This window comes from Miscanthus floridulus, chromosome 5 (assembly GCF_019320115.1).
Source record: "Miscanthus floridulus cultivar M001 chromosome 5, ASM1932011v1, whole genome shotgun sequence".
NCBI lineage: Eukaryota > Viridiplantae > Streptophyta > Magnoliopsida > Poales > Poaceae > Miscanthus > Miscanthus floridulus.
Window position 1 is genome coordinate 117901658 of NC_089584.1, and position 56951 is coordinate 117958608.

General features: G+C 45.9%; 4 protein-coding genes and 2 pseudogenes across 4 annotated transcripts; 4 read left to right on the plus strand and 2 right to left on the minus strand.

Moving 5' to 3' along the window:
• The first annotated feature begins 3051 nt into the window (after nt 1-3051).
• On the plus strand, nt 3052-10305 carry LOC136453238 (tobamovirus multiplication protein 1-like; annotated as a pseudogene).
• Nucleotides 10306-12814: 2509 nt separating this feature from the next.
• On the plus strand, nt 12815-13466 carry LOC136453239 (uncharacterized). Its single transcript, XM_066453827.1, has one exon. It carries the CDS (start codon nt 12860-12862, stop codon nt 13235-13237), a length of 378 nt encoding a protein of 125 aa, XP_066309924.1. The 5' UTR covers nt 12815-12859; the 3' UTR covers nt 13238-13466.
• Nucleotides 13467-27502: 14036 nt separating this feature from the next.
• On the minus strand, nt 27503-30714 carry LOC136453241 (GDSL esterase/lipase At4g10955-like). The gene is made up of 2 exons (XM_066453828.1): nt 30236-30714; nt 27503-29013 (listed from the first exon to the last, which is right to left on the minus strand). Exons 1-2 carry the CDS (start codon nt 30712-30714, stop codon nt 28008-28010), a joined length of 1485 nt encoding a protein of 494 aa, XP_066309925.1. The 3' UTR covers nt 27503-28007.
• Nucleotides 30715-33477: 2763 nt separating this feature from the next.
• LOC136455210 (FBD-associated F-box protein At4g10400-like) lies at nt 33478-36271 on the plus strand (annotated as a pseudogene).
• Nucleotides 36272-36423: 152 nt separating this feature from the next.
• On the minus strand, nt 36424-40666 carry LOC136453242 (3-hydroxyisobutyryl-CoA hydrolase-like protein 5). The gene is made up of 15 exons (XM_066453829.1): nt 40393-40666; nt 40184-40267; nt 40032-40100; nt 39476-39536; nt 39254-39327; nt 39092-39175; nt 38730-38814; nt 38439-38524; nt 38151-38272; nt 37981-38041; nt 37465-37563; nt 37114-37215; nt 36984-37025; nt 36776-36882; nt 36424-36685 (listed from the first exon to the last, which is right to left on the minus strand). Exons 1-15 carry the CDS (start codon nt 40651-40653, stop codon nt 36637-36639), a joined length of 1386 nt encoding a protein of 461 aa, XP_066309926.1. The 5' UTR covers nt 40654-40666; the 3' UTR covers nt 36424-36636.
• A 6056-nt stretch (nt 40667-46722) lies between these two features.
• LOC136455211 (uncharacterized) lies at nt 46723-47076 on the plus strand. The gene has a single exon (XM_066455338.1). It carries the CDS (start codon nt 46723-46725, stop codon nt 47074-47076), a length of 354 nt encoding a protein of 117 aa, XP_066311435.1.
• The last annotated feature ends 9875 nt before the right edge of the window (nt 47077-56951 follow it).

A 56951-nucleotide genomic window follows, 5' to 3' on the forward strand; every position in this document is an offset into this window, starting at 1 on the left:
TGGGTGTGTCCGGTTGAGTAGGACCGGACGCGTCCGATCGTGAAATTTCATGTTTGGAACCTTACTGGAAATGACCAGACGCTGGGGTCCTACGTCCGGTCACTTTCTAACTGACGCGTCCGGTCATCACTTGATCGTTGAAATCGGGCGATCGACGTTTGAAGCCGATGACATGTGGCAAGCATCGGGCGACCGGACGCTGGGGTCCTGCGTCCGGTCGAACTGACCGGAGCATCCGGTCACCCCGAGTTGTGCCCAGTGAAGGGGCACAACGACTCTATTTTGTGGGGGCTTCTATTTAAGCCCTATGGCCGGCTCAAGCTCACTCTCTTGGACATTTGCATTGACATAGCAACCTTGTGAGCTTAGCCAAAGCCCTCCCACTCATCTCTATCATTGTTTCATCATCATTATGAGATATGGAGAGAATCCAAGTGTATTGCTTGAGTGATTGCATCTAGTGGCACTTGGCATTCGTGTTTCACTGTGGGATTCACTTGTTACTCTTGGTGGTTGTCGCCACCTAGACGGCTTGGAGCAGTGAGGATCGTTGAGCGGAGGTTGATGATTGTCTCCGGCTCTCGTGGTGATTGTGAGGGGTCTTGTGCCTTCCCCGGTGGAGAGCCGAAAGGTAACTCTGGTGGATTGCTCGTGTCATTGAGTTACCTCACTTGTGGGTATGTTCTTACGGTGTCCGATTGTGTGGACGAGGTTCGTGCAACACCTCTTAGCCGCCGAACCACCAAGTGTTGGTTGATACAACGGGGACTAGCGTGCCGGCAAGAACGTGAACTTCGGGAGAAAAATTGGTTGTCTCTTGCCCTTTGGTATTCTCCCGGTGATTGATTTAGTATCCATCTAGGTTTAGTTTTGGCGTGCGTGAAGAGTTACTGGTTACTGCAACTATACTAGACGAGAGGGTTTAAAAAAACACAGTCTAGAGATAAGAGAGACTGAGGCAGCACACAAATTGAGTGTGAGGCGTGATAGCAGATAGCCTAGCCCCATGCTTGCTAGCGTGACGGTATTGTGAGCGGAAAAAGTCTACATCATCTTCTGAGGTTTGAAGAGGTGTCTACTTAACCCCCAAAATATAAAACCAGGTATTGAACGCATTAAAGTTTGCAAAACCAGTCAGCTAACCCCGTGGGTGGTTTTGCTAGGTGGTTTTGTATATGTGGCACTCCTAGCTGGCTGCCTTTGCTGACGTGGTGTCCAGGCTATCAGCTCGCACTACTGCTGCTCCACGCACACCGCCGCTGACCGCGCGCACGCGCTGCTATGATTCTTGGCTTCCCAACTCCTCTCCCTCCATCGCCTGCGATTCCTCTGTGAAGGCCAGATATGGGACGAGAAGAAGCACCTCTAAATAATGGATGGCCTCAGAGCCGACAACAATGACTTCAGTGGCGGTGACGATAAAGCCAGGATGGAGCTGCAAGGTGGACAAGTTGCGCTGGGGCAGGGCGTGGCTGGTAGAGCTACGTAGGGGCAGGGACGAGGGATCCTGTCGGCGCTGGAGCAGGTAGGTGGGGAAGATGTGGAGCGCGAGCTATGGCCATGGTGGATCTGAGGAACTCCAGGAGCACAAACGCGAACGGGTCAGTCCTCGGAGGTGATGTCAAGGAACGACGACAGGTAGCGACCACGGAGTAGCGGGAGGCCCGGGAGCCGCACCTCAGTGCGGGTCCTCGGATGTCGTGGCGGCTGCTAGGACCGACGATGATCGTCGAGCCCTGGATCAACTCCAGTGGCCTCATGAAGTAACTGCGACACAACTAAAAACTTACAACGGGATTATAGAAAACTTTACATGACTCAAAGTAAAACTTCTAACAGCGGCCACGAATTTGGGTCCAGCGGGGACTGACCGAAGGCTACGAATTTCCAAAATTCGTTGACGATAGGGCGCAGCTGGCTCTCGCTGTGGCCTATGGGTTTGTTAGCTAGGCAACTTCCATAGGTACCCACCGGTGCAAGGAATTGAATTAGGAGGCTTCGACTTGGCTGAATTTGATAGGCGAAGGGAGCTCTATTTTTGGAGTCAAGGTGTGGCGCTGCGAGGAGGCGGCAGGCTCTCGCCTGCAACAACATTTACCTTGGACGAAACTCATCGAAGCTAGGCCTAGGATGTAGAGAGGCTCAAGATGAAGCTACGGTTGCGACAAATTTGGGGATGGTGCAGTGGAGCTCACGAATTTTGGCCGTTGGCGGCTGCTGCTCTCCATGGAAGTGACGAACAGAGAGAGCAGGCAGGATGAGTGAGCGAGAGATGGAGAGCTTGAGAGATCTTCGGGATTCCAATTCGAGTGGCATGCCGAGCCCGGGTTTAAAACCAGCGCACGACACGGTCGGGTCCATTAGCGCGCAACAGGCGGCGGCGGCGTCAGTCTCACGGACATGCTCAAGGTCGGGTCCGTTACTTTGAGTCATGTAAAGTTTTCTGCAATCCTGTTGAAACTTTTTAGTCGTGTCGCAGTTAGTTTGTGAGGTCGTCGAGTTGATCCAGGGCTTGGCTCGGCGATCATCGCCGATCCTAGAAGCCGCCGCGGCGTCCGGGGTCCCGCGCGCCAAGGTGTGGCTCCCAGACCTCCTGTCGCTCCGCGTCTGCTACCTGCCGCCGTTCCTCGCCGTCACCCCCACGTGGCTCCGACCACAAGCCTCTGCCCCGGTTGCGCCCAGTAGCGACTCCGCCTGCATGCCCCTCCCCCGCCGCCCTCCATGGCCGACACCCCAGCTCCGTCCGGTGCCGCCCCTCGTTCCATCCGACGAACAAGCATCTGACGAGCGGGCCCAACGGCCAGCGTGTCCAACACATCCCGTCTGGACCGCCACACAAGCAAAATCGCCTGGCAAAATCACTCTGGGAGGTTAATTGATCGATTTTGCAAACTTTAATGTATTAATACCTGGTTTTATATTTTGGGTTAAGTAGACACTCCTCCGAACTTAGGCGGTGACGAAGACTTTTTCGGGTTGTGCCCAGTCCCCACCAGACCGAACGTGGTCTCGGGTCTTTCCAATCCAACAGGTGTCTCCCTTCTCCAGTCAATTCCCAGCCTCGGCCTCCGCCCCCGCCCCCGCCCCCGCCCCCGCCCTCTCCTACGGCATCCGCTTCCGCTCCCGCCCGGAGGCTGCATCAAACCCTACCTCTCCGGACCTCCCGGCCGGCCGCGAGATGCGACGCCTGTCCGGCCCCTAATCCTCCTCCACGCTGCTGCCCCTCGCCCGCCCGCCGGCATGGGCCGCTACGGGCCCTTCCCTACCGCCGCCGGGGATGGCGGGGGTTGCCTGCCCCTGCCGATTGTAGCGGCTGAGGGCGCGCTGGCTGTCCTGGACGGCGCCATTGCGACCGCGGCCTTCGTGCAGGTGGGCTGATTCGATCTGATTTCACGTGTTTTCGTTCCCCTTGAAATTAATGTCGGAGCTACGTAATAGAGGAATGATGTGGATGTGTTGGATGGTGGATTGGGATAAGCAGTGGATGACTGGATGAGCACGTGGCATCTATGCCCGTTTCCTGATAATTTTGCTTGTTTCAGTAAGAGGCTTTGTTCATCTAGAGATTCCGACATGATACTTGCCCACCAGAGTTTTGCTCTGGTGTTACTGGATGTGGGAGCTTTTTTCTGTTGAAATGTGTACCATTCTGCACACATTCTGCACACACCGTACCCAGCATTACTCTATGTATCAATGCATGTATAGTGATTGCTATTTTTGACCAGTTGCCATGCACACCAACTTAAATTGTTTATTTAATATCTTCCTCTCAAATAAGTTACTGATGATCACTTTGTTTGTAACATGCAGCTAGCAAGGATTCACAGGCACAACCAGCTACAAGGATGGACTCGGCAAAAGGTATCCAAAGTTTCTGAGTGCTGGGTGTGTTTGCATCTCAGGCAATGTGTAGCCTAGCCTTGCCTAGCAAAGACATGCATTTGGTATTGGTTGAAGACTAGCTAGCCTACATCGGCAAGAAACGGCTTGCTCAGCCAGGCGAACCGAATTGGTTCTCCATCGTCTACAAATGAGCCGTTATATGAAAGATCGTGTGCTTTGGCATGCTGCAGCTCTAAGCAACCAAACAAGAATCCTTGCTTTTGGAGGCTTTTTCCAATATGAGCTAGTTTGACCTGGCCTAGCTAGGCAAGACATGCCAATGCAGAGCTTGAACAACATCATAAGGCGGGCCATCAATGAATTAGGGGGCCACTAATGATGCATGAATCTTAGATTATTGTATCTTCAATAAGAAAATTTAAGAACCTATGGGTGGCCATGGCCCAAGTTAGTCTTATCTATCCTTCGCCCCTGCACCAATGATCTAAACATACCCATTGTTTCCCTATCTGCCCATCTTTCTGGTATGTTGTTTTAGGCTGCAGTTGTACCGAATAATGTCTCTATCAACACAGATAGGTTCTTATTTGTCCCTTGAACTTCGAATGTGGCTTAGGTAAATCATTTGATGTTATTAACTTTGAAATCAAATTTCCATTAGCCTCTTTTATCCCATAGCAAGAGGTTTAGTTTCATCTAAGTCCAACTGTTCTCTGCATTATGGAGACTAAAGTTTGGAAATGTTAACCAAAAGGTATTTTAGGTATAGTAACGCTGACCTATAAGCATGTCACAGTTAAAGCATAATGATGTGAATATCACATTATCGCTTTATGCTATCATCTGACAGTAACATTGTATAGTTCAAGTCTGCTTTGAAATCCACAACCAAAAAGTTTCTTGCAGTATGGCATATTTACATCAATACTTGGGTCGTAGTTAAATTATTATAAATCATGCTAAATCAGTTCTTGGCATTTGTTTCCCTTTGACCTATGAGTTCGGCTGCCATATCCTTAAATGATATATGCCTAATCTCTTGCAGATATTCCATTTAATGATTGGCCTATCAAACATAGGTGAGACACACATTAGTCTGATAAACTCTTTTGTTTCTCTCATCTTTTGTACCTAAGGTTTCTTTATTGTTTGCCTTTGTTAGTACACTGGGAATTTCTGCGTACTCATATTTAGTGATTGTCTTTCTTTGGTTAATTACTATTCAAGTTTTGGTTAATGCCGTTCAATTACTAGGCTAGGCTAACAAGTTACAATAGAAGTACCCTTTTTTTTAAATGGAATGTAACTGCTACAACATTCAGGAAATATGTGCATAAGAACATAGCTATGTAGAACCTAGTATGGAATGTATGCTAATTTCCACTTTTTTTTTTTTGCCTTTCTCATGTATCTTGCAGCTTTTTTATATGTTTCTTTAAGTAGGTGTGGTACATGCAAAATAACCTGATTGTCGATGACTCTCAATCAACATTGAATTGTATTTTAACTGACTTTTAACTTCTTAGACAAACACAGTTTATTTTAGACATCCTACTACTTGCAGTCACTGAGTGTCCTTGAGTAGAGTTGTCACAGTTTCTAGTTCCCACAGAGCGTTTTCAGTAACAAATTTTCAATATGAAGTACCCATAGTAGATCTAGAAATGAAGCAGAACAAATACAAACACTTCCCCCCTTTTTATCTTATGCCAGTGTTCCTTGCATATTTTCATGTATACCATCACCACTACTAACTCAAGTAATTTTGTTTTTTCCTGTGATAGTGTTCCTAGTGTATTTCGTGTCTACCATCATTGCTACTTGTCAGAGATGGATTTGCTGGGTACATGGATGTGGATTTGTTCTCATGGGTATGTTGTCCAGAGAGTATGGATTTACATTTACTATAGCTCTTTCATTGTTCTCTTCTGTTACAAGTCATTTTCTTGTCCATTATTCCCTGACCATGTCTAAGAATTATCCTTTCTCATTATTGTGCAGCTAGTCCACAGATATTGCTTCTTGCTTCTTTCCTGTTGCTACTGTCATTCTGGTAATTTGCTGAACATTTATTTTAGTATCTAGTATGCATGATTAATTGATATGCGTGTAGCTTTGTTAAGATTTAAGGTGCAAATCATAAAGATGACCTTTGGGGTCCCAGTGCATGCGTAATTGTGCTCTATGTTTGATGTGTCTCTTCGAAAGGTGGAGGCGTAGGACATAAACAAAGAAAAAATGCTCATGATCAGTCGAAAGAGCTAGACTGTTGTAATATGTACCACTTTAATCGTCGATTCCCTGTTCCCTCCTAGTTGCCCCTGTCTAGTCAATATCTTTTATTGCTGAAGCTTACCCTATGTGCTTTCCAGCTGAACCATCTGAAAGAAAAACAAAACAAAACAGTGTACCTCCAAGGTGTGCTGCGTTCGTCCTGGACACCTAGGCGACACCTTTGAAACAGAGGCTGCTATGCTTGTAATATAGCTCAGAGCCTCAGACCCTTTTAGGTTTTCCTTGCTTTCTCTCAATGGTCAAAACTTTGCTATGATGGGTTGGTTATCAATTTTGGGGTTTTCTCTTGAGTCGTAAATGCCTTTTTATTTAGCTAATTAGCTTTATATTTCTCAAAATCATGATCTTACAGGGTTGACCTGTGTCATCAGACAAATGATGAAGACGAAGAAGATGGAAGGAGTCAGAGTCACCATGAAGCTTTACTAGACAGAACTAAAGTGAAATCCTGGCATTCCGTCCTGTTAATATCTGTCAGAGGTGTTGCCCAGGAATACAGCTTGGAAAGCAGGCAAAAATTTGTGATTTTGGCAAGTTCCCCCCCATCATTATGAGTTACTGATTGCATAATCATGGTCTTCTCAGATCTACCTTTTACTTGGTTCTCTACTTATTTATGCATTACGCCTTAGTTTCATGGAGAAAATTTTGTTGTGTCGTCTTTAATCATTTGGTGCTTCTAGATTTACCAAAGCTAATTCTTAGCTATACATTTTTCCCTGCAGGTGCTTGTACTGTCATTTGTTGTTATGTTCGCCTTTGCAATCCTCATATGGGTTGGCAGAGGAGAAAATCCTATTGATTCTTCTCTACTGAAAAGGGTACAAAGAATTTAACCACATCACATTGTGCTGGGTTTATATCAGATATCTTTAGTCAACGTTCATATTGTTGTACTGCATAGAAGAAAAAAAAGCTATGTATCTAAAGAGCCAAAACGTCTTGTAATTTGGAACGGAGGGGGGTATTTCTTGTTCTATTGCCTATCTGCCCATGCATTCGCACACCTCTGTTCATGTTGCGTCTTGATTTTCTGCTTTTTAGTCAACTCAAGAATTGTTAGTGTATGCATCTCAGAAGAATTTTGAAACTTTTCTGTATCATTACTTCATGGGCAAATATCTATTGTGGAGCCCAAACTGCACCTTTATGCTGTTGTCTGCACATTGTATCATGACATTTTCGGCCAAATTTCTTTGGACTTCTGGATGGCATTTTATTAAATTAAGAAGGCACAGAGCAAAATTTCATATTTTCTTTTCAAATTAATGCATTGATAAACCTACGCACTTCTGGGGAATGCAGGCAATAATGAGAGATTCTTCAGAATAAAACTGAGAATGCCTAAATGTTCTTTGTAATATTTATCATGCATTCATGCTATAAGCCTATAACTATGGGATCTCTATTCAACACTGTTCTCTATATTTTCTGGGAAATGAATGTTGACTTGTGTATCTTATCTTTGTCAAGTATACACACATTTTTGCTATGCACTTGTTTATAACTTTACAATTGTCACTGAATTCAAGTAATGATTTTCCATTAACTTTTTTGTTTGCAAATTTATTGCTTTACAGATGTCAACCAACATTTTATTTTGCAGGTTTATTTGGATGTATTTTCAGTAGTAGTTATTGTTCTTGGTGGTGCTCTGGCATGTTACGGTAAGCATTCAATATTGTTGATGTGTATGGTATGCCATTATTATCATATTATGTCCTATATGTTAGTCGGGAATTTTAAATATTATACACCTTCTAATTGTATGCACTCCCTTGTTGTGAACGGAAGTTGCATTCCACTTATTCATCTGTGTTAGCCTAGTAGATTTAAGTTTTACTCTAGTTGCAAATGCTTGTTTGTTTCTATCTTATTCCTTTGGCAAAATTACGAAATTATCTGCCATTCATCCACCACTAGCCACAGTTGCATTGCACTCATGCACATCATTAATTTGAGAGTGAAGCTTCAGTATTATAACTTTTATTTTGCTCAGATTTTCTTTTTGGTCCTACGGTCATGTAGGTGCAGTGTTATTCTCGAAGATGAGCAAAGTTCGTTCTGAAACTGTGTCCACTGAGAAGTGGAAGGTATATCTGGCCCAGAACCATTCTTATTGTGGCTCGCATTTTGTACTTTTGAATTTTGATAAAAATACAGCATTTTGTTCTGGGTCTCATTTTTTACATATGAGTATTGTTTAAAAATGTTTAAACTTAGAATTTTCTTGTGAAAGTTTGAACCTAGATTTCAATCAGTCTTTCGTGAATAGTTATAACTTAAAAAGCATGCATTGCTGAAGGAATTCTATTCTGTATGATCTCTGCAACGGGGAAAGCATTATGCCGATTGATTTCCCTTGAAGAAAAAAACATATATGTGTTGAAGCGTCTTTGCTATTTATTGGCAGGAGCTCATGAAAAACGTACAGATATAATATTATGAAAACATGAATGCTCATGCTACTCTATTCAAATTGACAATCCTTTTGTACAGGTTGCCAGTTTAGCTGCTGTCTCACTGATTTGTTTCTCGTCTTCTGCTATACTTGCACTTGTGACCAATGTTCCAGTAAGTTCATTTTTTACAATATAGTCAATGTAAATCCATGAGTTCTTAGTCCATTTTTAAGTGACTTACAATTTTCCATATTTTTTGTTGCAGGTGCTTTTGTATTGGCTACTCGACCCGATGTGGACATCATCAACAATGCTGTTATTTTGTTTATATATTACTTCATAGGTCTCTTTATTTTCCTTTATGCCTAGAAATAGCACACCTGTTGTCTCATCTACATTCTTTTACTAATGCAATTTGTGTTTCCATTGCCATTTATACTCAAAAGTGGGTGTTTTTGGTATTAAGCGTTGTTTTCTATGCATTTTGCCATCAGGCATATGTGCATATGCTTCTAGTCCAGATGGTGTGTGCCTTTTTTCCTTGCATCCATATTCCCAGTCCCACCTGCAAGCATTCATGTGATTTGGTGTTGGCACTAGTTTTCTGTAAGGACATTACAATTCACTTTCCTTTGTGTGTCTGGGTTTATGTGAATATCTGTCCATGTCTTAGCAGCTTATTGCCAGGCTGTAGTTTTACGAAGCAAATGACATGCTGCTTGGTCTGTAGGTGCAAATTATTGTTGTGAATAGATCTAGAAAATTTGTACTCGGTGCACTTGCGCGGCATGTCGAAGTGCAATGAAGAATGCTTTTAAATGAAGAGTAGAAAGTAGAAACCATGGTGTATGTTAGCTTGTTTACCTGCTTATTTCTCACAGATGGGTTTAACACAAGTGCACATTAAAGATCTAGACTAGACTACCTCTTGAGTTTTCTCTGTTCTAATTGTGCTGATTTACTGGATCATTGGTGTATATTGATTGTAGGCTCATCAGTGCCATCAGGATTTGTTCTATGGATCATGAGAGAGATGCCTCATCGGCAGGTACTTGAAATTCCCACAGAATCGAGGGTGGTTACTTTGTTCAGGGAAAGACCATCAACTACGCAGGATCCACAGTGGAGGACAGCTGTCACATCCTCAAACAAGGTACTCCAGCTCAAGTGAACTTATCAATTCTAGGGTTGAATATGCTCCTCAAGCACTGATGGCACTGCATCAGGATCTGCTAGATATATAAAAATCTCTCTATGTAGGCCCTCAAGTCAAGCCCAATTTAACCTGAAGACAAACCATCTACAGTGATACTTTTTATTCTGCTTGTGTGCTGGGACTTACCAAACGTCAGGGTCGCACTGGCATCTGCTGGCATTGTGATAACTGTTGGGTAAAAGATGAATCTGTAATTCCTACTTGAAGGCAACATTGGATAGGTGACGGAATTAGTTGTGGCTGTACCATACTTCTAAGCTCTCGGCCAAAGGGTGCACGTTATGAGCTGATGCATTAGAACTGAGGTTGGCGTAATGTTTGAAGAATTAACAAATGTAAATATCTTTGGCAGTTAGTGTCCCCTTTTAGATTTACCATACTCTTCCCTTTCGTTACATGTACCTTGTTTTATTTAGTGCTTCATCTAATTTACCATAGAAGGGCCATGTGTTCAACAGACCTTAATTACCTGCAGACACACTGAGTCACTGAGAAATTGTAACATAATCCTTTTTTATATAATGAAAACTGTAACATACTCTGACTAGCTGTAAAATGGGCGAATCCTGCTGCTTTGTGTTATGTATTTTTACTTCCTCCACTCCTCAGCAGTCAGAAGAGACCCCCTTCATATATGAAAATACGTAGGTCAGTATTGTTAGTTTGTTACCCCCTTCACATTGAGAATACGTAGATCAGTATTGTTACATACGATGAGAAGCTATTTAGCAGTTCATATTTGGACCATCCATTTCAAATTATAAGGTGTTTTGGCTCTTTTAGATTCATGTCTTTTCCTGTACACTTAGATATATACTGTGTCTAGACGTATAGTAAAAAAAAATGTATCTAAAGAGCAAAAACGTATTATAGTTTTGAATATAGGGAGTACGGAAATTATTTAGGACTCCCTTTGAACCCGCCGCGTGACTTGATGTTCACAGCGTCTCTTGCTGTCCTACGGCATTCAACGTCCCGCGACTTGCAGTCCCGCGACATTGACTCGGTGTCGTGTGGCGTCACTCGGCGCAGTGGTGCTCTGCAGCTGGTCGTAGCTCTTGGTGTCCTGCCGTGGTCCACGCGACGCTTGGTGTTCCCACAGGGCCTGTAGCACTAATTTAGAAGTACTTCGTAGCGAATAGTGTTTTTCTCTCACAGCAAATCAATATAAGCATCAGCATAAGCCAAATTACAATATTGCTATGTTGTGGTGTCACTCGGTGCCTCTTGACAATCACTTGGGCACATGCCGCTCTCAACATCCCGTGTTGGTGCTCTCTAGCTCACTATGGCACTCGAGTGCCCTGCCGTGGTCTATGCCAACACACGATGTTCCCACAACGTCCCTGGGTATACTCTAGTGTCAGTGCATCTTGACAATCACTTGCCACATCGTAGCTGTTGACATCCTGCGGTGGTGCTCCATAGCTTGCCATAGCACTCGGCATCCTGTCGTGGTCTATGGCGACACTTCCCTCGCTGTACTATGGTGTCACTCAGTGTCTCTCGACAATCACTAGGGCACATTGCCATTGACAATGTCACCAAGCATCTCATTATATTAGATAAATCACTTCCATAACTATTTTGTGTATACACACACATACACATAGGAGTAGAAATGATTTTTCATGTATATAATTCTGACTTTCTACTAAGTTGGCATCGCCTTAGCAGTTAAGGTGGCTACACCTAACAGGTGCACTCTGGTGCTTTGTTGCTTTACCCTCTACGATTTTTAAGTACCCCATGACATATGTTCTAAGCGAGAAGCTTTGTTCACGACGACGGCTTACACCAAAACTCTGCGGGCTAGCCCCTAGGTTTCAAGACTATGGTCTAGTCGACAACGTATGCCACACAATGAACAACTCACAACGGAAAAAAGATCATCAATAAGAGAAAACAATAAACTTAAAATATGCTTTACCTATTTTGTGACACGTGTTTTGCGTAATAAGTTTTGCTCGTGACAATGGGTTATGCTATGAACCCAACGCTATACAGGTCATAGCCTAATGTTAGCTCCTTAGGCATGGGGTTGTGGTCTAGTAGGCAAAGTGCATAACAATCTCACAAAGGGAAATATGCCTTTGTATATTTTATCTTATTCAGAATACCGCATAAGTGCCCACTAATCTTTTTTGTCCTCACATTTTATCCTATACTACTTCGATAACTATAGTCGGTCACGACATCGCCGCCATCGTCACCGGCTAGACCACTCAAGCATGTCGCCACCGGCAACGACACCAACCACGACCACTCGGGCACACCGTTGTTAGGTTCACCCGAGTCGGTCATTTCAATGCCAGCAATGTCGTCAGCCATAACCACTTGGGCATTGACGCCGCTGGTCTCATCCGATGAGCCAGTCACACCACCACTGACAATGTCGGCGACCATGACCACTCGGGCACACTGTCGTAGGGTGCACCTAGGTCTAGCATGCCACCGGCGACAATGTCACAAGATTGACTGTTCAAGTATGCCACTGTTCAAGCATGCTATGATTGGTCTGAAGGCTAGGCCTGTGACCCTAATCAGCACGGCCTAGTGTCTATGGGCCGGGCTTTCTCCGGCCTGGCACCGATTGACCAACTATACATCTAAGGGCATGTTTGGATCCACTCTTCTAAAATTTAGACCTCTAAACTTTAGAGCTAAAGTCTTCAAATAGGTGGTTTAAATTTAGCTCTAAAGTTTGACCCACCTCACAAAAACTGAGAAGTGCTCTAAAAATTTTTAGAGGAAGGGATGCAAATAGACCTAACAGAGAGAGGGCGACGAAATGGACCCTGTATTTCTCGATCCCATGCTCGCACTCGCGTGACCCCCTATTTTCTCATCTCAAAGTGTGAACCACGTCTTCCCCTTTGCATGCACCTATGCAAGTATTGTAAGTTTGTAACCACCAAACACAACCATTTACTCTTCCACGTGGCCTCCTATAGCTCACATAAACATCTACTATTTCCTCGTCTTAATAGTATTATTATACATAATCCATAATTCTAGATCTCCAACGTTCCATATAACCGCCGGTCTATGCAACCACCCTCCCCCTGTCCCTGTCTCCCTCGCGGCACTGCAGCAAGCCATGGGCGTGAGCACCACTGACCTGTCCGCGCCATCCCACTCCGTCAATCTGCCCGGCTGCGTGGCCTCCTCCTCGTCCCCTTCCTCCGTTGTTGCCCCGTGGCCGCGTTCAGGCAAGCACCGCGGCGCGGCCGCCGTGGTCCGCCGCGCCCAGCTCGTCCTATCGCGCGACGTCGGGTGGTGCGGGCAACGCGCGTGGCGGAAGCTGCTCAGGCGGCTGGCGCAGGAGACCAAGTGCATCTGCAGCTCCCCGACGGCGGCCACGGGCAGGCCCATCACGTTCGGCTACGACGCCGCCAGCTACGCCAAGAACTTCGACGACGGGCGCAGCCCCGCGCGCGCTGCCCCCAATGCGGCGGATAAGCCGAGCGGCAATTGACCCGATCGACGTTCTTCTCTCCCCCTCGTCGATCCCCTTCCGATCTTCTTTTTTTGTTTCTCTTTAATTGTTTTTCTCCTTGCTTTTATTTCCTTCTCTTTCTAGCGCCTCCCTGCTGATGGTGATATTGGTGTTGTAATGGCCTCATCAATACCCCACACATATTTAGTAATTTGTACATAGCTTTCGAGATAACACGAGTGGAGTTTTGCCAAATGCACATAGGGCAATGTACCATCCCTGAATGACTGAATCTCATCTCTTGCAGTGCAGCATTGGTAAGAAATTTCAATCAGAATTCAGGTATTGCAGGGATCGGAGCCATTTTCTGCCCAATCTTTCAAATGTCCTTGATTTCTGTATTCAAGATTACGGCAGAGAAACAATTACGCAGGCACTATACTCGAGGATAGTGGTCTGTTAACTCATCTGGATATTTGAGATATTTGATTGTTTGATTGATCGGTTGGCAGTTAATCGTCAGGCTAACTTGCCAAAGAAAGATCTTTTTAAAGAAAAGGAAACGACCAATGGGTGGTGCAGATCAAACTACTCATGGAAGGACCATGCAATACAGGACAAAAGGCAAAAGTGGACAGAATTTATTGGTCTTGATCTTAGGTTGGGGCGTAGGGCCATATTAAATTTATTTTCTTTCAATGTGCCTGCCTGGTTAAGTCCTGGCAACATTTCTCAGATTCAGTGAAATGCTTCCCGGCAAATCAGGGCGTGTTGGAAGTGGAACGCGAGACTTTCTTTCTTTCTTTTTGCTTGATGAATATCGTCACAATTCATCATTCCATTGTCCACACAATTTTTTTCCTGCGATCCTTGTGTTCCTAACAGCCATGGAATGCCGATGGAAACTCTTTGTTTGTTGTCTTGTATATAAGGTTCTTGCTTGATTCGTTGTCGCTAGCTCCTCATTGGCTTTGCCCCTACACACTACACGGCGGTTGCTTCCTGCAAGTGTAAGGCCATTTGGTAATATGCAGGTTGATAGGTGCTACACAAGCTTCAGCCGCTAAAGACTGGGCTCCATACCAAAAGCGAGGCAAAGCTGAGCGATTTGAGGCCTCCCCGGTTGGGCGGCGGTTGTCCTCTCCCGCCGCAAAAGGCAGAAGCTTCCTTCTCGTCAGGGCTGGCCTCTCCGCAGTTTTTTTTTTTTTGCTTTTTTTTAAAGCTCGTCACAAATATACTTTTGGACGTATATTTTTAAAATCTGGACCCTTAGCTCGGCGCCATAGTAATTGACGCCGAGATTACATGTCACCGCGCCATAGTAATTGGCGTGGACGTAGACATGGCGGTCACATGACAGACACCTCGGCGCCGGGGTCATTGGCGCCAAGCTTGGCGCCGGGGTTATCGGCGCCGAACTTGGCGCCAAGATCTATGGCGCCGAACTCGGCGCCAAGAGGTGGTGTTTTAACCTGCCGCCCAACCTTCCTGGCCAAGGCTTCTTCCTCTTCTTTCTCCTCACTCTCAGGTTTTTTCTCTCCCCACTTCGTCCTACCTCACGAATTGACATATTGGACCTTGAAAACTTTAATTTGATCCGTAGATCTTCGAGAGCAAGGTAGTCTCCATGACTTGCTAGTTATATAGTTTATTCATGAACAATGTTGTCTACTGTTGGACTTTTCGTTGTGTTATCATGTAATGCACTTTAAGTATGGACATACTTAGGTCATGTACTGCGTTATTTAGTTTGTCGACATGTACTTATAGTATTATTATGTTGTTTAATGTGTCATAGTATTGGACTTTTCATTATGTTGTTGTTTTCATTATCTGTGGTCATAATATTCAGTTTAATATGGCGGACGTAGTGAAATGAGATCACGTACAACAAATAAAACCTAACAAAGTAGAGCATTATATAATTCAACACGCACAACACATGAAATGGTATGTGAGAACATGTACCAAACTAGGGTACAGAGGTCCTGAACTAAACCTAACATGTCTTAGATAATTGAAGCGAACAACAAGCACACGAAATGGCATGTGAGAACATGTACCAAACAATGGTACATAGTTTCTTCGACTGAAGCTAACACGCCTTAGGTAATTAAACCAAACAATAAACGCATGGATATGCCATGTGAATAAGATAGAGTCATCCTATTAGTATGGCCACATAGCAAATTGTGTTACACCTTCTCCACAGTAGCCTCCCATTGTTGTTGTTGGTGGTGGCAGGGGTGACCGAGGAGGCCCCTTATTCTTGTGATTAGGACAGGTGCAATATGGATCATTACAGAGTGTCTCCTGTGAACCTGCACCATTGTTGTTGTCGTCGTCTTCATCTTTCTTATAACCACTGCTAACTTCCCTTTGTAGATCGAAGATACGGTCCTGCAGGTAGTAGATGTACTGCTGATGTAGATAAATTGGTCGAGGATCGACCCACCTAGTGAACCCATAGTTTTCTTCAGACTCGGAAGACTACAATAAGTATGTCTTGTGAGTTGTAAGGGTATTCGAGAAACATATTTAACAAATAAAATGTAATAGCAATTACCCATGCTCGCGGGCATTTGAAGAAGCGACGACCTCCGTCAATCCTTTCTGTGAACATCTGCACTAAGCAGTCCTCATCATGCATGCATTTTGGCCAATCTTCCTTCCGGTTATCGCATCCTCTGAGAGGGCACTCTTTAGTGAAATCACTCTTACTCTCGGGGAGAAATAGATACACTGGTTCCTCAAAGAAATCAGGCCTAAGAGACCCCTCCCACACAATGGGAGTTCCCTTCGTCCCCCCCCCCCTTCCTCTCCCACTCCTAAAACCCTTTCCTCTAGATGACTCTCCAGACATTTCTACACCAACGAAACCGAATACTAGTTTAGTTTTGCTTTTGGTTAGCAATGCATCCTGGAATGCATATGTATAGGCGGAGGCAAGTTTGCTAGCCATTGTATTATGTTGTAAATGCTCCTGGAAAGACTACTCAGAATCACTAAAAAACCTACATTGAAGGACACTGGAGAGCCTAGATTCCATCACTAAAAGCCTATTCGAATTCAGACTTCAATCACTATTTCAAAGGACACTGAAAAGCCTATTCGATAGTGACATGATAAATCACTGTAAAGGCTAGATGGTATAGGTGTACTGCACAAATATACTTTAGGCAGAAAATTTTAGCATAATTTCTCCTATTTTTTGATGCAATCCGTACATAAATATGACATGAATATTTAACCTCAATACAACATATTCAAACATACAAATATATGCCACATTCATCTCAAACCATATACATGAGCATATTAATAGTCCACACAGTCTATAATTATAGTCTATAGTAGTTCATAGTCTATAATAATAGTCCATACAGTCCATAATAGTTTATTATGAAAGTCCACAAAGTCCATAATAGTACATAATAACATCTTACCATAAACCATCACTGCCTCCTAGTCTTACCCTTACCCTTGTGACCAAGAGCGTTGGTGCCTGGAGTGTAAGGGTCAGATGGATGGCGTAGTCTAGTGCCTAGAGGCTATGTAGGTTGAGTCGGGGGAGCGTCCTTTAGTTGAGATGGTCCAAGCTCCTCGTGCCTCTGGTCCACCTCCTCGTCCTCGTACGCAATGCCTATGGACCCTATAGGTGCTTGGCTTGACGAACCTAAGCCTCCTCTACCTACGGAAGGAATGTGCACGTCTTGCGTTGTGGCTGTCCTGCAACCACAACGAGCAGCCGCACGGCGTAGCCGACGTGATAGTCTTTGTTGTATAGAATCATGTTAACTAAAAGAATTTAATGTATTAATATTATACTTGAAAGAATTTTTAGAATCTTACGTCTAGGAAGCTACGCATGTCGTCGTCCCTGACTCTCAGATGAAAGCACTCAATGTCTTCAACCGAGCATTTAAGGGTGTTGTCATACAACAAAGTTCTTAGTAAGATTGTATTGGTATGCAACTGAACATAGAAAAATAAGGCAATTGACTTACCACTTTGTCCAATATTGGTCATGACTTCACCTGCCTTCCTACATGAGTAGTTTGGTCGTACGTCGTGTCTTCGTTGGAGGAGGACTCGATGTCGGCGTGGTCATCTTCTATCCATTGTAGCCTCAGCCTGCGACGTGTTGCACCTTGGTACCAAGCTTGGTAGCGCCTGTACTCATGGTTCGTGTGCGGCTCATCATTCTCGTCCACGTTGGCGTCCAACAGCTCCCACTATTCAATGTAGTAGTGGTGATGCTTCTCCCAATAAAAAATCTTCCTGTTCTTTTGACGATCCAACCTACACGTCACGCTACATAATACAAATCTGTGTAGAAAATTTCAACAAAGTTTCCTTTGTTCTTTGATGCAAACCAAACAAAAATATGACATGAATATATGCATTCCATACACGTACATTCATCTCAATCCATATACATGTGACCATATTAAAAGTGCAAGTACGTCATCATTACTTCATCTTATATAGGAACTAATGGAAATGGACTATAACAGGACAATTGAAACAACAAAATACTTATGTAAGTCAACGCCAGTCGAGAACGGAGTCGTTGGCCAAAGCTGTCTCACTCCAAATTGGCGTGCAACTCTATCTGACAGGTGGAACTCGATAGCATAGAAGCATATTAGAGGGCACCTCATCCTGTACAAGTCATAGTCGTACCCACACATGTTGCTCAACCAAAATGGAAGTGCCCTCTCTCCATCATACGGTTCCCACGACACCAACCACATGTATCCGGACTAGCCTCAGGAACCATCCCCAACTGTCATTGTTCTCCTTCTCAACCAAAGCAAATGACAAAGGAACCAACTTATTGTTCGCATCACAGGATATGGCTATAAGAAGTGTGCCCTAGTATTTGCTAATCAAGAACGTACCATCAATGGAGAAGATGGGACGACAGTGCCTAAAGGCCTCGACACACTGAGGGAAACACCAGAAAGCATGAAAGAATATCTACCTCCCATACTTTGATGCATTTGGTTTTAGGATGTACTCATAATGCATGCCTGGATTCACCGCTTTGATTGCAATTGAAAAGTACTGGCAGCTGCTCATACCTATCATCCCAATCCCAATATATCATCTTCCACGCTCGCTGCTTAGCCCTCCAAGTTTTACCATAAGTTATCACATAACCTCCATACAACACCTCAACGGTCCTGATAATTGTCCTAACCTTCATGTTGGGTTCTCTCTACAATATTCCCATCAACCGCTTGATAATGAGGGTAGATGTCGACTGCCGATACTTCATTGTGACCACATGGTCAGCACAATTGTGTGGCTCAACAACTTTTGTGATCTTCCACTTTTCGGTGACCTTTTGCTTCCTTGCACAAACCCTCCATGGGCAGCGTTCCTTGTCGCACACGACTGTATAACGGTGCTCCGCATATGAATGCAAGACCTTGTAAGGTCTCTTTTGTATCACTGTAAATGCCTACAACCACCTCTTCAATATAGCGAGGTCCTTGAATACCCTACCATTCTCAATTACTATGTTAGTACCAGCCTCAGGAACTTCTAGCAGCTCATCATCACATCCTTCTACACATGCCTGATCAGAATGAGCAAGATTATTGAACTCGTGAACTCTTGCATCACGGTGGTCGGGAAAGATACACCTCAGCATCTCAACGTCACTCTCCGTCAGCTCTCCAATAGGACGATCATCATTAGAATCAAGAGCCTTTACCATCTCATATGGCTCTGAATCATTCATAATTTCAACACTATTGGAGCCACAGAATCCATCTCCACAGTGTACTTGCGTAGCAATAGGGGCACATCCACAATGTCAGGAATGTCTCCTACAACATAAGTAGAAAAACAAAGAAAGAATGAGAAAAATGGATGTAAGGAAGGGGGTAAGCTCCCAATAATGATACGGATAAGACACTTACTCGGATGATTCTATGTTAAAGGGATCTCATGAGGAGGATCTACCACAATATCATGAGTCTGACAAGCACTCCAATTAGCTCATTGGGGGCAGATTGAGCATCGAGAACCATAGGTGCAACCTCCACATCCATATCAGGTTCTGGGACGGGGGGGGGGGGGTCAAAGTGTGCCTACTGACCCATTAGCGAGGAAAATCCATGAGGGATGGGATCAACTAACACCCGACGCACAACCACGTCCAAACTTTGGAATTGACTCTTCATAACTGATCTCACATAGTTCTCCCACTGATCTGCATACCCAATTGGGATCATCTTCCTAAGGATGTTGGGAGGGGAACCTAGGTGAAGTACACCCTCAACTGCGATGCCATCATCATTATGGCAATGTAGCTCCTCCCGAGCCCTTGCAACTAACTCACTAAATGAAGGCTTCTCATTGAATAACACAGGCATGCTTTACATGTCAACAAACTCAACATATCCATAACGATCTCTTTCTATGGTGCCTCCATGATATCTGCTCACTAGATTGTCCATCTAGTTCATACACATAACGAAGCACATTTCCTTTAGTCCGATATAAATAAAACATACTAAGTACAAGGTCTCTAGTACGTAATAACTAACTAAATAGATACTATCAATTCACTACTAACTACTAAGTACTACTAACTATCTAATTAACTATGTGACTAACTATATAAGTATTTAACTATCTTACTAACTATATAACTATGTAACTAACTATATATGTAACTATGTAAAGTATCCATCAATCAACCTATCAATCTAAATATCTTTCTACCTATCTAAATCACTACCACACTAACTAACTAATAACCATTGTTAAATAAGAACAAATTAAAAAACTAATGTACCTCGAGTGCAGGGGAGGCGCAACCGGTCGATAGGAGGCAGAGACGGCCATGGGGAAGCTATTGTGCACCCACGCATGCTCGTGGCTGGCAACCGAAGCGGCCAAGTGGGCGGGGGTAGGCGGCCATAGGAGGCCTGCAACCGGCACCCTGCTACCGGTCCATGGCCCCTGCTGCCCCTGTGGAGCGGGCAAGGGAGGGCGGCACAGCAGGGGCCGGCACGGTCGCGGTCGTCCGGGTTCGACGATGGGGAGGGCGGCGCAGTAGTCATGGGCGCGGCTCGGCGCATGGGGCGGGGATGGGCGCAGCGGGGCGCTCCCGGCCAACGTGGCTTGGCATGGCGCGTGGGGCTCCATGGCTCGGGGCGCATGTGGGGACGGGCAGCATAGGGCATGACTACCGGCGCAGAGCGACGCGGCACGCGGGCATGGGTGGAGCTGGGTGTGGCCAGACGGCGCGCGGCTGGCCATGGCACCGGTGCTCGGGGTAGGACGGCACGACGAGGAGCGGTGCCGGGGGGCGGCGCGACTAGCGACAGAGAGAGGGGTGAGAGAGAATGGGAGAGGAAGAGAGGAGAGGAAGGAAGAGAGAAAGAATACGAACCACCTGTAAGGCAGGATCGGCGCTGAGATCTTTGGCACCGAGACCCGCGCCAAGATCTATGGCGCCAAGCTCGGTGCCAAAATCTGTGGCGCCCATACTACCTGCCAGGTCACCTCCACGTTTGCGTCGACGCCTACGTGGCCCCGAAACTTAGGCGTCAAATATGCTGGCGTCGAGACGTGTTAGCTTGGCGCCAATTACCCTGGCGCCGAGCTAAAGGTCTAGATTTTGAAAGCATACCTCCAGAGACATATTTGTGACAAACTTTTAAAAAAGAGAGCAAAAAACCTGAAAATTCGGGCCTCTCCGCAGATTTCCCGTTGTTGCAGAGAGAATTTTCAGTTGCAACTACCGCTCGACACGCGCACCGAGGCTGGATCTAAAGCACTCTGCAGTCTGCGATGATCGCTACGAACTTTTGATTCACTTGACGCATGGGCCATGGTAATGTAACATCAAAATGCAATGATTACTTGATTAGTCTCTCAACTCTGAAGAGTGAAGAACTGAAGACAGTGACCAGTAGTTTTAGCTTCGCAGAGAAAGGGAACAACGGAGTACATACGAGAGTTAGTAGAGAGGGGAAAATGGCATTTATGTCCTGAGTCGAAAACAAGTCAAGCTATACCAAATACGATTAGTAAAAGCACCGCAACGCAGCAAGGTGATGCAACCCTCCCCCTCATGGAGTCATGGTTGTTGCAAGGACGAGAACGAAACGAATGTTACAAAATTAGGCATTTTTATGGTTAATTTAATCCAGAAATAAAACATCAGCAGGTTTGTGATGACATATATGTGCATGTGTATATCTCTAACAAACGCTATAGCATGCAAATATGATATACTGATCGATACAGTAAGAATGCAAAGTACTGTAATCACAGAGATAAGAGTGTACATAGCGGATGGTCCTATGCCGATGGCATCAGAGGCTCCATTCGCACTAGACATAGTGCGTTGCTTGAAGTCGTGGACCACAGTCGATGCAGAAAGATGTTCGTAGTGTAGTCCCATGAACAGTCACCAGGAAGAAGACGTCGGACGAGCAGTCGTGGAATCGCTCCCCAAAAACCTAATCGCCGCACACCCCGTGCAAGGTTCGTAGGCGGACGAGGGTTCTGGAGGCACCTGCTCTGCCGCTACTCCGTGCGTGCAGAGGTACAGGATGGGAAAAGCCAAAGGGTGGCTGAGATGTGGTCTCTCGGAAGCGAAGGAAGGGGGAGAAGACTGACGAAGGACTTTCTATTTTATGCCCAGCGGTGGGAGGGAAAGAGCCAGTGGAGGAATTCAGGAGTCAGAGACACAGAGAGACAGCAACTGGCGTAATCAAGTTGCCTCCACCATCAAGGAGAGAAACTCCCATAATTATATGGATTAAGTGGCAAAACCTGGCCACGCCCGCCCGCCCGCCTGCCTCACCACGCCCACGGCCCACGCTCGGCCCGGCCAGCGGCAGCGCGCGCGCATGTGGCACTCATTTGTCCTTTTCTTAGCTTCACAATTAAGATGGATAATTTTCAACCAAATAAGCTGAGTAAACGTTCAGTCAAAATCACATATGGTATTAAACCATACAACGCTTAATGTTATGTACCATACCGTTTTATTTGATTTATTAAATATTATACGGGTCAAGCCCATAATATATCCAACAATCTCCACCAAACTCTAGGGTTTATAACAAAGTAGTCTCAGAACCATATTTCTTTTATATACCAGTGTTTTGATTGAGACTGTTAAGTTGAACATCCATCTAGAGCAGTAGTTTCACTCAGTCACTACTGAATAATGAACTAAGCCTTGAATTGACAGTTTTGTGTGAGGTGAATGTCACTAAAGTCCTTAGCTGACACTAGACTGCAAAAGGCATCCCCTCTATTTGAAGCATATATGTCATACTCCAGTGCCTTTCATGAGTATTTAGAGATCACCTAAATCTCATAGACTGTGACCAGCAGTCTGACTCATATAGGTGTGTTCCTCAAAAAACGTTCTGTAGGACATCTTTGCTTCGCCAGTGCCAGCCCCGTAGTTCACTCCTCTTCATACGGGCTTTACTCCGCCTCAGAGTTCATCAGTGCTCACTCTAGTTTCCAGGAGTCTTGGTGCTTCATTCAGTGAGTTGACAGGGCAGCCTACTCTGCTAGAGCTACATGTCCTAGGTCCTTCCACAGTTGCACCTATTACTGGGACTATAAAGACGCTCCTTTCGTCAGTTGCATCATCAGAGCAGGCAGCGCCAGTTATAGATCCAACCCAGACCGCTTCAGCATCGCTTCCAGCTATAGAGGGCTAGACTGCTTAGAGTTTAGGATTAGATGATGATGGCACACAGCTCTAGCTCGCTCCTCGTACCTCAGCACCCGACTTGTCCGCTGCAGCTCCACCGACCGACCCTTAGGTTTTGGTGTTTGACGCTAAAGGGGGAGAGGGATCGAGTATGTTAGCCTTAGGGGGAGTCTATCTATTAGCTTATAGCTTATCTATTACATTTGGAGTTTTATGTGTGATACATTATGCATTCACGTTTACTATTATGCATTGAACTACTTAAGTGTGATCGTAATCGTGATATTAATGTGATCATGATATTTATATGATATGTGATATGTGTGCTCTCTACTTTGAATTATTTATATGTCATATCACTTGTGTTATGCTCATTTGCTTTGCTTCCGCATTTTACTCCGATGCAATCACTTGTACTCTTGCTTATTTCATATCTTTTGAGTACATCATGTTGGCTTGGGTCATATAAGCTTGCCTAACACTTTTGTTCTTATTGTCAAAAGCCTATATGAACCAAGCTTGTTAAAAAACCTCATCTCTTTCATATACTCGAGGTGGTATTGTCATCAATCACCAAAAATGGGGAGATTGAAAGCATCTAGGCCCCTAGTTGGGTTTCGGTGATTAATGACAATACATGATTACTGTGACTAACGTGTGTTTTGCAGAGATAATTAAGTTAGGTCATGATAATAGAGATCGATTGGGCTATCATGGAGGTCATGCCCCTACGATGGAAATCACTTCGGTTTTTAAAGGATGGACGACAAGGTTAAGGATGGACTAGTTCTAAGTATCGATTAGAGTTGAAGAGACACTTAGAGTAGTTTAGGACTTTGTTTTTTCTTTGGCCGTACTATTAAGGGGGGTATGGACAGGTAGCTTGACCTAGGTGAGTCTAGTGGGTTAGGTGTGGTGCACACTTGCTAAATCTAGAACTAGGTAGCTAGTAAAAAGCCCTTAGATCCATTAGAGCAAACTTCATTCACGTATGATCGAGAGTTGAAAGTGAATGGAGGGTCAAATACTGATTGGATGCTGGTTCCGGTGTGACCGGATGCTGGCATAGAGTCTGATCAGTTCATTTGATCAAGGTGAAATCGTCTAGACGCGACCGGACGCTGAGAGGTGAGTGACTGAACGCTGGGTGCCAGCATCTGGTCGACTCCAGTAAGGTTCTAGAGAGGGAAAATCATGATCGGACGCATCCAGTCAGTGTTGACCGGACGCTGTCCAGCGTCCAGTCACAACTTAAACATTGGAGATCGGGAGAACTGACCGGAGCGTCCGTTCAACATGAACGGAGCATCCGGTCATCCCGCAGAGGCACATAACGGTTCGTTTTTCAACCAAGGTTATAAATACTTCATCCATTCGTGTGAGGGGGTACTTTTGCTCATTCCAACAGCTGAGAAACACCTTTGAGAGTGCCAAGAAGAGCAAGGTCCTAGTGAGGTGATTGAGATTTGAGAATCCCAAAGAGAGCCCTCATTAGTGAAAGCAAGAGTAGCAAAGTATGCATCCACCCTTCTCATTAGGCTTTTCATTTCACCGATCATAGGTGTGTAGAGAAGTTGATGACCGGGTTTAGGATAGATGGTCGTACTATCAAGAGGGGCAAACTTGTTTGCATATCGGTCATCTAGTGCCACTCAAGTAATCTAACTTTGGATCGTTGCTAGGATCGAGTGACGCGGCAAGTTGAGTGGCTAACACCCTTGGAAATGTTTTTGTGAAAATATGCTAACACACACGCACAAAGGTGATACACATTGTGTTTAGCACTTAGGAGCAAGGGTTCGAAACTTCACCGACGAAGTGTCCAAAGGTGCCACCGGCGCCCTGTATAGAAAAGACAGGGTTTCACAGAGTGCACCAGACGCTGGTCATGTGGTGACTAGACTCTAGGGAGCAGCGCCCGATCAATTATAAAAGAAGGTGGGTACACTTGTCCTAAGACCGGACGCAGGCGATCGGACTCTGGCTGAACACTGTTCAGCGTATGGTCCTGCTGATGTGGCGGCGCACAGAGAAGCCAGTGAGTGACTAGACGCTGGGCGAGTCCGGTCGGTCGTGACCAGACGCATTCGGTCACGAATGGAACCTTACTGGAAGTGACCGAACGCTAGGCGACTGTGCGTCCGGTCCTACACTGTAGCGTGTCCGGTCACAACTTATGTGCACTGCTGACCGTTGAGATCAAGCGATTGAGGTTGAACGGAGGCGACACGTGGCGTGCATCCGTTGACCGGACGCTGGACCGGGTGCGTCCAGTCGATCTGACTGGAGCGTCTGGTCACCCCGAGCTGTGCCCAGTGAAGGGGTACAACGGCTCTATTTTCGTGGGGGCTATAAATAGAAGGTGGTCTCGACCATGACTGTAGGGGAGCACCTTGGAGGACTTTGTGTCCATGCTTGAGAGTGCTTAAGAGCCCTCCATCTCACATATGCTTGATAGTGATCATTCAATTATGTGAGTGAGTGATTCTAGTGCGATTGCATCATGAGGTTGCATCGAGTGGCACTAGGTGATCGAGTTGTAAGCCGGTGGTGCTTGTTACTCTTGGAGGTTGCCACCTCCTAGACGGCTTGGTGGTGGTCTCCATTGAAGCCCGCAAGAAGCTTGTGCGGTGCTCCGGAGAAGAGCTTTGTGAGGGGTATTGTGCTCGCCCCACGAGAGCCACGAAGAGCAACTCTAGTTGAGCGTGTCATTGAGCTACCTTCACTTTTGGGGTAGGTTCTTGCGGTGCCCGATGTGCGGGCTTGGCGGGTGATGCCAATTAGCCGCCGAACCACCAAGTGAGCGGTCGACACAACGGAGACGTAGCGTGTTGGCAAGCACGTGAACCTCGGGAGAAAATCACTGTGTCAACATTATTCTTTTCGTTGGTTTGCAATCCCCTTACACAAGCTTGTGATTACTTTTATATACATTGTGCTCGTGTAGTTGCTCTTGTAATTAGTTAGCTTGTGTAGCTCACTAGTTATCTTCTTGCTTGTGTAGCATAGAAATAGCTCCCTTACGTGGCTAATTTGGTTTGTGTAACCTTTTTAGTCACATTGCTTAGTTTGTGTAGCTAAGTTTTTGCGCTCTCTAATTTGGTATTGGTTACCTTGTTATTGAGCATTGCTAGTGAGCTTAAGAGCTTTGTGCTTTTGCTTACTAGAATTGTGTAGGAGCTCTCCGGTGTATAAAATACGGTGGCATAGGTTTGTGTGACCTTGCTCTTAAGATTGGATAGGTGAGCTCTAGCTAGCACGACACCTTTGTTGACTAATTAGGATCTTTATAAGGTGCTTGCGAACTTCGATAAAGGGGTGTAGTCTTGGCTAGACCGATTCTTTTAATTTTGTATTTGTTACGATTAGCCGTCGCAATTAAATTTAGTAACGACTATTCACCCCCTCTCTAGTCGCCATCTCGACCCTACACATGGTGGTTGTGGCGGCGTTGCCATGCCCCGTGACTCTGCTCTCTCTCCTCTCCCTGTTGTGCGGCGGGTGGCGGCGTGGCCGCGGCGGCTTCACTCGCTCACTCGTCCGGATTGGCCGGAGCACGTGGTGGTGGGGGGCGCGCAGCCGCCGGCGGGGCGCACGACCGACGGTGGGGTGCGTGACCGAGACGCCGCAACCATGGTGGAGCTGGGCGAGGTCCGTGGCGAAGTCCGTGCGGGCTCTAGCGGCGTGGTTGCGCGGGCAGCGGGGCACGGCTGGAGCCGAGGAGCTACACACGGCCGGTGGCAAGCTACGCGCGTCCAACATCGGGCTCGGGGTGGACTCGCCTCGCCGCGCGCATCCGTTGCTGCCCTCGAGGTCGGCCACGCGCTAACGCTCGCGCAGGCCACGCCTGCCGTGCCATCATCGTAGGCCTATTTTTGGATAAGATGGAGGTAGAGGAAGATGACAGGATGAGGAGGAAGACGGTGACTAGGTCACTTACGGCTTGGCCCCACCAGCTAGAGAAAGAAGGGTATTCTAGGCATCGTCACTGGTCGGGCCCGCATATCAGGGCTGTCAAACAGTGGAAACCTAACAGAAGGTGGACAGAATGGCGTAGAAGGGAAGAAAGTTTAGCGTCATGGCACTAAGGTGCGTTCAAACTTTTTAGTGGTCTATGGGTCTGGAGCATCTTTCGTAACGGCACACAGGTAAAAGGCTCTTTTCCTTTTGCTTTCTTGGGTGTGTTCTACGGAGTAATTTTTTCTCTTTCCTGGGTGTGTTTGCAGTTGTGTTGTATGCGTGTATTTACCTGTCTAGTGTTCTACCGAGTAACAGTTCGTACGAGCTTACATTCTTATAAACCCTCAAACCTTACATATAATAGGCATATATAGCTTACAGTTACAGGGTTGCACAAGTTATTTTCAGTTTGTGTACCTCCATTTTTCGGGGTTTTTTTTGGCTCTCCTGGGCGTGTTTGCATTTGTGTTTGTATTTACCAGTCCAGTGTTCTACCGAGTAACAATTTGTCCGAGCTTACATTCTTATAAACGCTCGGACCTTACATATAGGCATATATAGCTTACAGTTACAGAGTTGCACAAGTTATTTTCAGTTCATGTGCCTTCATTTTTTCATGGTGTATTAACTCAAAAAAACCGAGGAGCAAGCTAACAAATTTTCAGTTCACTGTACCAACGCTATTAAAATCTGATCACGCTACTTTAGTGGCCACATTTAAGCATGTGCAGTCGTGACAGCTAGAAGCCTAGAACCAAATCTGACAGTGAATGTGCCTATGCTAGAACCAACATTTGAGTTGAAAATAATGTTGCCTCGGCGGCACGTTTGGATTCCACGCCGGTGCTCACTTTGCCTGGTTGAGCAAAGTTCACGGTGTTTGGTTCCTTTACTTGCTGCCTTGTTATCCATTGCTTTCAATATTTCTCTGCCTCGGCTGGCGAGGTTAGCTTTATCGAGCGAGGCCAGCAACACGGTGAGACATCCAAGCACAAGTTTGCCGAACTGTTCATACATTATCCCTTTAACCAAATTATTTGACTGTTTTCGGGCACCACTGGAGTAATACAACATTCTCAGTTGGTTACACACAATTATTAGAAAGAGTATTTCTAATGACCGATGCAACGGCTTAAGCCGTGTCTAGGACTTGGCAGGAGATGGCATTGTTGTTGTTGTGTAGATGGATTTCAGCTGCCTGCTTATGAGCTTGCTGTCATAGAGAGCCAGCTGCAGCTCCATGCCATCTGACCACCATTGCTGTAGCCCATGCGCCTCAAGGAACTTCTGCGGGCCTTTTGATGTCACAAAGAGCTTTGCGACCACATCACCAGCAATCTCACTTGCCTTGCGTTGTTGTTGCTGTTCATCAGAAGCACCATCTGTTGTTGTGGACGAGCAAGAGGGAGCGTTGTAGTGGCAGCAGATGTAATCACTGTTGTTGACATACAAATGTGGCACCCATTTCTTCTCGGTGCGCAATCTCTTCTTGTCACTTGCCTCTGCCTTAGCAGTCTCAAGTGGTGGTGTTGTTTCTTCCTTCAATGGCAGACTTCCTTTGACTTTCTTCCACAGGTAGCTGGCCTTCTCACTCATGCTCCTTACACCCATGGCCAGTGAAACAGAAGGTGGATTGAAAAGATGACACTCCACAAAAACTCCTTGTTTGGCAAGCTCTTTGCAGACTTGAAGTGCAAAGCCAGCTCCCAAGGAGTGCCCAGCAACACAAACATTGGCGCTGCCAAACTTCTCAACTGCTGATTTTAGTGCTGCTAAAGCACCAACAAATCTCACTGAACCTTTGAGGCTCTCCCATACCAAGAAACGAAGGTCATCCTGCAGGTCTCTCTTCATAGTTGGCTTCTGCAGGAGGGTTCCTCTGAGAGCTAACACAGCCCTTGGGGCCCCGCTTGGTCTTATGAGGATAAAGTCAGATAAGGCAGAAGAACGATCCCACTCCAGCATGGCGCCATAGATGGAACCATCTCTCTCATCCACCAATGTCTGTGTGACCTTGTACTTGAAGGGTTTCCACCATTTTGGAGCGAGGCCATCCTCTTGGCCTTTCTGGTCCTGCCTGTCCAGTTCAAGCAGGTAGACTGCTTGAATGAAGCAGGCCATTACCATCCTTTTGTAATTTGGATCCTTCCTGCAAATCAATTACAGCAAGAAAGAATGTTTAGGGGGGGAAAGGGTGCATCATGGCCTATGGGATACAAATCATACAATGGCATAAAGTCTAGTACAGATTTCAAATGGATTCTTTGGCATTGACATAAGGCTTGCCAGAAGCTGCCTTCCCCATACCAAGATTTTATTTTTGATTAATATTTTAAAATAACTCTCGTCAACTAAATTTTCAAAAACAACCCATTTGGCCACTGAGGCCTATTGCATGGACAAAAAGGTTTGCCATGGAAACCATAGCTGGAATTGCTATGGAAACCATATCTGGAATTGCGCATAGAATTAATGGTGAAGTAAGAGCAGAAAGAATTCTGTAAATTGCTATGGAAACCATAGCTGGACACAGACTGTTATACAATAAAAGCGTGTGCACAGAAAACGTGTTTTGTACCCCCATGGACCCACGCACAGAACACGTTAGTTTCAGGAAACTTGAACCATTGTTCCTTGCTTTCTTGTTTTCTGATTTCCTCCAAGAAGGCTACAGCAAAACTTGAGCCACTGCTCACTGCTTTCTTGTTTTCTGTTTTCCTCCAAGAGAAGGCAGGAGCAGTGCCTTTGTTTCTTCCAATCAACCATAAGTTAACCTTGCTTGCAGGAATAGTAAACAATTCTGTTACTCCAAAAACTGCACACTAAGCACAAAATGGAAAAATTCCACAAAACTCAACTCTCGAAAAATTGTTTGCTGAACTGCAAACGGTGGCTAATCACCAGAATATTTATTGGGCCCTGTAAAAGGTGCAGCCACTTATGGGATAGTTTCTATACTTGTTATGTCATAGAAACTAGTAAAATTCACAATGGGTGGTCTACCATGCAACGGGATACTGCAAAATCACAATGTCGCTAGCTGAAAAGGTAATCGATTTTGCCGCATGCCGATTGAAGAACCTTCCATTCTCATTCAACCGCGAGCAGGGAAGGGGGATCGCGCAATCGGCGCCAGCATTCGTTTATCCCCTCCCGATCAAAAACCAAGGGAATGCCCGAAAAACAAGGTGCCAGCTGCAAGACCAAGCGACGGCCCCTGATCCAACTGAAACCTAGAAGCCCGCAGCTTGAACGAAACCACATATATACAAATAACCCGCCACCCGGATCTGGCCATCCAATCTTCATTCAGGAATGAAAAAAAAGTAGGAGTACATGATTTCAAAGACACGGAAAGCGCGATCGCTTACCAGCTCGATCTGATTATCTCCTTCCAGTTGGGCGGCGGCAGGTTGCGCGGCCCGGATACGTGGAAATCGTAGGGGTGACCCTCCGCCTCCGCGTCCGCCGCGGCCACCACCACGGCGCCTCCGCCGCACCCTCCTCCTTCCACCTCCACCACCACCTCCTCGTCCTCCTCAACCGCCTTCACCTCCTCCGCCGCCGGAGCTGGAGCCGGGGGCAAGTCGATCGGCATCGCCACGGCGCAGGCCATACGCCCCCGCCCAAGCCCCTGCCCGGGCTCGTGCTCGCGGCGCGGGGTGGGGATGGCGATGGCGAGATGGAGAGCGCGTGCGCGAAGGGGGATCGGCAACGGTCGAACCGGCGTGGGGGCGAGGAATGTAGAGTGCGCGAGCGCGTGGATTCTCGGGTGCCAGGTGGGAGAGCGCGGCGGTGGGGTATTTGGGATCTGAGGAAGGGGACAGCGGCACAGCGCCCCAACGGTCATGTTTGGAAGGGGGAGCGGCAACTGGGGGGATTCATTACGGCAGGGTCAGAGGTTGTGTGGCTTTAGCGTGTTGCCAATGAGTATGCCTTCCTTGTTGGAAGGTGGCCCTTCTCCCTTTCCGTTCTCATTTCCGGCCGTGGTTTAAGAATTTTTCTTTTTTCATTGAAAAATAGTTCTTCATCCATTTTAAATTACCAGACATTTTGATTTTTCTAGATATATACTATGTCTAGATACTTATAAGACGTTTTGACTTTTCTAGATACAATGTTTATACTACGTATCTAGACATAATGTATATCTAAAAAAGTCAAACCATCTTATAATTTAGAATGAACGGAGTAGTACAGTGTACAAAGCTAGACTGAGCTTGGGTTGTTATATATATTTTCATCATTCCAAGTTATAAGATATTATTCAGAAAAATTAAAATATCTTATAATTTGAGACAGAGGAAACTCAATAAAAGTTCTATGGTTGTTGATTACCTTTTTCTTCCTACCATGGTCCGGGAATTTTTCATTTTTGATTGAAAAATAGTACCGACCCAAATTAAGCCGGGTTATTATATAATTAGTAAAGGTTGTTTGGTTGTCCATTACAATTTTCCATGCTTAAGACTTAAGAACATCTCCAAGAATTTTTCTTAAAGTCACTCTCTAAATCATCATTTGGAGAGACATTTAAATAAATATAACTCTACATCTTTCAACTCTCCAATGGTTTCTCTATATTTTGTTCGTACTCTAGAAAACTGGTCTCACTCTTCATCTTTGACTAGCTAAAAATCTGGAAGAGAGAATGACTATATTTGAAGATCTAGTTAAATAAACTATTAGAGGATATTTTTTTCACCATAATATCTATTTCTATCAATTAAGAAAGATATGAAAAGGCTCTTAGAGTTGTTCTAAGTTCATCTTCTGGAGTCTTTCTTAAACTCACTCTATAAATAATCATTTGGAGAGCTATTTGAACATCGCTCTCTCTATATCTTTCCATCATCCAACTGTTTATCTATACCTTATGCGCACTCTAGAGAGCTAGCCCCGCTCTCTATCTTTGGCAAGCGAGAAATCTGTAATACAAGATGACTATATTTGAAGATCTAATTAGAAAAAGTTGTTGGAGGGTATTTTTTAATCAAAGTCTCTATTCTTATCAACTAGAAAAAATATAAAGAGGCTGTTGGAATTTCTCTAAAGTAAAACCACACCTGTGGCTAGCCACATTCTATAGTAAAAATAGAGTGTTTGGTTGGTAATTAACGTGAGGCAAAATCAGTGTGGCTGCAACTTGGATTGCTCCGCCACAAAAATTTGGCAAAAACCTGTGGTAGCTGTTTGGATTGTTGTCATATGTTGGGAAAAACTTACAAGCACAAGATAAACTGGAGATTTCATGAAACAATACCGTTCTAGGGAAATGAAGTCTTACCAAATAGAAGGAATATATGGGTTTGGTGAAACATTAACATTCTAGTAACACCCAGTTTAAATTACAAAATCAGCATCCAGCCAACTCCATGACCTAGCCATTCTTCATGATCACACATGTTCATCGAACACCCAACGTCATCATAAGATAAATCCCATAGGTATGCCTTCTTTCTCACAAAAACTTGAAGACCCATGCATGTAGAGTATCAGGACTTGCGTTGCATAACTAGCCACAGTTACCTTCCTTTTCTTTAGAAAGCAAATACTCGCCAACAAAAAACCTCTAGTCAGATGTCATTGGAATTTCCTCTAGTCTCTGCCATAGAGTTGCATGAGGGTTAGTAATAAGTGTGGCATTCCAGGAGCAGGATTTGCAGAAAATGCTTCCCGAAATGATTTCATCATAGTAGTGATTACATGCATTGGCAATAGAGATCGAAGTAAATTAGACGTATGATACGACTAAGTTAAGAAAATAAAGGGTTTTAAATGAGAAAGTGGTAAGAAACAAAAAAAAAACTATTAAAAAAGGTTCGGTTGGTTAGAAATAGTTTGGGTTCCCAATACAAAACTATTTAGAAAGCTATTATAATAGACTGTTGAAAAAGGATAAAATTTAAATTTGCTATTTTCTCTGTTAACTTGCTAGATCTATTAGTTTAGCCAGTAATAAATTATATTAAATTTACGAGATGACAAAAATCATAGAAACCGGGTCTAAGTTAGAAAATATGTCTACACGAGAACCAAGACATGAAGGGATATGATTGGTAGAGAATGGAGAGAGAATGTACGTGATTGGACATAAACTGTCTATTGGGACTATGATTTCTATATGTAGTGTCTATATAAATTAATAGGTATATAAACTACATAGCATTGGAAATCTCGAGATCAGCCGGCTCAGTCATTCGAAGATGCTCATAGGGGTAGGGTTTATATATATGTGTTCATAGGTGTGTGCGTGTTGTGGGTGTTGTACTGTGTAATTAAAAAAAAAAGACACGCCAGGCCTCCATTTGATCTTCTGGAAGTGAATTCCTCATCCTGTAGGCTCAGCATCGACGATTAGGCCTGGGTTAGCACACCTTGACTATTAACGACCAAGTGGCAAATCCGTAATAGGCCCCACCAGCAGCCTCATCTGGCGGACTGGTTTCGGACTTTGAGGCTGATGTTCGAGCCCGGACAGGACAGATTTGGTTTCCTTGACAATACAGATTGGTTTCGTTGCCAATATATACTCCGCATCCCCCACCCCGCAACTTTGGGGTCATTTTTACTTTTTATATCACTCACATCGGTAAATATATAAATAATCCCGCAACTTGCAACGCCCCCGGACGCCGGACCCCGGATCCATCCCACCAATCCTTCTCCCCTCGGGGTCTCCGTCTCCGACTCCACGCCGCCCCCGCGCCGCCGCCGTCACGTGGGGGCCTCGGCCGGGGAGGGCCCCGATCGCTTCTCCCACCTCACCGAGGACCTCCTCCGCAGCATCCTCAACTGCCTCCCGACCCGCTCCGCCGCCAGGCTCGCCGCCGTATCCCACCACTTCCGCAACGAGGTCTCCGGCTCCTCGAACGCGTTGAATCGCTCACCCTCCACGAGCCCCACTTCCCGGACCCTCTGCGGATCACCCCGCCGATCCTCATCCGCCCGCCTCGCCCTCGCCCCCGCACCGCGCCATCCCGCCCTCGTCTTTCCGCCCCATCATCGAAGACGCCCGCCCTGCACGGCCGTCTCCGAGCTCTCCTTCCGCCTCACCCGCCGCACGCGGTTGCCCAAGAACGTGCTCACCGTGAAATCCCTCCTCTTGCTCGCGCTCGAACACCTGCGCCGTGCCTCCGTGGTCCGACGTCAGCTGCCCCTGCCTCCGCACGCTCAGGCTCCACCGCGTCGCCATCCACCAGGATAACATCAACAAAATCCTCGCCTCCGCGTCATGCCTCGAGACGCTCGAGATGGAGTACTGCACGGGGCACGGCGCGGGCAAGGGCTGCACGGTGGAGTCGTCCTCCGTGAAGAACCTCGTGTTCAGGCCGACGCTGAAGCTGGAGGGGGCCGTGATTAGAGCGTCGGGGCTCAGGGTGCTCACGCTGTACACGCGGAGTAGGGCGAAGAGTCTGGAGCTGGCTCCTGCGCCAGAGATCAGGAAGGTGTACCTGCACATCTCCAAATCAAAGAGTATGAAGAAGTCAATGGAGTCATTCAGGGTTCGGCCGTTCCTGGATCCTGCCGTGAAGCTGGAGTGCCTCACGCTCAGAGGCCACGCCATGAAGGTGAGCTCGATCTCTTGCATCGTACGTTAACTTAACTGCTACGAGTACTTGCTTGCTGGTTTGTGTTCTGTGCAATGTTTGGTAGCCACTATCAACAAGAACCCTCTTCATGATTGTGTTTGATGGAAGCATAAATTTGGTATGTATTGCATGACATCAGGAAGAAGCAAAAGTTGGCAGTAGGCAACATTTTCGTTTGTAAAGTTTTAGGAGCATGTGCTTCTATAGCACAACCTGATGCTCAGATTAATCATAATTCATAAGAGTTCAGACCTTGAAATCACTAGACATGTGCATTAGGAAGGACGGAGCATTCAATCTTGAGCCTTAGAGTAGGATTGACATATCATAATTTCGTGGTTGCATGGAATTATCTTAGCTAGAACTGTTATAATGTAGAATCGATGCTTAAAACCCCCCCATTTAAATGCTCTGTGAGAGATCAATTGCTAGAATCACCTGAGAGATCAAGTGCTCTGAGATTGTCTTAACCTGGTTAACAATGCCAATTGCTCTGTGAGAGATCACTTTTTGGTTGCCATGTTAGACTGTTAGAAGAACATGTAATAGGGTGGCTCATGCTTTCGCAAGATCTTTGGAACTTGAGGTCAGTGCTGTTTGGATTGATGTGGTGCCAGAGTTCATCTGGTCAGTTGTTTATCATGCTCTAAATGTTTCAGTTTAATAAAAAAGCTGCCCTTTACATAAAAAATGCACAATGCTAATGACTCATGTGATTAAACAATGTCAATATGAAAAGAAAGCATTAAAACTTAAAAGAAGCAAGGGACTGCAAGACAATGGCTGGAGCATGCGATTAGTGTTTATGTGCCATCATCAACAATGGGCCTTTGAGGCAAACATTTTAGTTCGTCATTTCTTATGTTTTGTGCTTATCTGGGGTTCTGGGAAAACACAGTGAATCATAGTGTTTATATCGTGAAATTAAGTAAACATGCGAACAAATATTGTTGAAAGACTTGCTTCTAGGAAGGACAGGGCATTTAACCTTGAGCTTTAGAATACAGTTATATCTCCTAATTTCTTGGTTGCAATTTAGTATGATCTATTTATGCTAAATAGGTGCCAAAATGCATGATGCAGGTAAGCTAACATGCTTCATTGTGATTTATTGGTATGGTAAAAGTTCAAAGTTTTAAGCAATGTGGATTCTGGCACAACAAACAGTAATCTAGCATATATGTAGTTTATAGCATACAGTACTTGCGAGTATGAATTTATGTCATATGTTGGATGTCTTGATATTATTGCAGGTATTGTCATATGAATATGAGAAAAATCCTAAGTTGACGGTTATGTTTCAAGACTTGAGGATTCCATCAGTGAGCTTGAATCTCTCAAGTGAACAAGAACCTGTTTTCCTGCTGAAGCTTCTTGAGAGCTGCCCTAACCTACAAAAATTCATTCTTTCGGTACCTAACACCAGCCTTCTTATTTACATTAGAACCTTATCATCTCAAGTTTCATCTTGTGGTTTATCACTAACACACCTTCCTTCTGTACTAGGCTGCTGAAACAGACAATGGCAGTGATTTGCCCCGTTTCACTGATCACAAGGATAGGCTGGCAAGTATATCTTGCCTGACTACCAGCTTGGAGCAGTTCAAGTTTCTTGGGTTCAAGCCTCAAGAATATCAGAGGGAACTGATTGTTTATCTGCTAACCGTAGCAAAGCAACTGAAGAAGGTGGGGGTGGAATTTGACAAGCGCCAATTAGCTGCTGTGAAACAGATTATGTCAGTTAGGACATCCCCGATTGAGAGGACATCTACAAAGTACAAGAGAAACTGCTACTTGGAGTTGGAGTACTCCTGATAGAGTTAGTATATATAGCTTTAAGGGTTCGAGCCTCTGATTGGCGATATTTTTTTCCCACCACGGCAAAGCCGAATTTCATTACTGACCAACGAAATTACAAGAGTGACCAATAAATTGCTTTGGTGTTAGATCAAACTTATCATACTTTTTATTGCTTCGTGTGGCATCGTGCAATCTTTGCAACAGTTCATACATTGGAACGTCCCTCTACACAAACACTCGAAATACATTCGTGCCGCAGACTGAATTTTCCGTAATGCCGTCGAAATACATTCGTGCCGCAAACTGAATTTTCCGTAATGCCGTGGTACGAAGGAATATCGGTCTTTGCTGCCACGATACAAAAAGACTGGAATCAGTCACTAGGAGGAAGCTCTGCCATAGACCGTGTTCTCATATTTGCCGCTCCACCTGCACGTTGTCGATGTCAAATGCGCAGCTATCTAGGTAGGATCCATGAGTGATGTGGGAGACGGAGATTTGAGGCAAGTCACAGCCCACCTGTTGGAATCATCAGATGGGACCTGAAGCTCCTGCTCCGAACTGAACGGCTGGAACACACGGTCAATGTCCTCGTTCTTCACCTCCTCAAGGGTAGTGGGATTCCACTGCGGCATCATACATAGAGAAGTTAAAGAGAGAGAGAGAGCATGGCAGCGATATACATATATTATTGAGCTACAGAAAGGAAGGAGAAAGAGAGAGGAACCTTAGGGGCATTGTCTTTATCAATGCTAAGAGCTCTAATGCCCTGTCGTAAAATCAAATTGAAAATGTCAGTGGCCAAGTTCAAAACTCATTTTTAAGGCAACCGCAGTTCATTAGTACGACCTCCATACCTCATAAACATCCCCATTAACAACAGAACGCAGTATATTCATTGTAAGCCTAAATTCCTTAGTCAAACATTCAGGCAAACTCTGTTTCCGACCTTCTCTGATCTGAAAGTTTTAAATCATCAAGGAAACTAGAGCTTAACTTCTGGAACGAAAACTCATGTAGACCACTGTACTGCATAATTACATAAATATAAAATAGTAGTTTTCAATAAAGCAGGTGGTCATGGAGGAGGGGGGGGGGGGGGGGGGGGGGGGGGGGGGGGCTGCAGTAGTTTTCACATTAGACAAGCAAAAACATAGAGGTTGACAGGCTAAATTCCATTAGGTTAACAATGATGTGAGAGATTGTACCGAACTCAGGGTGATCTTCAGTGCAGTTGGAGATGATCTTCTCAGACCCTTCAGAACTGGAGCTATCCATTGGTTTCCGTCTATGCTCGCTTCTGATTCCTACAGCAGCGAAAATTAAAGTGTTTTGATTAATGATACACATACGCTGCAAAGTAGAGAATTGCCTTGTTACAAGGACAGTGGTACAGAGATGGTTTGATGCTACAACAAAGGATGAATGCATCTTAGGTGCTGGAAAAAAAATGGTAGCTCATTATACCAGGTTTTAGTTTCGTTTTATTAATATACGTCGAGTCACTTTCAAATTATACCAGGTTTTCGTTTGAAATCAGGATTGAGGTATGCAGCCCTTTTGCTGTTTTGCAGAAAAATGCCAACTTCAAGGTCAAGTGAACCATGGCATATTACAGAATGTAGAATAAACAGTAGCTAACACATCAGTTATCACCAATAGTATGAGAAACTGATGAAAATCTCACAGCATAAAGTGGGATGGCATGAGTGTTGAATCCTTACAAATGCTTTTATGATGTCCTCAACAGTCTCCGCGGAGAAGCATTTGTTGATAATTGAAAGCCTATCAAAGAAAGATTTAGATATCAATGTCAGTTTATTTTCAGTATATGCAGGATAATTATCTTATATGTGTAACAAGTTCTATCTTAAATAATCATCAAATTCAGTACTTGTTCAAAATACTATCTTCATCAGGTTGAACATCTGTTGAAAATTCTTCAATAACAGCTCGGACTGCAGACTCATCACCTGTGTCCAAATCCAGTAGACGTTTTTCAAGTTCTTCCAATTTCTGCCATAAATATCACAAGTGCTTTGATTAGTAAAACTACAGGCAACCACTATCAACAAGCAGTCTGACAGTCTCTACTCCCAAGTCTCCAGTTGCAAATGCAACCAAGTGGACACTAGTGAGAAAAACAAATAGAAGTAGAAATGCTAGCTGCTGAATGTCTTACTTCGGAACTGACAAAATGAGTTGCAAGACCAGCAGAAATCATTTCCTTCGCATTCAGTCTAGCACCAGTTAAAGCCAGATACTCGCCTGATAGCTCAAAAGAAGACAAATCGTCATGATGCATGAGATGCATCATAAATATGTCACAGAGTCCAATATTTGATTTTTTTTTATTTAAAAAAAAACAGGACTCTACATTTGATTTGCAATTGCCAGTTTTTTCATTATAACATTTCTGCAATAAAGTCATGCATACTTTTTTATGTATGAAAATTTATAAAATAATAATTACCTAAATATCCAGGCAACCGAGAATGGATGTAGGAAAAGCTACAATCTGTGTGCAATCCAACACTAGCCTCAGGAGTAGCAAAGATCTACCAAAGAGAGAAGGAGAAGATAAGTTGATCACTGTTAGAATCTCAAAAGGATTCAGAACCACATTTAGAGGCAATCAAGTGGATAACCTTTCAATATTTAAAAAACTTCGTAAAATAATGCTCATATACTGTTTACATAACAAAAGATCATATGTAGCTGCACAAGAGTACAGGTTTTATCATGAGCAATGCAATGAAGATAATACATGTACAAGAGTTAAGGTAAATTAGATTATAAATAATATAGCCTCAAAAGCGTATTGTTGGCACATACTGTTTTCTCTGTGACAACTGCAAACTTTAGTGGTGCAACCATAGCAGCACCACCACCCATGACAAGCCCATTAACAAGAGCAATCTACACGAACATAGGATAGTAGAGTTTCAGTACATTATTTTCTTCAGAAAGATGAATGGTTCTCTGGCAATCATATACCGTTGTTTTCTTGTACGTATGAATGTGGTAGCAAAGCCAATACATTCTATACACAACCTCGAGGCAGGAATCATCTGCAAAAGCAGTATTTGTAGCTCCAATCCTAAGTGACATGATTTATTGTACACAAATGCACATCATGGTAATAGAAATCAATTTAGCTAGTAAGAAATTGAAATGATTTGACGGCAATGCCATGCAATTGTTCTGCAATGTCCATACTTGATTTCCCTTCATAAAACATCTTTAGGTCCCCACCAGCAGAAAATGCACGTCCAGCTCCCTATTCAAAATCAAACATCAGTACATAGCATGATAACATTTGTCTACCCGGAACTTCTGACAACTGCTGAATGTATAAAAATAGATCAATAGCAAATCTTCTTTCACAGCAAGATGGATCACTCTCACTCACGTCAACTGAATACGTTGATGCCCTTGCCAACTTGCTGAACAAAATATTTGATGGTAACGAAATTGTTGCACATTACATTAGATTGTCAGACATTTTAAGTGACAAACTTTCTTCACTGTAGCATATTCATTGTTGCAGATGGTAAAGAACAGACAATTTTCTTGGTTCTCACAATTTTAACAGTGCACACCTAAACTGACCTTGGTCCATACCGTCCTACCTAGAGCAGTATAGCAGCTACTAGCCTACAAGTGTCCATATGATAATGCAATGGTGCTACCATATATGCTGTGGCAACAATTACTAGCGCCGAATGTTGGCAAAATACCATTTCATATTATATTTATAATCGAAGGTACGCACCTTAAAGATGACTAATTTGGCGTTCTCATCCTTCTCCCATTTCTCCAGGAACTGCGCCAGGAGGTACACCTACAAGCAGAAACCACGCGCACACAATCGAACCACAAGAAACTTCTACTTCAAGAACCAGGAAACGAGGCAAGGAGCCACACCACTCTGTCCGAGATGCCGTTGAGCTGGCGCGGGCGGTTGAGAGTGATCACCCTCGCGTCCCCGGTCTCCTGTCCGAGGACCACCTGCACCAGCAGAGCACGGGGCCATGCTCCCCTTAGGTTAGCTGATCAAGCCCAATTGGGACGCAGCGGCAGTCGAAGGCAAGAGATTTGGTGTGCAATCAATCAGCTGTATCGATCGGTGGTACCTCCTCGGGATTTGTTTGCTGCTGAGCCATGGTCGACTGAAGCTTGAGGTTCCCTCCTAGGCTCCTACGTGCGTATTGGTGTTGCGACACAAGGTGAGAAGCTGAGAAGAATTTGTTGGCGATGGAGGTGAATGGTGGCCTGGTGGACGGGGTGTGTTGGGGGTGTTTGGTGTGTGTAGTGTGGTGGTGGAGAGAGGAGGGGTAGGTAGTGTGGAAGGGTGAGCTCGCGAGTCGCGAGTCGCGAGTCGCAGATGGAGGCATGGAGCAGGTTTGCAGAAGTCGGGCGGGGGTAGGTGCCGCTTGGCCTCAGAAATCGCAGACTCGCAGGCTGGCAGTGGCAGTGCTCCTGCCCCCTTTTTTCAGAAAAAAAAGTATTTTCTTTTCTTGAGACGATAGTCTAAACTGATTTGAGTAATCCCATTTGACATCAGCATTTTAGGCCTCATTTCAAATGCAGGATTCTCCAAACATAAAAATAGAAAAACACACGATTGAAGTTACACAAAACTTGTAATTCCGCAAGAACCTATGTGCAGGAAATTTTCCACAGAGTAATATAGTCTTTAGACGAAACACAAGAAAAATTGTAGGGATCATATGAGAGGAGACAGTTAGACACAAGGCAAAGTTTCCATGAGATCCAACCTCATATTAGTTTTTCTCCAAAATTTCTATGTTTTCTTGCATCCCCTAACAATCCTAAAGAATTTTATAGGTTCAATCTTTTGTTCCATCTTCACTGTCACATTAGCAAAAGGGTCTATAGTCCAGTGGTTACAAAGAGCCCTAATAGAACCTCATGTCAGAGTGACTGTGTGAGTGCAAGACCGTTCACTTGGCTGAAAAAACAAGCCAAAGCTGATTTATTGTGAGAGAAAAACATGGTTCCGGCTGAAAAAAGAAGCCGAAAGAAGCCGGCTTTTAAGGTAATCTGAACAGGGCCTAAAACCCTAGGGGGCGATAATGACAATTCTCTGGGCCAGTGGGGGGTACGACCCCGGATACCCATGGCAGACCACATGGGTTGCGCCCCCAGAGGTGGCCCAGCCCACAAAACGAAGCCTTGCGGGGACACGACTCTGCTCGGCGCCTCCCACAAGACACCAGGAAGATATCCTGAAGATACTATGAGATCTGTTAGGATATATATGATCCCAAGATTCTTGTAATCAGTTATTACTTTTCGGTTATCTCTCAGATCTAACCGACTTGTAACCCTGCTCCCCGGACTATATAAGGCGGGCAGGGACCCCCTCCAAATTCACGTAATATCATACGATAGCTAATACAAACCAACAAACCACAGGAGTAGGGTATTACGTCATACTGACGACCTGAACCTATCTAACTCGTGTGTCTCTGTTGCCTTCTTGTTCTTGATCTCACGCTCCTCTGCCGATCAATCTACCTTCGTGGGATACCCCTCGAAGGACTGCCGATGATATTCTATCGACAGTTGGCGCGCCAGGTAGGGGTGTGCGTGTTGTTTCCTTGTCGAACAAGATGGCTTTGTCCGCAGGCTCTTCGTCCCTCCCGTAGCCCAGCCAGATCTTCACGGTCGGATCGATCTTGTGGATCATCAACGCTGACGGAGTCGGAGAGCTCCTTAAGCCGATGCAGGTCAATTCTGCTCTGATCATCCCCGCATCTGCGATTGCAGATCCGATCTCGGAGTCGATTTCGAGGTCTCCTTCAGCAACAACTCGCCGTCCGCTTCCTCGCTACCAGAGGAGACAGATCAACAACGACGATCTGATCGAATCCATCGATCGGGTCGGACTAAAGCTCGCTGATTGTCTCTCCATCGCCGAATCGGCTCTGGACACTCTGGTTCAGCGCCGACCACCCTCCGATCCAGATCTATTGAAGGCTGCTCGAGAAACTACAGGGGTTACGGCCCTACCTTTCGGGTTCACCAACGTTGCCGCCGCTTACCAACACGCCCTGAGGGGCAAATTCACCAACCAGGTGGAATGTGCCCATCTACTCGCCGACCAGGTCGCCGTCCAGCTTCCGCCAGCCGTCAACATGCTACACTTAGGCCAGTGCCCCAGGGTGCCCCTCTACACCATCTCGGAGGAAACTTCGGGCTCCAAGTCTTAGGGCTCTATGGAGACCCTCGCCGAAACCTTCTTCGAGCAGCTCCTCCTTCCACCCTTCTGGGGTGGTGCGATCTTCAACTGTCAGCGTCGATAGCCCTCCTTGGAATGGCGAAGCCGAGGAGGAGTGCATTGCTCGGGAGAACCGGAACGTCAACCGTGCATAGCGCCGAGAAAACGAGGCAGCCATTGCGAGGGTCGAGGCTGCTAGGAATAATCAGCTCGATTCATAGGGAAGACCGCTCCCGCTCCACCGCTGACCTCGACAAAGAATTTCTCCGCGTTGACAGCCACGACATCTTCAAAACTCCAAGCGCCAATCTAGCAGTAGCCGCCAATGAGCTCGCTCGTCTCCCTCAAACTCCCAAGCTCGCCAAGGTCGCCGCCATGCTTAAAGCGGCTCACTGTCAGGTTAATGAGATTCGCGAGGATCAGTGACCTTCATGCTCTACGAGCATGATTCACCGATCAGTTGCGCCAAGATCCAATCGCCGCCCTAGTCAAAGCTGTTTCACCGACCAGTCGCTACCTCTCTAAGGAGAGTCGGGGGCCATCGCGTTGAACACCATCGCCAACATGACCAGGAGGTCGAACAGGACGCTCGAGTGCACCTCAGCAACCTCCGAGATGCGCGATGGCGTATCGAGCAACATCGCTTCGGTCGCCATGAAGATGAAGTGCGTCGCCGCCAGGAGTACGAGCAGGAGTACGGCAACCCAAACTCAGCCCTCGAGCCTATCCCTGACCGCAACGCTGCAGACGACGGTGTTGACAACCCTGAGGGGCCTCTAGCTTTCACAAGGGCACTCCAAACACTTTGGTGGCCCCGTGGTTTTAAGATCACTGGGGTCGAGCCCTACGAAGGAAGGATGAACCCGACACAGTGGCTGTAGGCTTACGCCACTAATGTCCGCGTCGCCAGAGGAGACACCAGCATCATGGTGAATTATCTCCCAGTCATGCTCACGCCACCCGCCATGAGCTGGTTTACCAGCCTTGCGTTGGACTCCATCGGATCCTAGGAAGAGCTGAAGAAAGTCTTCACCGACAACTATATGGCCACGTGTACTTGACCCAGCACCAAGCATGATCTCAGCCACATCAACCAAAAGCCGTCTGAGCTCCTCCGCAGCTACATCCGATGTTTCTTCGAGATGAGGAACTCTATTCCCAACATCACGGAAGCTGAGGTCATCACCGCCTTTATCCAAGGACTCCACCATATGAGCTTCACTCCAAATTCAACCACAAGCCACCCACCGGCATCGGCGAGATGATCACTATGGCCAACCAGTACGTTGATGCCGAGGAAGCCGAGGTGCGCTTCAACGAGGATGCGGGCACTCGTCACCCATCTCACCGCTATGACGACCACCCCGACGACCGATGCCATAGCGACTGCCGCCCCGACGACCGCAGCTACCATCGCGATAGCGGCTGTGATCGGACAGGAGGACCCAGGCCTAGCCAAAATCACTGCCGTCGACCAGACCACATCGTCGCCGCCGTCAGTCAACCTCGCGCCAAGCACAACTATGATGAACAGTACCAAAAGATCCTCAATGGCCCATGCCCTCTTCATAAGAACGCCAAATACAAGATGAAGGACTGCATTGGTTTGGCTAAGTAGTTCTAGGACAAGAGGCTCGACGACGACGCCAACGATGGAGCTGGAGGTCACCGACCACCTGGGGGAAACAACGATGCCTTTCAGGACCACGACAAGATGATCGCCACCATCTTTGAGGGTCTCGCTTCCACTGAGAGCAGAAGAGAGCGGAAGCTCACCGCACGGCGGGTGCTCTCCGTCACTATAGAAGACGCCACCGCTAACCCCATCTATCGCCCATGGTCCAAGGTCCCCATCACCTTCAGTAGGGCCAACCAATGGGCTGATATTCCCAACACAGGGCATTTTCCCCTCGTCCTCGATGTAACCGTGCAGAAGGTGCTCTTTAGAAAAGTGCTCGTTGACGGTGGGAGCGCTCTAAATCTCCTCTTCGCCGGAGCCCTAGAAGAGTTGGGCCTCGGTTTGTCAGATCTCACACCTTCTGACTCCACCTTTTGGGGTGTGGTGCTAGGCAGGGCCTCCAAACCGCTTGGAGAGATTACCCTACCAGTTCAGTTCGGCATGGCAAGCAACTACCGTGTCGAACATATTAACTTCTATGTCGCCGACTTCGACACCGCCTACCACGCCATACTTGGTCGGCCAGCTCTGGCCAAGTTCATGGCCGTGTCGCACTACGCCTATCTGGTGCTGAAGATGCCTTCGCCTACTGGAGTCTTGGCCCTATGGGCTAACCTCACCATCGCCTACGCTTGTGAGACAGAGAGTCTCACTCTCATCGAAGCTACCGACCTCTCCATCCAGATGGCTAGCGTGGTCACCAAAGCCAAGACGGTGCCTGCCAAGGACATAGAGATCCCAGAGCTAGAGCCTCCCCGTGCCTCCACCAAGTCAAAGGAAGTCAAGGAGGTCGGCCTCGGCCTCGACGATCTCTCCAAGACCGTGAAGATTGGGGCTCACCTTGACCCCAAATAGGAAAGCACGCTCGTCTCCTTCCTATGTACCAACGCTGACGTGTTTGCTTAGAAACCTATAGACATGCTAGGGGTACCACGGGAGAAGATCGAGCACTCCTTGAATGCCTCGCTGACCGCTAAACCGATCAAGCAGAAACTCCACCGATTTGCTCTAGACAAGGAGGCTATTAGGGTAGAAATAAAATGGCTCTTAGCTATCGGATTCATAAAAGAAGTGTATCATCCAGATTGGTTAGCAAACCCTATTCTCGTTCGAAAAAAGAATAAATAATGGAGAATGTGTGTTGATTATACTGATCTTAACAAACACTGCCCTAAAGACCCCTTTGGCCTACCTTAGATAGACAAGGTTGTAGACTCCACCGTCGGCTGTGAACTGCTCTCCTTCCTTGACTGTTACTCCGGCTATCACCAGATTTCCCTAAAGGAATATCAGATCAAGACATCGTTCATCATGCCCTTCGGTGCTTACTGCTACACAACCATATCCTTCAGACTCAAGAACACCGGAGTAACCTATCAAAGGGCCATCCATACGTGCCTCGACCAACAGATCGGCCGCAACGTCGAAGCCTACATCGATGATGTGGTCGTCAAGACCAAGGCCGCCGACAATCTTATCGTCGACCTTGAGGAAACTTTCGCCAACTTAAACAAGTACCGATGGAAGTTGAACCCTTCAAAGTGCATCTTTGGAGTTCCATCTGGTATACTGCTAGGCTACATTGTCCGTGCTCGAGGCATCGAACCTAACCCTGACAAGGTCTCCACCATCACCAACATAAAACGACCGACATGTGTCAAGGATATACAAAAGCTTACAGGCTGCATGGCCGCCTTAAGCCACTTCATATCACGCCTCGGTGAAAAAGGCTTACCTTTCTTTAAGCTCCTCAAGGCCTTCGAGCGCTTCTCCTGGTCAGAGGAGGCAGACATAGCTTTTGAGCAACTCAAGTTGTTCTTAACAAAGCCTCCAATCATGACAGCGCCACGACCAGATGAAACTCTGTTGATCTACATCGCCGCCACTTCCCGCGTCGTCAGCACAACTATTGTCGTCAAACGTGAGGAAGCCGGGCAAGCCTACAAGGTGCAATGTCTGGTGTACTTCATAAGCGAGGTACTTAATGAGCCCAAAACTCGTTATCCTCAGGTACAAAAGCTGTTATATGCAATTCTGATTACGTCGCGCAAGCTCCGACACTACTTCAACTACTATAAGATCACCGTGGTCACTGAGTTCCCTCTGGGGGACATTCTCTGCAATAAGGAGGCCAATGACCGCATCATCAAGTGGGCCATTGAGCTCGGAACTTACACCATCAAACTTAGAAGCAGGCCTACCATCAAGTCATAGGCACTCACTGATTTCATCACTGAGTGGACAGAGATCCAAGAGCCTATCGTTGCCACTTGCCTCGAGCATTGGTTGATGTACTTCGATGGCGCCCTTAACATCAACAGTGCTGGAGTGGGCATTCTATTCATTACGCCGACCAAGGATAAGCTCTGATACGTTCTCCGGATACACTTTCTGGCATCCAACAACACCGCCGAATATGAAGCATGTCTCCATAGACTCCATGTAGCCATTGGGCTCAGCGTCAAACGCCTCATGGTGTATGGAGATTCTGCACTGGTCATTAACTAGCTTAACAAAGACTGGTCTTGCTCCAGCGAGAAGATGGACGCATATTGCGCTGAAATCAGGAAGCTTGAAGGACAATTCTACGACATTGAATACCACCATGTGGTACGCGACCAAAATCAGCTCACCGATCACTTATCCAAGTTGGGCTCTTCTCGCGCCGCGATCCCGCCGGGGGTCTTCGTTCAGGATCTCCTAGTGCCATCCATCAAAGAAGATAAGAAAGTTCCCCCCGCCGAGCAACTGGTACTTACAGTATCTTCGTCGACCGCCGATTGGAGGGAGCAATTCATTAAGTACCTCACCAGTGCTGAGGTACCTACTGACAAGACTGAAACTGAACGCCTAATTCATCGAAGCAAGCATTACGTGCTGGTGGATGGCAACTAATGAGAAAAAGTGCCAAGAAAGGGATACTGCAGAAATGCATCACCCAACAGGAGGGAGTAAAGCTACTTCTCGAAATTCACTCTGGTTCCTGCGGCAACCATGCGGCCTCAAGAACACTAGTCGGTAAGGCTTTCTGAGCTTGTTTCTATTGGCCCATAGCCGTCACTGATGCCGAAGACCTCGTCCGATATTGTGAAGGATGCCAATTCTTCGCTAAGCAAATACACGTGCCGGCGCAAGAGCTACAAACCATCCTAGCTTTTTGGCCCTTCGCATGCTGGGGACTGGACATGATCGGGCCTTTCAAACCAGCATCAGGTGGTTTCTGTTACGTATATGTCGCCATCGACAAGTTCTCCAAGTGGATTGAATATAAACCGCTCGCCTCGGCTACTGCAAAGAAAGCAGTCGAGCTCTTCGAAGATATCATCCACAGATTTGGTCTCCCGAATAGCATCATCACTGACCTCGGAACTACATTTACTGGCCATCACTTCTGGGACTTCTGTGAAGACCATTGCATCTCCGTCAGATATGTCTCCGTTGCCCATCCAAGAGCCAACGGCCAGGTCGAACGGGACGAACGGCATGATCCTTGATGCCCTCAAAAAGCGACTATATCAGAAAGAAGAAAAGCACCCGGGCAGATGGCTCAAGGAGCTTCCAGCTATAGTCTGGGGACTGCGTACTCAAGCTAGTTGCAGCACCGGGTGTGACTCCATACTTCTTGGTCTACGGCTCAGAAGCCATACTACCAGCGGACATTGCATTCCGAGCACTTAGGGTGGAAAACTATGATGAAGAGCATGTCATAGCTGTTCGGTTAGAGGACGTCGATAGGGTCGAGGAAGAACACCTAATCACCTGCGTCCGCACAGCTAAATATCTAGAAGGCTTGCGGAGGTACTACAACCAAAACGTCAAAGGTTGTTCATTTGCTGTCGACGATTTCGTTCTCCACAGAAAACAAAAAACTGAAGGGATACACAAGCTCTCTTCCCCTAGGAAGGGCCTTATGTCGTCAAAGAGGTTACCTGACCAGGGTCTTATCACCTAAGTGACTTAGAAGGAGTCGATGTTCCCAACTCGTGGCACATCGAACACCTTATACGTTTCTATCCTTGAAACGCTCTAGATATGTACTCTCCACTTTTATATTGAATAAAGTTTTGGTCTCCATAACTTATCTCCATTTTGTCTCTATTGTGGTTTAACATCCACTCGCGGTCGCCAAGCTCTATGCTACTTCATAACGAACTCCAATACGTAATCGCCATAACTACGCCGCCGACCACGTTCCTCCAAATCTCCAACGTTATCTGCTGAACCGTTTTCTCCAAAATCGCCGAAAGATTTCTCCAAGTCGCCGACACATTTTTCGCCAAAAAATGCCGAACACGTTTTCTCCAAAATCATCGAACACGTTTTCTCCAAAATCGCCGAACACGTCTCCTCTAAATCGCCAATTAATTTCGCCACGTTTTTTCTCCAAATCTCTAAGATATTTCGATGATCGGCGAGCAACATACTTTCTTTTCTGTTCTCTTCGGAGAAGACCTGGTCTCCGATCTCTCCCTACACGTGCTACGGGCTACGCGCTCTGCGTTATGGGTGGTCGGCTATGGTTCCTTGGTCACGCCTATTCATCCTACATGTCTACGGGCTCCGTGCTTGACGTTATGGACTATGGGTTAGCCAAGGTCGAGAGTTCAGCATAGAATAAATTGCTCGGACACCGTTTATATTACCTATATCTCCAAGTTATCTTGATAACCGTCGTGCAGCCCACGTCCCATTCTTTTCTCTATGGAGAAGACCTAGTTTCTGATCTCTCCCTACACATGCTACGAGCTCCGTGCCCTGCATTATGGGTGGTCGGTTGTGGTTCCTTGGTTACGCCTGTTCCTCCTACACGTGCATAGGCTCCACGCTCGACGCTATGGACTATGGGCTAGCCGAGGCCATATGGGTCAATAGTGAACCAACTGCTCAGACTCTACTTACATTACGTGGTTAAAACTATGAAGATTTTTTCGCCGAAATACAATCTAACCGCATAATATTTATCAGTATACATAAGTGTTTTTTACGCCTTCGTGCGTTCTAACTACACTATCCAGAAATTATAGATGCTATCCGCCAGGCGGATAATTGTGCCCCACCATTGTCGTCCATTTCGCCGAACATGTCTATATCACTTGCCAACTTCTTCGCTGCTTCCTCCACCTCATCCTCGAGCTGCTAGGGTCTCCTGCTTCGCTCAGTCCTTTCGGCGAACTCGCCCCCTATCGCCTTGAAGGTCAGTGGCTGGATAGTGGGATCGAACAACAGTAAGGGCGTGGGTAGCAGCGGGGTAACAACGGTGTCGCAGTTGAAGCCCTTGAAGCTCTTCCACGCCGTCTTGCACCTTTCGATGATGATGTCCGAGCACGGTGGCCTATCGTCGGGCTAAGGAGCCACTTTTGCTTCAACGCAGTTGAGCACTGGTCCGATTCTAGCAACCATGGTGTCAAACTTGTCCCTTTGGGTCCACACATCCTGCTCTAGCACATCGAATTGTGCCTGGACCCTCTGACGGTAGTCTGCAAGCATTACAAAGTTCCATCAAGCGAGAAAGTTACTTCAGCAGGTAACCCGACTAGGGAATACTCACTGTTCAGCTCCTCAGCTAGCTTGCTCGCTCGCCCTATCTCCTTCGCCTTCTCCTCTCGGAGTTGCTCGAGGGCCTGGCGTAGCTGGCCGAGCTCTACATCTTGTTCTACAAGTACATCAGTCAGCACCAAAAGTAAGCATATCCAACTATGCAGAGCACTTTTATCGATCACACGTACCTTTCTTCTGCTCAAAGACTTTCTGCATCTATTCCAAATGCTCAAAAGCATCCTTAGTTGTGTGGAGGGTAGTGGCCAGCTGCTCAGACTTGCTCCGCAGCTATTCTTTTGCAATCGCCAGCTGTTCAAATAGGACTCCCTTCTGGTGCTCCAGGTCTCGCGCGTTGGATTCAGCGAGGTCTCGCTCGCACCTGGGCCCTCTGAGTGTGTCTCTCCAAGAGGTTTATCGCCTCCTTGAGTTTTTGGTTCTCTCGGCAAGGGACACCATTCTCTTTATTAACTAATGCCGCTGCTCGGCAAGTCCAATTTATTCCCTGAAATTCACAAGGATAATAATGGTATTCAATCTCCAACGTCAAAAACGAATGCTCCGGTTTTCAGTACTAACCTCGATTTGTTTTATTACTCCGGTGAGGGCGGGATTTCAGCCTCCTTATCTCCTTGGGGTGTCCTCTTCCTCCACAACTACCACCTAGTCGCCACGCCTGTGGAGGATTCAGACGGATTGGGTTTGAGGTTTCAGCACTAACGATCTCCTCCACCTTGTCCTCTTCTTCCAGCAGTAGCGGAGAGAAACCGTCGAGGGGCTCTGTGGCTAGGACAAAGGGTCCAACCACACCCCGTGACTGCCTCTAGGGGTGCTGAAAGCATCTAGGCCCTCTAGTGGGATTTCGGTGATTAATGACAATACATGATTACTTGTGACTAACATGTGTTTTGCAGAGGCAATTAAGTTAGGTCACGGTAATGGCGATCGATTGGGCAATCAAGGTGGTCATGCCCCTACAATGGAAATCATTTTGGTTTTCAAAGGATGGACGGACAAGGTTAAGGATGGACTAGTTCTAAGTGTTGATTGGAGTTGGAGAGACACTTAGAGTAGTTTAGGACTTTGTTTTTCCTTTGGCCGTGCTTATTAAGGGGGGTATGAACGAGTAGCTTGACCTAGGTGAGTCTAGTGAGTTAGGTGTGGTGCACACTTGTTAAAACTAGCACTAGGTAGCTCCATAACAGCCTTTTGATCCAATGGAGCAAACTTCATGGCACATATGTCAAGAGTTGGAAGTGAATGGAGGGTCAAATACTGACCGAACGCTGGCTCCGGTTGTGACCAGACGCTGGCTCAGGGTCCAATCAGTTATTTGACCAAGGTGAACGCATCTGGAAGTGATCGGACGCTAAGAGGTCAAGTGACCGGACGCTGAGGGCCAGCGTCCGGTCGACTCTAGTAAGGTCCCAGAGAGGGAGAATCCTGATCGAACGCGTCCTGGTCAATGCTGACCGGACGCTGATCAGGTTCCGGATACTGACCGGATGCTGCTCAGCAAGTGACTGGACGCTGGGGGTCCAGCGTCTGGTCAATATCATGTAAGGTTTCAGTGAAGGGAAAAACATGACCTGGACGCGTTCGGTCAGTGATGACTAGCCTGCTGGCTAGCGGCGTCCGATCAACACTTAACCACTAGAGTTCGGGGTGTACTGACCGGAGCGTCCGGTCACCCCGCAGAGGCACATAACAGTTCATTTTCAGCTGATGTTATAAATACCATCTCCACTCGTGTGTGGGGGTACTTTGCTCATTCCAACAGCTGAGAAAACACCTTAGAGAGTGCCAAGAAGAGCAAATCCTAGTGAGGTGATTTGAAATTTGAGAATCCTAAGAGAGCCCTCATTAGTGAAGATCCAATAGTAGCAAAGTGTGCATCCACCTTTCTCATTAGGCTTGTCGTGGTCAAGTGAGAGTTCATGCTTATTACTCTTGGTGATCGCCATCACCTAGATGGCTTGGTGGTGATTAGGAGCTTGATGATCATCCGGATAGCTTGTGGATGACCCAACTCAAGTTGTGAGCGAGGTTGTGGGTGATTCACCGTGACAGAGTGTCGAAGAATCAACCCGTAGAGAGCACTTAATCCTTGCGTGGATTAAGGGGGAGCTACACCCTTGCGTGGGTGCTCCAACGAGGACTAGTGGGGAGTGGCGACTCTCCGATACCTCGGCAAAACATCGCCGCGTTCCTCCTTCTCTATTACTTTGAGCATTTACTTTGAGAAATTCAATTCTTGTCTTTACATTCATAGAATTGCCATGCTAGAGTAGGATTGAAACTTAGGTTGCAAGCCTTTTGTGTGGTAGAATAATTAGAAATACTTTCTAAGCATAAGGGGTTAATTGGGCTAACCATAAGATTTAATTATTGTAAAGAAATTTAGAATTAGCCCTATTCACCCCCCTCTTGGGCATCTTGATCCTTTCAATTGGTATCGGAGTCTCGTGCTCATGTATTTAGGCTTAACCGCCTAGAGCAAGATGTCTCACGGGAATAGACCTCCTCCTATCTTTGAGAGAGATGATTTTCCTTATTGGAAAATTCGCATGGAGGTGTATCTAGAAGCTCTAGATGTTGGTATTCTTAGAGCCGCCTCACATGGCTTCCCAAAACCTTAGGATGCTACTCACCTACAAGGCGATGAGGTGAACTATGAGAAGTGGAATGCAAAGGCTCGAAACACCATCTTTAGAGGCCTTTGCAAAGATGTGTTCAATCGGGTGAGGAACCACAAAGACGCCCATGCACTATGGTCGGACGCTTGTGCGCTCTATGAGGGAACTAAGAGTGAGCATGAGGAATGCTATCATCTTGTCATAAAAAAGCTCAACTCTTTTAAAATGCTTCCTAAAGAATGTGCTAATAAGATGTATTCACATTTGAATGTTCTTGTAGAGGAAGTCAATGGGCTTGGACTCACTCAAATGCAACCATCCGATGTTGTAAGAAAAATTTTGAGTGTCCTCCCCATTGATAAATATGGGCATATTATGACCGTACTTCATCAAGGTGATCTTTCCACTGCTACACCGACATAAATCTTGGGAAAGATCAATGCTCATGAGATGTACATGCACATCACACCACAAGATGGCTCATCCTCTACCAAGAAGAATGATAAGGACTTAGCATTCAAAGCTAGCCAAGAGAAGGGTAAAGCAAGACTTGAGTATGAAAGCTCAAGTGATGATGAAGTTGATGATGAAAGTCTTGCTCTCATGGTGAAGAAGACCGTCAAGATACTAAAGAAGCTCAACAAGAGTGGCATCAAGTTTGATGGACAAGAAGAAGTTTTGCCGTTGATGTGAATCTCCATCCCCGATTCGTCACTCCGGATAACAAGGAGTTAAGTTGAAAGCCTCTACGAACTGGGTGGACATTAGGATGATCTCACGCGTCCGTTTTAGAGCAACTCCAGGAGACCCCGTATATTCTTTCTAAATGCTATTAATAAAGATTTTGATGAAAAATTACCCTTTAATAGTTTGTCTAAATGGTTATGTAAATATAGTCATCTTCTATTTTGGATTTTTCGCTAGCCAAAAATAGAAGACGAGAATGACTCTTTAGAGTGCGTATGAGATATACAAAAGCTGTTGGAGAGTGAAAAGATATTGTCGGTACAAAATGTGGCCAACAAGTAAATATTTGTAGTTTTACCGTGCGTTGTGATCGGATGTGGCCTGGCACTCAATGACATAAGATTTATACTGGTTCAGACAATATTCCCTATGTTCAGTTGAGGTCGGTCGGTGACTTTATTCCTAAGCCCAGGTGCTTGAAGTTTGCTGTAGGGTTACAAACGAGTAAGGAATGAGGAGGGGGTGTTAGAGGCCTGGTCGGACTCTAAGCCGAGTGAAAGAGAGTGAATGATGCTCAAACGTGCACTAAGTATCGAAGCGTATGCTCTGTATGTCTGAGCTTATCAGCTATTGAGAGCGTGTAGACTGTGTAGCTGTTGAGCTCTAGAGCCATTGTGCTGTTGTCCTTGAGTCATCAAGTCTTCAAGTCTTCGAGTCTTCGGGGCTTCGGGGGGTTCAAAGCTTCTGCCCTCCTGGTTGAAGAAAGCGCATCCCCTTTTATAGTTGAAGGGGATGACCTTACAAGTCAGAGAGAAAGTGAGAGTTCATACGGGCGCTGCCTAGTCTTGTTGCCCATGTCATTGGGTACGGGATGGTAGTCGGCGCCCATAATACTGTTTATGTTTAGACGCGTCTGGCAGACCCTACCATGTGTCGCCTGGTATGGCAAACGACGACACCCACAATAATATTTATGCTCTGACGCGTTTGGCAGGCTCTACCGTGTTCGCCTAACATGCCCCGATGGCACCGTCCTATAGGTGCGCGGGGCATGGCAGGATACGGTCCTCGGTATTGTGGTTGACTTGAGCTGCCTTACCTTATCTGCTCTGCCTGCTACCCGGCCCCATATCGAGCGGACAGTCCCCGGTCGGTCGCTCCTAGTCGTCCCTGACCGTGTCGGTCGGGAAAGAGCAGCGGGCAGAGGTCCTGCCGTATCCTCGGTCGGAGAAATGGGGTCGGAGTCGGACTGCGGTTCCACCACGCCCAGGCCTTCCGGTCGCATCTCCTATCAGATCTCCTAGGCCGGAGGTGCCGATCGGTGATCGGATCATGGTCTTGACCTATCATTGTGTATCTAGGCTAGCCCAGGCACGTGTTGTCGCTGCGCCGCCTATTGGACCGAGTTTTGTAGGGAAACGGGTCCATTGGGGACCCTGGGTTTATGAACCTGACAGATACAGAAAATGATCTTTATAGAAATGACTCTCCAAATGATGATTTAGATAGTAAGATTTAGAAAGATTCTTGGAGATGCTCTTAGACCAAGAATTAACATCTCGTTTGCCTTAAAAATTCAGCCTAAAAATTAGAATTAGTTTTGAGTTAAAAAAAATTAGAATTAGTTTTGGCTAGCTCCAAATACAGATGGATGGATGGTTAAGAATTTGGAACTAAAATTGTACCTTAATACCAAACATTACACTATAGTTGCAACCGTTCATCTTCGATATCGAGACATCCCCTTCGTATTGTTCAACATTCATAAGCCACCCCTGATGCTCCTTTGCTCATACGCGCCTCCATCGTCGACGCGCCCCCTTGAAGCGCACCGTCACCCCCGACATTCCTCTTGTCCCTGCATCTACCCTCGACGTTGCTCCACCACCACCAATGCAACGCCTCGTTCTTTCTCACCACCAGGAATGAACGCCTCTTCTTCCTCACATCCGGCACCCCTCCCAAATTACAATATCCAATCCAATGCAGATCAACCAAATAGATTTTGTATTGTGCCCAATTTTAATACCAAGGCTGATTTGGTACCCGATTCAACTTCAACACCTCCAACATTCACATCCAAACAAGTCTAGGAAATTTCGTTGATTTTTTAGCAACTTGTCTCTTACAATGTGTTTAGCTACTGAGACTATAAAATAGGGGACATAATGATTCCTTTTATTTGGCGTTTAGTTTGGGGTGAACGAGGACATGACGGCCTCTAGAGAGAAATATTTTCTTCAAATGAGGGATGTCTTCTACTTGTGCGTTGGGTTGACTCGTGCAACAAAGGCATCCCTCAAATAGAATGTCACATACTCACAAATAAGGGATGAGTATATTCTATCCTATCTTATCATAAGCCAAAAGCCATGACTGAAAGTACTGTTGACTAATTTGATATAAAAAATACTATTCATTAATTGAAAAAGTACCATTTATAAGCCAATCAATTGCGCGTGTGTGGCTTGTTGCTTCCGTTTTTTCCTCTCTTGGTGGGTCCCTGCGGCTTGTGAAGAGCGATGCAAAAAGTTAGATGTAGGACCTTTTTTTCTTAGCACTACTGCTGTACTGCATCGCAATGGAGGGCAGGTATACGGTAATACCCACTTCCACTCATCATGTTTGTGTACTTCCTGTGTTTTTAACTCAAAGGAAAAAAAAGGCAGGAGAAAGTTAAACACAGCAAACTAATATCACTTTCTAGATTTATTAAAAAAGATACTGCAACAGTATCCTAATATATCTCTCCTAATAATCATATAAAAGGTGATCCCATAAAAGTATAAGAGAAAATATGGCTAAAAAGTGATAGTTGGGATGGTCCCTATGGTATTGGAAGAGTTATATCTCTCCTTTTCTTTAAGGGGAGATGAGAAAAATATTGGTAGCCATAAAAAAAGTAAGATGCTGCTGGAGCAAGAAAAAGCATAGTTATCTCTAATATGATAGTTTCATGAAGATAGGGGGAGATATTAGTGAACTGCTAAAGATGCTCTAAGGTCTCTAGGAAAAGGCACGCCCAACGCTAGCTAGCAGCATCGTATGCCCCAGCTGAATTCGTCGGTCTACACATGCAAGCAAACACTAGTGACGTGTATCTCTAATCGCCGACGGGGAGATGGATGCTTTTTTGTCAGAAGCTTTTGACAGTGCATGGAGTAGCCTTTCTTGCTTTCTATGCTCCCGAAGTAGCTACTTTTTCTCCCCAACGTGTTCTTCACCGGTGGCTTTTGTTTTTGGTCAGTTGAGGCTACCGACTCCTTTGCAGGAGACTATGAACAACTGTGAGACCGCCACTCTTAGTGACATAGAGCCTGGACGTCTACATGGATGCTGGGGCAGTGCGCCACCGCGTTTCATTGGGGAAGCCCTAAGAGAATGTAACGAAATATTTGCTCAGATGCATAGCAGTCAGAAAATACGTAATTTTAGAATGGATGAAAGTACTAGCACTGTGTGGCCTGGACAAACATCTTCTTGTATTATTGAGCTCTTGCTCAACAAATCATAATTACTTTGGTTGTTAACTAACAAAGCTCTCTCTAGAAGAACCCAATGTTGTAATTACTCCAGTGGTTAATTAACAGATCTCGCTAATTCAGAGCTTGATTGCGAGTTTAGTCACAGAAGATCCAGGGAGAGGACTGAGGAGACGTGGCCAAACTAGCCCCAACTCTGCGACTGCGACATCAACGCCTTTTGTCAGAGCATCTTCCATTACGATGATGTTTTTGGTTGGCCTCCCGCGTTGCCTTTCCCCCCAAGAATTGAGACGCCTCTGGCGCACGAGAAACTGAACGACCGAACGCACGAGCCGACTAGGCAAACCACCATTTAAGCCGCCCCCTGTGGCTATAACAACTTGAAAAGAGTGTTTAGCCACGCATTGACAACCGGAGGACGCAAGCG

Excerpts from the sequence above, each read along its gene's own strand:
- LOC136453239 (XM_066453827.1), top strand. The coding sequence starts at position 12,860 with ATGGGCGTGAGCACCACTGACCTGTCCGCGCCATCCCACTCCGTCAAT.
- LOC136453241 (XM_066453828.1), bottom strand. The coding sequence starts at position 30,714 with ATGACCGTTGGGGCGCTGTGCCGCTGTCCCCTTCCTCAGATCCCAAAT. Across the intron at positions 29,014-30,235 it reads GAGATAATCAGATCGAGCTG|GAAGGATCCAAATTACAAAA; the intron begins GTAAGCGATCGC and ends ATTGATTTGCAG.
- LOC136453242 (XM_066453829.1), bottom strand. The coding sequence starts at position 40,653 with ATGCCTCCATCTGCGACTCGCGACTCGCGACTCGCGAGCTCACCCTTC. Across the intron at positions 40,268-40,392 it reads AGCAAACAAATCCCGAGGAG|GTGGTCCTCGGACAGGAGAC; the intron begins GTACCACCGATC and ends CTGCTGGTGCAG. Across the intron at positions 38,042-38,150 it reads GAAGATAGTATTTTGAACAA|GCTTTCAATTATCAACAAAT; the intron begins GTACTGAATTTG and ends TTTCTTTGATAG.
- LOC136455211 (XM_066455338.1), top strand. The coding sequence starts at position 46,723 with ATGGACGCATATTGCGCTGAAATCAGGAAGCTTGAAGGACAATTCTAC.